Source organism: Apostichopus japonicus, chromosome 5 (assembly GCF_037975245.1).
Source record: "Apostichopus japonicus isolate 1M-3 chromosome 5, ASM3797524v1, whole genome shotgun sequence".
NCBI classification, from domain to species: domain Eukaryota; kingdom Metazoa; phylum Echinodermata; class Holothuroidea; order Aspidochirotida; family Stichopodidae; genus Apostichopus; species Apostichopus japonicus.
In genome coordinates, this window is record NC_092565.1 from 11,251,827 (window position 1) to 11,312,774 (window position 60,948).

The 60,948-nt window shown below is 38.9% G+C and overlaps 3 protein-coding genes across 5 annotated transcripts; all 3 read right to left on the reverse strand.

Annotated features, from left to right (window-relative positions):
- Positions 1–469: 469 nt before the first annotated feature.
- On the reverse strand, positions 470–4,559 carry LOC139967655 (uncharacterized). Its single transcript, XM_071971635.1, has 6 exons — positions 4,333–4,559; positions 3,708–3,740; positions 2,798–2,851; positions 2,355–2,434; positions 1,593–1,764; positions 470–828 (listed from the first exon to the last, which is right to left on the reverse strand). Exons 1-6 carry the CDS (start codon positions 4,442–4,444, stop codon positions 782–784), a joined length of 498 nt encoding a protein of 165 aa, XP_071827736.1. The 5' UTR covers positions 4,445–4,559; the 3' UTR covers positions 470–781.
- Positions 4,560–5,404: 845 nt separating this feature from the next.
- On the reverse strand, positions 5,405–60,742 carry LOC139967651 (uncharacterized). Of its 3 annotated transcripts, none has more exons than XM_071971629.1 (6): positions 60,426–60,742; positions 30,916–31,158; positions 24,000–24,364; positions 17,778–18,006; positions 15,742–15,918; positions 5,405–13,257 (listed from the first exon to the last, which is right to left on the reverse strand). In XM_071971629.1, the coding sequence occupies exons 2-6, from the start codon at positions 31,126–31,128 to the stop codon at positions 11,845–11,847; spliced, it is 2,397 nt and encodes a 798-aa protein (XP_071827730.1). In that variant the 5' UTR covers positions 31,129–31,158; positions 60,426–60,742; the 3' UTR covers positions 5,405–11,844. The 3 variants fall into 3 exon arrangements, with proteins under 3 accessions (XP_071827730.1, XP_071827731.1, XP_071827732.1); XM_071971630.1 differs by lacking the exon at positions 60,426–60,742 and adding an exon at positions 31,398–31,525; XM_071971631.1 differs by lacking the exons at positions 30,916–31,158; positions 60,426–60,742 and adding an exon at positions 29,606–29,761.
- On the reverse strand, positions 42,508–45,308 carry LOC139967652 (uncharacterized). The gene is made up of 2 exons (XM_071971632.1): positions 45,026–45,308; positions 42,508–44,575 (listed from the first exon to the last, which is right to left on the reverse strand). Exon 2 carries the CDS (start codon positions 44,572–44,574, stop codon positions 42,508–42,510), a length of 2,067 nt encoding a protein of 688 aa, XP_071827733.1. The 5' UTR covers position 44,575; positions 45,026–45,308.
- Positions 60,743–60,948: the final 206 nt, after the last annotated feature.

A 60,948-nucleotide genomic window follows, 5' to 3' on the forward strand; every position in this document is an offset into this window, starting at 1 on the left:
AGTACTGAAATAACTGCATAATTAATTTATTTTCTTTTATGAAAGAAGAATTACAAATTTGTAAGAAAGTAATTAAAGAACAAGAGTGAAGCATATCAATATTAATAGAGAAGTTCTCACTAGTTAACGCTACCCATCACTGGATAGCTGACAAGTTGGCCATTCATGGCATCATCAATTTTACGTATCATGACCATGTAGATTTTTTGCTATCAGAGCCTGAACTTTTTGTCACTTGTAAAAAACCTCTACACTCAGTAGTAAAAAAAATTTTGTACGCTGCTCCTGGGAGGCCTAAATTTTTGCAGCACATGTACTTCCGTTCATGCTCTTCAACATGAAAGCCACAGAAACCAGATCTTGATTGATAATAATATCCCAAAGATGTTCTCCAACTGTTTTTTTGGCACTTTTCCTGAGATAGGAGAACATTCAGGCAGACTGATATAGACTCTTATAGGAGTATGCCACCTTTAGTTATGATCTTCTCCATTTTATTTTCTCCTGTTTTAAAATGTTCAAAGTAAAAAGGACTTTTTCTATGCTAAAAAAAGGCTTCGATCATAGACATCATGATAGCAAGGCATCTGGCTGGTACAAACACAAATATTTCTAATCCTTAAGTCATGGCATGTTAAATTGTCAACAATTTATTTTCAATTTATTAGCCAGTGAATCTCTTACGATCTTTTATCATTATTTTCTTTCCTTCAATATTGCTCTTGATTGCGGGTAGTTATTCCTGAGATGAATTCTTGTTCCTCCTATTAACCAACATCTCTTACGGCACTGGACATCCCAGCACCGCCTCTTCTTTGAAATCTTCCTCTGTATAGGATGGAGAAACAAGAGAATAACATATTATTATTATTATGCTGTTTATTTATTTTTGTTCTAAGTAGAGGGGTATCAACTGGGTCATCCCTCCTGCTTTCTTCCCCATTTTTCAACATGCACTGATGTCAAACTCTCTGGTATCCCACAATGCAATGCTGCATATCCATGAATCCAAAGAACCTTAATTTGGGGTCATTTCCTGTATTGGAAGGATATTTACAAGTAGTATATCACCACGAGCACATTTAAAATCACAGTAATGTTTTGGTTCCTGCAAAGAAAGCCACTCCTGTACGTTTCTCAGAGAAACAAACTAGAATGTGTAAAATACTTATACTTTTCATGTTGATTGGGTACGCAGTAACTAATTGACATACTGTGACGACATATCCGATAAGCTTGATTACCTGAAGCAATGATAGTGCTGGATATTGCTAACTTTTAGATGCTCCATGAGTCCAACTCTACAAGTCAAAGCAACAGTATCACACTTTAAACATAACTTCAGCTACCCCTGAACAGGTAGCAGCTTTGATCATCTGATACTCCAAATGTCAAAAAATGGTATATATGACATAAGAACGTGATAGCTCACAATAACGCCCACAGCTGCTTTTGGACGGATTGAAACACGACAGGAAGTTATAAAGCAATGTATATAACACCTTCCATATACAGAAACCTTAGTGTATGGTTACCAACTCAATATTTCTCAAACAAACTTTCCATGTACAATCCTACTGTAATATACTCACTCAATCCCTTTATAAGACCAACAAGGTTCTTGTAGTTCTGCCCAGCATCGCAATACGCTCCTGCAATCTGTGAAATGGAGAATGCCCTCACTACCGTTTCCTTAGAAGAAGCGACTGAAAATGTGAAGTCCAGGGTGTCGTTGTAGTGATGCTCCAAGGTTGTGTGCCAGCCCTAAGTATTATTATAGAAGAGAGAACTTTAATTACATTAAGTATCACAGAAATGCAAGAGAGAGAATATATGGATTCACCAAGTATAGTAGTTTTACGTAACAAGTAGTAGATTTTAATACACGTATTGTTTTCGAAATATATCATATTTTAATACCTGCATTGGGAAAGACCTAAATTACAACCGCATAAGTTTTGTTGTACATGACATTTTAAAACTATGAAACTGACTTGCCATATGAATTTATGAAATTACTCCCAGAGAGTTGAGTTTGCATATCTGTGTTCTTACAAAATATTTTATAATATGATTGTGTCCCTCCCTTAAGAGCATTGTGCTCTTTCAGATAAGTTTGAACCAGAAATCCGATAACCTGGCTTATAGCATTTTAATGATTCGTGCAATGTTTTACACAAGGATATCCAAATGTAAAACATTGCAATTTTTTTTTCTTTTCAACTTTGACCATTGCTGACTCCAAGCTATCAGCAAGGCTTTGAAATTCATCCAAGATTAACTTCTGGAGATAGCTTACACAATTTCTTTTCACAAGTTTTTATTTCCTTTTCAGACTTTGATATGATACTTACTTGCAAGATGAAGTCTGCAGATACATTATACTTCCTTAGGTCACTTCCGCCTATGAATGTATATCGTCCATCTGCCCCTCCTGTTAAAAAGACAAAAATGTATTAACTATTTATACATTCATTCCAATTAACCCCACCCTAAATGGTTTCTTCGAGTAGCGGTAACGTATTACATCTGTTTCTTCTTCCAACTTTCTCTCTTCTCACTTTGCAGTGCAATGCCTAACTGTTTAGTTCATGTCTATCCATTTGTTTAATTTGCAATCAACAAATCTGTCCTCTCTATCTACATATTTAAGTTTTCCCTTTTGTTTTGCTTCAATCTGCACTCTGGAAAATCTGCTAGGATTGAAGATGTCAGCATCAAACACACACCCCCCCTCCCTACTGTAACAGTTTTAAACACTGAAAGAATTTGCCCCTGAAATGCTGTTAACTCTTACCTGCCTTCAGGCTGGTCACGAATGTATTGTAAATGGTCTCACTGGAGCTAGAGGCTGTGAAATATGAATTTAAACATTAAAATATGAGCTTACATGAATTTGAAGCAAATTCTTGGAGGAATTCAGAAATGATGTGAAAATGGAGAATTAGTATGAGATACTATGGAAGAATGGGATATATTCTATTGTCAGACAGAGTAACACTTACATAAATTATAAAAGGATAAAATGTTACACATTCTTGGTCGAAAACCCCATCTCAATATCTTGGCCTTGACTCAAGGTATGGTTGATTGACTGTAACATATTTTGGCTGGTTAAACCTTGGATTTGTCCAGAAAGTGGATCACAGTAGATGGTCTATGATATCATCAGGACCGATGTTCTTCAAAATCTTTACTTTTCTTTTGCAATCTTCTCGTTAATTTACCATTATAAAATGATAGATTTGGAATATTTGCTTAGCTGCCAACATTTCTGTACTTAGAATTTCAACAAAATGCAACTTTTGTATGGAAATACATGTTTTCCTCTAGGAATAATTAATTTTAATATTATAATAATGTAGTGGAATGCACCATGTCAAGGTAGGTTTACTCACACCAGTTTCAATATACGGTCAACTTTCTACAAGCTAACTATTGTACAACAGAACAAAAAGCACTTACATTAACTCTTTGACTAATTAATGTCTAAAGCAAACCAAGTATCACCTCAACTGTCTGTGAATATAATCATATTTGAAAGTATGTTTCCAGCTCTATATGAGATTTCAATCTTGGATACTTATACAAAGATATTACTGTAAATTAATTTCACTATCTTATATCAAAATGATTGAAAGCATCAGGCCATAGTCCCCACCAACAACAGTTAAATTCAACACATGTATAGAATACTTAGTACTTACCAAACTGAAATTCTGTCAAGCAACAAGCATTACCTATAAATAATAGAAAGTAAACAAAGTTTTACCAAATCCTATCTGAACACTGATGAAGAGCAAACAATATTTGTGATCCTAGTCTTAAATAATCAGCATTGATAAAATTTTACTCCTTTAGAAGTTTCCCAAAATTAAAGCTAACAATAACAGGCTCAAAACTACTGTTATTGTTCAGGCTTAAAGTCTCAGTACGTCTTTGCTGATGAAGTTAGGAAAACAAACTTCCGAAGCCCCATCCAATGGTTGGTTGATCTGTGTACCCAACCAGCAACTGAATAGGACTGGCCTTCTTTCTTAAATACTGAAAAAGTTTAGTGAAGGCACAAAAAAAAGTGAAGCCGAAATGATGATGTTAATTTGTGCAATTCGAAATCGTTGCCAAAGCCATAATTGAACCCACTGATAATTGTAACTACTAAGTTAGTTAGTAAAGCTTACACTTCATCTGTTTAAGTTTAAACGTTAGTGACTAACTTAGGGCGAGGGCTAAGCTAACTAAGTTCAAGCTTGGGCCTACCTGTAGGTCTACTAGTAGTCTAGTACTTTACTAACATCAAGTTAGGCTAACCTTAGTCAAAACAAAACATACCGCAACTACCACAATCAACTCTTTCGCAGTCTGGTGGTTGACATGCATGAACATATGTTGACATGACAATCATAAAGGTTACCATTAACTTCAGACAAGTATTAGGAGCCATTGTAAACTAACACTACAACTTTTTCGAACTTAATTAAGCTATCGAGTAACTTCGTTGGAGGTGGACCGGATGTGTGAGATTTTTGCATTGAGTCGAAGACTATCTCATCACATGCACATCAGGTGACTGCTGAAATTATTACCCTGGACGGTGGACCGACGAACCAGAGAATCGTGACTGACCATTTTACTGCATAGACAAACATCCAAAATGATGAAAGAAAAAGGAGTTCAGTTCTAACAACACGATTTCCCCAGTGTTTAGGATATTATTGCACAATATCAAATCTTGAGTCAAACATCAAATTAACAGTCAATTTGCTCCTTGGTGGGGAACTAATTACCATAATAGTCAGGCGCGTAGCCAAGGGGGGGGGGGGGGCGAAAGGGGCAGCCGCTACCCCCCATTGAGCATATTTTTTTAATTGTTTTTTTTTAATGTTTTTATGATATCGCTAGTAATTTCAAAAGAGAAAATGCTAAGATGCAACTTACAAGGCTTGGGAAATGCCATTTCCAGCGATCTGGGAGGCATTTTCAGCCCAAAATTTTCTTGTACGCTTCGCGCCAACCATGGTGGCGCTACCCTTAGATAGTTTGCAATGCCGTACCAACGGCTCTGATAGTTTGCCTACATTTTCGCCCCTCCCTTGGCAAATTCCTGGCTACGCGCCTGATAATAGTAGCACTGCATCTTCAAAGAAAGCCTTTCTGATCACATCTAGGACACGCAAAAGACAGGTCCAGCTGATACCTGTAGAGGAAGTGCGAAGAGTGACCACTTCTCCTTTGAATATAGCACTAGCAAGGAGATACCTTTGCTGGCCTCTCCGTTGGCATCCAACCACATCCTCACCCCCAACATGCCTGCATCTTCTAGTAGTTATGGCCCACTAAATTACACCCCAAAACTTGTCAAAGATACATTTAAACCAAAATAAGAAAAGAAAAAACAAGAAAATGATTTATTTCTAAAAAAACATTTTATTCATCAAAATGTATTTGATGTCATTACAAGTCGTTCCTCTATTACCCATAGTGTTAAAATGCCATGCGTAATAAATTACTGCTAAACATGCAATGACCTCTAAAGTCATCTCTTTACTTGACTGTGATCAAAATCAAGGTGCTGAAAACAATAACCTGAATTTTTTTTCTTAATGCAAGATATATACTTTCAGAATGGGATCAAGGATTGCTGAAAAAGATGCATGAACAGTGAGAGGTGATATTACAGTTCATAACAGCTAGCTAGCCCTAGGACATGAGAAAATTTGGCATTAACTTATAATACTTGTTACAGTGAAGCACATGAAATAATGTCACAGGAAATTTATGAAACACTGACATTAATAGCCCACTAAGTGTAGGGGGGGGGGGTGCTGTGTTTGAAACCACCATCATTTGACTTCTAGATTGCTGTTTCTGAAAGAAAAAAGAGAAAGAAATTTCTCCTATTCTGTTATGCTCCCTCACTTTCATCAGCTAGCACACAATTGCTGACATTTTTATAAAGCTGCTTCTAGCTACAAGCCTGATCAGCATTGACCTCAATATGCTAGAAAGTCAAATAATGGGCACCCATAACCTTTATGTCATTTTCTGTCACTCAGACATTTTCGTTGTCTAATTAAAAACTTAGCGCAAGGTCTGATGCTTCATCATTCAAAACTATTACAGCATTATGTAATTTCTAGCACATTTCTTTTACTGTTAAATTTTGGAAGCAATCATGATTCAAGTCAGTTTGTACCATTATTGCGGAATGCTATTCATTCAAACCCTGCAGTAAGTGGTGGTCTTGTAGATAAGATGGGAAATAATATGGATTGCCAGTCAAACAACATGCAATGTAAAAAGTCATATCATAACTCTATTTCGCGACTGGTAAGAACCAATTGAACTTCACCAGAAATGGCCACCAATATTTTTAACCTGCCTGCAGGATAGTGTAGTTAAAAAGGTGAACAAGAGTCCCTACTCTTACTGATAAGATCAAAGAAAGCTATGACAAACATCTGATAAGATCAGTTGGGGGGGGGGTGGTGTAACTTTGCACGACAACTAACCCCGTAATGCAAACACCTGATTGGCTTCAATCATCAACCAACGGGACCCGATCACACATTTTTGTTTATTGCACACTGTGCATTTCCGTCAATACCCTGTTCCACACAACACTCAACCCATATTGACCCCTCATTTCAACCCACCCTGAACCACCCACATCCAACCACCCTGAACCCCACATCCAACCACCCTGTGCAAGCTTAACCTCTTTGGATCAGCTCATTCTGATCCTTCTTTTAAAAAAAAAGACATGTTTGTGCAATGGAGTATAAAACACTCAGTGAGAAAAGTTACCACAAAAAGTGACTTATGACGTTTTGTTTTGTATCGCCAAAAAATACATCTGTACATGTGAACATATATGAAAGGACACTTGGAAATGAAAAAAAAAAAAAAATTAAAAAGAGTTAAAATACACCTCCGGACTCCTGCTGAGTTGGTAAATATATATGGAGAGATGATAATATTTCATGCAGAGGACTAAATATCTCATTGGAAATAAATATACGAATATAGTACAAGTTCTATATTACAAATTCAAAAACAAAAAATACGAAAGAAAGAAAGAAAGAATGCTACATTAAAGATCTAATGCAAGATCTAATGTAAGACCAAAGATGTGCTGTTTTGTGGTATTGGTTCCTTACTTCTTGTGCTAATGAGCATTGCCAGACTTATTAAAGTCAACAATAAAATTTACAACAAAAGAATGACTTAACAATGTCTGCAAAATTGTAAACAATTAATTCAAAACATACATCTTTTTATCATGTTTTTACAAAAACAATTTGTAACAATTTGGAAAATTTCAAAACCTATTCATGAGAAAAGTACAAAAACTATCTAAATTTTAACCTCTTACGACAACACTTTTATCTAGGATATTAAATGCAGCTTGTAAAGTTTTTCTAAAATCACTAGAAAATTCATTACAAAAGTTGGTTTTCATTCATTTGATCATACTTGGAAGTCTTTAGTAGAATTCTTGGTGGAATGCAAACTTTTTCATGTCCCTCCACACAGCACTTCATCTGAAGAACATTCAAGATCTCATATGAGCCCAAAGCGCTACGGTCAGCTGAGATGTTGTCTTGACCCAGGTCAAGTCCTGGGGACAATTATATTACCGGGACAGCCCCCTCCCCCCCCCGAAAATGAGAATACACCATTCTTTAGGCTACATTTTCCTGGGCCCCTATTTTTGCTAAATACTCATGGAAGCTTGTACCGACCTCGGTATGCTTAATAAAGGAAAATACTATTAATTTTGCAAGTATACTCTAGTTTTGCAGTATTAGTTTACCAAATAAACTGAGAGAAGTTAGGATTGCTGTTCCTCACATTGAGACTATAATTTACCTTTTGTGGGTTTCTTTTTTTATAGGGGGGAGTCAAAAATTAATTAAATGATAAATTAATAAAACTAACCACTCCTAAAAGTTTTGTTTATTCAGACAAACATTGCTTCAAATACTACATATTTCTCTTGATTACAGAAACTGAACGTTGAGTAATAAACTAAAATGCAATGTACAATATCTGTATGACTTCCTATGTGCTGGTTCCATCATAGATTTAAACATCAGTTAAATCTCCATATTTGGTTCTAAATTCTAAAGAGATTGAAAACTGGCTCAGAATCAGTTAAAGGGGTAAAACAGTAACATAAAAACTACTTGAATTAAGGAATGACTAAAGCTACACAGATTTATGAAAGCCTCAAGAGTCAACTACCAAGAAGGAAAATGCCAAGAACCTTTCGAATATTAGAAAGAAGAATGCTCTGGAAAACAAGACCAGCCGGAATATCGCCTGCAGCCTATCACGACAAACGAAAAGATCGCTGAGACACCAGATGACATGTAAGGAATGCAAGAACAGGACATTCTGTTGTTTGGAAATAAAATACAGATAAAAGTAAAGATAAAAGATACTACAAACTACAAAAGATTAGGAAAGCCTCAAGAGTCCACGACGACTTCTGAAATGGAAGCTTGTCTTTTCAAGATTGTTCCGTTGCAGAAGTAAAAATCCTTCAAGGAAATCGAAAGACTTTGGAATTAGATAAAGGAAAGAAATGGAAGAATGGTTCCCCTCTAGTGCTACAGATGTAACAAGGAGAGATGAGACGAAAAAGAATTTCATCAATCTAATGGATGATCCACGAAAGATTGCTTTAGATAGTTGCCATGGCAACAGCTAATCTCACCAACTGCTTGTCACATTTTATATATTCATGGCAAAAAAAGTCATCTTTGGACTAAATTCAACAGGTTATCCTGTCATGAAAAGCTCATTCTATGAGATACAGGAAACCATAACATTCCATATGTGGGGACGATTATTATTTTGTTTTCTCGGGACTTCATCCAAAAACACTCTTAATTAATTATACACTGTTTTCTCTGAAAAGCTACACCAAATATGAATATCTTGATTACATCTCATTTCGACATATTTATGATTATTCATGATGAGAGCAGCATATTCTTCTTCCAAACCAGCATTTTATTTTTTTGTGAAGGACTTCACGACAATTCACGAAGATCTTTATTTTCAAACCTTTTCGACAAGGTTCCTTCTAATGATTTTGGCTCATCTCTATTTTCTTTATAACGATAATTACAAATTTCAAACAATGTTGTTTTTGACTAGGAAAGCAAAATTATGAGGATCAACCAACTTCATACAAAAATCAAACATAACTATAATTCTCTGATGTTGAATATTCATTTTATGATTTGCATACTATATTTTTTTATTTTTTTAAATTCTACAATGTGGTTCAAGGAGCTGTGTTTTGTGATGATAAATTTCTGTCCTGTTTAAAGTTCTGTATGTCCCAGGCAGGTGCAATAAACTACTTCTTTGAGAAAAGATGCAAATAGCACATATTGAGCATCGCCGCTTGATGAAGATCAAAACTGTCCTGATCTAATATTGCAAATTAGATATATCTACTGGTTAATTGTGTTAAGTGCCGTTTTTTGCTTTGAAAAAATGGAACCTATATGATGGTAAAAACTTTACAGACTGTGTGAGGTACAAATCAAGTTTCTGATAATCTATCAACAACTTCTGAGTACATCATGAATGTCAAGGCGCCAAAGAAATAATGTTTAATTTATGCTTGTAACTTCCATAACAAACCAACTTGAGTTTAAATTTTATTCTCAAAAATAAAATCCAGAGAATCGTTGAATTATTTCCCTTTATGATAAAACATCAATTTCCCCAAAAAAAGCTACTCTATAATTACTCACTTGAAAGTCATGAAGATGCTGTCCCCCCCCCACCCCAATAAAATAAAATAAAAGAATCAATTATACACTCATTTATCTATAGTCTGCACCTTGACATTTTTTAGCTCCCTGACAAAGTTGAACAGTTTTGAATCCATTTACCCAATTTTTTCCCCACAAACAGTGATGAATTCAACTCAATAGCATTATTCTAGTGTGTTATTTACAACATGCCAAAGGTGAATAGATAAATGAATTATGATGTCATCATAACTATTGTGAGAATTATTCCATTTGGAACAATTTGGTCAGTGAACAAGTTATCAAAATTTGCTACAAGAGTGATGAAATTTCAAAGCAGTCAATTTTTGCAATTTTACAGATAAAAGATTGGTTAACTTTTACTTAACTTATCATCAATTTGAGGCACAACACATGTTAGATCATTAATTGAATTGTTTCAGTGAAATAAACCCACAAAGATAATTTAGAGAGTAACTCTGAACATTTCGATTGTAGCATTATCTCACTTTTAACATTTTCATGATTATGTCTTGAAACCATTGCAGGAAGTACAAACTAGAAAAATGACAGAGTCAGCACTTGAACCTGGAAAATACAGGTCTAACCACTGTCTACACGTTTAGACTCTCTTACTTAAAGTGGGTAGGAGATTACGCCTAACGATTACTGTTTCCACTAAATATGTATAATTAATATGGATTCTAAGATACTAATAAATAACTAAATTAATATATGTATGTTGACTGAATCCTCTACCAGAAATCAGCAAAATGTGATGAGATTACTATGGCAAGAAATGTGGAAATATAAGTCATAAATTGTTTTTAATTTTTGTTGTTTATGTGCCTGAGTATATATTTGTTCATCCAACACTTCCAAAACTACCAAAGTATTTATGTGTGTAGACAGTAGGAGTATATAGAAATGCCTATACTGAGGTATGAAAAATAAACTAAATTTATCAGCATTTGGAAACATCAATGTTGTTGTCGAGATGCAGTACTTCAATCAATGAGTTTCATATTGCATTGTCTGTGTTATTATACATAATGTTAGTTCTATATCCAAGACTGCAGCATCTTAATTTTGGTGCAAATGGGTCCAAGGTTAATCTCTCGTATGCTGCTAAACACCAACATAACTCTTCTTTTATCCTGCAGTGTATAAACATTTTTAGTAGCCGTGTTAATAATATTTTGTACCTTTCTGCTGTTTTAGTCGTCATGGCGTATATTTTATTTTGTTTTGTCTGTCTTAACTCGGTCGTATACACTCTTGAATTTTTTTTATGCAAGCATGTATTTATCCTTTCAGGAATATCATAAAAGTTGAAATCAACTCAAATCACTTTTGTGTTTTGCTGTGTCATTTCAGAACAAGGGGAGGTGCCTGAGCTGGACAGCTTGATTGTGGGATGGAAAGGAAGACCCCAAACTTGTTTAACATGCTTTAAAACTTCATGTCAGGTATTTGTCGGTACCTATGATATCATAATGCACAGATGTCCTTCTCAGAGAACACAAGAACATTGCGGCCACTTCTACTTCCACATTGCTGATGATAGCTTTTACCAACAATTGGCAAATGTAGGTATCTCCACTCTCACACTATTGTAACATTCAGATGTTCCTGGAAATACCATGGTGTACTTTTACTGCTATTTGTGTGCTGCGCTATGTCAACACCAAGTCAACCATGTAAGCTGCTCTACCAGTAAATGAATGCCCCTGGCCCTCATCACTCGGTCATGCTTTTACACCAGTCGCCAATATATTGTAAATTATGTCACTCTTTGTTTCAGTTCTGGCATACGTTGCCCTGCTTACAACTTCACTGACAATGAACGATGGTACCTATTCTATAATAAAGTAGTTCAATGTAGTTTGCTCTCCCCATGAATGCAAAGTACTGCACTAACTATTAATGATATAACTGTCTTTCCCAAGTAGACTGCTCATCCCCCCCACGGTTATAGACAACTGCCCTGACAGAAAAACGATGTAACTTCTTTCTAGTTCTGATGTAGGTTGCTCTCCCAACAACAACAGACTAACTAACTACCTGCCTAACAGTGAATCACATCACTTTTTTCCAGTTCTGAGGTAAGCTGTTGTACTTCTCTCTCTAGTTTGTGGTTCTTCTGTCCCATTTGCATGTAGTTCAGCTGCAGTTGTTTCTGATATTGCAGTACCTGAGTCTTCTCCCTCTGCCAGATCAACTTTTCTTTCTCAAATTCCTCGCCTTTCTTCTGAAGCTGCCCCTCTACTTCCTGTAGCTTGCTTTTCAGTTGGGCCATCTCCCTGTGGGTCCGTCTCATCTCTGCATTGTCCCCGGCCCCCCTCGAGTTGCCTCCCTGATCGACCTGTAGGAGCTCCAGTTTGTCGTATAAGCCCGCGATCTCCTTCTCTCTGTCTTGAAATCTCTCTCGGAACATCAGCATCTCCTCGTCCTTGGCTTGCAGCTTCTCCCTGCAAGACTTCAACTCGCTCTCGTGCTGTGTCAACTTCTTCTTTAGGCTGTCCCTCTCTTCTTTGATGTTCTCCTGCTTGAGGGTCGATTCTCGTCGCAACTGGAATAGCTCCTGTTCCCTCTTGGTGAGCTTCCATTGGAGGGAGCAGAAATCCTGCTCCAGCTGTTTCTGGGCCGACTTTGAATTCTCCGATCCTTTGAGACTCCTGCGCTTGCCCTTCGCCTTGCACTCGTTGTCCTGCACCTGCGCCTGCAGCTGAAGAACCTCCGTCTCTTTCCTCAGCGCCCGCTTCTCTAGATCCGAGATCTGCTGGTTCTGTTTCAGCCGGAGTTCTCTCATCTCGCCGTGGACGGCCTCCACTTCCATTTCCTTCTCCCTGACCCGAATCTCCATCTCGGACTTGAGCGCACGTTCGTTCTTCTTGAGCTGCTTCACCTCCTTGTCTTTGGTCTTGAGATCGGTGTGCAGTCCGTCCTGTATATCCTTCAGGTAAGCCAGTTCGGATATATCCTGAGCGATCTCCTTGTCCCTCTCCTCCAGCTTCTGCTGTAGCGACTGAAGTTCGTCCTCCTGGATGCTGACCTGTTTCGACAGGTTCAGTTTGACTTCATTGAGCTGATCCAGGGTCGCCCTCAATCTCTTCACCTCCAGGTCGCTGACTCCGCTCTGCTTCTTCACCAGATCCGGCGTCTCCTGCCACTTACTGCTGCGAGCCGCTTCCAATTCTTCTTCCAATTTCTCCACTTTTTCTCTCTCTTGGAAGAGCTGTCTCTGGTATGAGTGAACCTTATCCCTGAGGTTATTGACATCGCCAAAGTTTTCATTGATTACCTTCTTTGGGTTCTTACTACTACTACTACTACCACTACTACTACTGGAACCACTTCGCAAGTTTGAGTTCTCGTCTGGTGACTTATGATGACTGCTCTGGTGATTGCTGTTCCTGAAATTGTGAGATGCTTCTGTCTTTTGCCTCAGTCTTGTATTTTCCTGCTCCAGTTGCAGTACCTTTATGCAAATAAAGCAAAAGAAAACAGACACTTCATTATCTAACAAGATAGGGTTTCCTTTGTCAATTCCCAGGAGATAGGTTATGCTTGTGCAATCTTTTGAGCATTTCCTTTTCAACCTTCCCAAGACCTCCACTTATAAATCGATATGAATCTGACACCAAAGAAGTTTCCAAAATTTGTAATTCTTCAGTAGAAGCAATGCATGAGTGACACAAACTGACTGGATTACTTCTGCTGCGTATAATAGTTTTCCAGAAAACAGCGTGGTCAGTGGCAGGTAAAAAGGCCATATTTTGTTTAATATGGACTCTGACATTATGAGGAACTTGCTATAACAGGATTTCTTCAACATTCAGTTTGATGTGAAGTTGTTGTTTTTAAAAGTGTCTATCACATGCTGTGTGTAAAACTGCTATCTTTGTCTCTACCATTAAACTACTCAGGGATGAGACTGAGCCGGGGAAAAAAAATCTGAAATTTATCGATCGCCGTCCTGGGGGAGGGGTTTAAGGGAGGGGGTGTCCCCCTCCCCTTTAGAATTTTTTTGTCAGGTAAGGAGGGCTTAGATGCAAAATGGTGGACTCTAGATGGAATCTATCACATCACGCAACTCGCCAAAAAAGTGTGGAATTTCTGCTTGTATAATTTATCCATTACCTTTTTTGAACCAAAAAAAGGCTTTTTTGCTTGCTTTGTGCTACTTGATTCCACCACTGGTCAAATTTGGTGTTCCTTCCCTTTACAGTCCAGCATGTTCGGCAAAAAAAAAAAAAAAATTAAATAAATAAATAAATAAATAAATAAAAAAAATAATTAAAAAAAAAAAAACGCGAATTACGAGAAAAAACGCGAAAATGAAAAAAAAAAAATCGGAAATCCGCGTTTCCACGGAAGAGTCTCATGCCTGACTACTACAATTCATGTGAGTTCACAGGCCATTGCTTTTATAGGCACATACCTTTATTTATACCATAACATGTCTACTACAATCACATACAACCTTTTGATTTATGGCCCGCTTTTGGCCGGGCAACAGTTAACGTCTCCCACATGACCAAACTGGTTTTAGTGAATGAGAGATGGAACCATCATCACATGGAGAGCACCCCATCGCATCACACAAACTACAACAATATATATGAACAGCTCTTGTGATATCATTACTTACCTATTCCCGCTCGTCCCTATACCACAATACATATTCAATATTTATTATATAAAAGTTTATATCACACTATTTTGATCGTGTTTCTTTCATGAATTGAAAATGCCGCATATGAACACTGTCAGCCTCGGATTACAGGCCTTGTTGATTTTTGTTTCATAATATAAATTACTCGTGAGAACCCCGTGAGAACAAAGCAGAACAATGCCCCGAGAAACAAATATTTTAACTGTACTTCCTTGTTTCGTGAGCTACAACAGATTTACCCTTCAGGTAAAAGCTTGAAAGATAAAGCCATCTAGATCATTGAGAGGCTCCAGAATACTTCTTCAAAGATTGAAAGTGAAAGATTGAACAAACAAGTCACAACTTGACTGGTACAGTACTGTATGTGATAATCTGTTCAAAAACAAGGAAGACAAAGCCAACATATATCTATCACAGATGAATAACTTAAAGCAACATTCTTAAATCTAGTCAGAATATACCTGATGCCTGATGAGCATTGTCACTTGCAGAATGGGCATTACTTGCTAACGATTAAGCAACAGCTTACTAACTAGCTTAATAAGTCAAATCTATTTATCCTAGAAATGTCGGAAATGAGAACAATTTTTTTTATTTCCCCCTTTTATATTCTCTTTGATGCATGACTAACACTATATACATATATATATATATATATATATATATATATATATATAAATATATATATAAAAGGGTTTGGGCAACAGAATTCAGTTTCATCTTGGGAGGATGTCTTAGTTGTGATATCTCACTTTGAGAAAGAGGGTTTGTGGCAAACTTGTCAAAAATTGTTTAATCACTGCAAACACCTGTTTTATGGAAATCTGGTCACCATAATAATGTTCTTCTAGGTTCCACATCAACCACAGAACACCATAGGAAGAAATTTTGAAACCATTTGTTACTATAATAAAGATTAAAGGAATGGTCAGCTTATTTTATATTGATAGCACTTTAAGTTTTTTTCTTTTAATTCTATGTGTTTCTTCTGAGGACTTTGGTCTCTGTGTGTTAAACTTGGTAGTCCAGTCATTTTGACAATTAAGACCATAAACTTGTAAATGGTCATTTCACAAACACAGTAGTGGTACTAAAATATGACCTGCACCTAAGTTTCCCTGCCGGTTAGCCTTATAACTGGATAGCCCATTGCCTTGTTATTGGATAGCCTCACTATAGGATAGCCTCACTGCCGGTTAGCCTTATATAACTGGATAGCCTCACTGCCGGTTAGTCCCAGCTGATGGCTGACTTCATTACCACTGGTTCTTACAGCTCCTGTCTTACCTGTCTTTGTAAGCTCTGTTCCATGTCTGCCGCTGATTCTCTCTGCTTCTCGGACTCTGTCTTTATCCTGGCGAATTCTTTTTGCCATTCCTGTCTCTTGTCCTCTTGAACTTGCAAGATGCTTTCTTCGTTCTGTTCCATGACTTGACGAAGACCTGCTAGTTGCGCTTCCAGTTCCTGCGAGTTGTAAGACAGGAAAGCTTAAAATTATACCAGTTCATTGAATGGAAATTCCGCCTATTTTGATCCCTCCCCACTACTGTTCCATTGCCATGCCCAATACACCCACCAGTCTTGTCATTCATTCATTGTGAATGTGCTCAACCATTGCTAAACCCTAATGGCCATGATATGAATACATATTTAATTTGCTAGAATGTGATTAACAACCACATTGACACACACATCCTGGCCAAAACGGCATCCAGCGTGTATTATTGCATTCAACGTAAATTAAATCCGGCAATAAAAAATTGCCTCCACCGTAATAACTATTTTCGCAAGAACGTTATCAGAAATAATATTATCAAACTGGCTGGTTATGTAATACTTGAAACATACTGGACGTTTCAATGAATATTTCACACTTCAATAAGTGCACTTCGAAAGAGGCATTTAATAAATATTTTTGAATCTCGGCAGGCCACCCCCCAGCTGGAACAACGCAAAAGTTTTTTTGACAAAGGTACTGAAAACTGAGAGTGCTTAAATGGGATGGAGACAGGTCATTGAGCGACATTGAAAACTTCAAAGTTTAATTTTACTATTCATTAACCATGCATTTTGTGATATGTCAGTCTAAAATATCCAACATTAATCTACTTCCATTTTGTAATCCAACACAGACGGACCTGTCTGTCCCTAGTCCATATGGAACAGAACTGTCTGAGCACCGTAAGTCCATATAGGACAGGCCTGTCAGTCTCTAAGCGCGCAATGAATATAACAGTCTGTGCACAGCTAATCCATCACAAACAGTAAACAGGTCTGAATCCAACAGACCTGCTTCCAGCCCATGTTGAACAGACCTGCTTGTCTTTGGCTCCACAACAAACAGAGCAGTCTGATTTTAATCTGACAGGACAAACCCTTTCCCTCATTCTGAGACTCAAGCATGCATAAAAAATCTATTAAATCAACCTGTTTCAGTAACTGTCCCTTCTGGCTATAGCCTATAAGTATTTCCTTTGTCCCAAATATAGCATCCTCTTTCTACAGAAATCAAATTTAAAATCTATTCACACTGATCTTCCACTAATAAAATGGCCTGGGAATTCATGAATGAAAATTCATGATTGATATCCCAGATTCCCAACCCCTCAAAGGCTTGTTGGATCGATTCCCCTAAGTAACAGTTCAAATTTAATTCTGACGGCTCACTTGGGGAATATCACGAACGAGAATACTGATCACAAATGAAGTCTTTTGTTATATAGTCTAAGGGAAATACTGACTACCCTTGGGGAGGGATGCCCTCTGATATTAACCAAGGTTGGCTGTTAACAGAGACACACATCTGCAGTGAGAACACATTTCATGAAGAAAAACTGAAAGGATGAATGGAAGTTAAGTCACGCAACAGACATGACTGCTGCAAATATGGCGAGATGGAAAACTGAAAGCAAAACTTCCCAAATGCTACAAGCCCGCAGACAGACAGACACACGCACATACAATTCAATGTACTGTGAAATAATAACAGTAGCAGGCAAGTGATGCACAGAAACTTATTAACATTACAAATATCAAGCACTACTTCCACTCACTCCCCCACCCCACCCCTCACTCCCCCACTAAACCTTCAATTCTGTGGAAGTATCTATCCATTTATTTCTTGTAAAGAATCTATTTTCTGGAAACGCTTGTTAAATTCAAGTACTATTGTAATAAATGTTTAAAACAGTCCAATTTAAAACCAATATCACAGTTTGATTGATTTGCAAGCATTTACTGAGTTAGATATACTAACAGCCTATATAGGCAAATCTTTATGCTTTTTATTGGTGTGTTTTTCATTCTTCTGAAGGGTACCATACCTGAATTCTGTTTCTCAGAGCAGGAGATTCCTCGTCCGTGGAGATTTCTTCAATTATGGAAGATACGTGAGAGGAGATGGACTGGTTGTCGTAAGATGCAGCGCGGTGTTCGGGAGGAGGGGAAAGACCGCTGTGAATCAGCTGGCTGTTGAAGGGTGTATCATGACGGTCCTGGATGGAGGAATGACTGTAACTTCGGCCTCTTTTCTCCAACTGGGGAGGTTGACTCCTGCAGAAAGAAAACATAATGGACGGACGTCACCTTTAAAGTCTAGGTTCGGTGGCTGCAAAAATTACGTCACACCCATGACGAATGACACTTTACGAGAAAATAAACATTTAGGAAGTGGAGAAGGGATGTATTACATGATCTAGGAGATACTATAATTTGATTTTTATACAGCGCTTTACACCAGTGATAGGTCCCAAAGTGCTTTACAGACGTTATATTACCGCTGGTCAATGATAACTTGTCCCAGAGACAATCCCTCCAGTCGGCAGCAGTTATATACTGCGCCCAATGACAAGTTACCTCACAGGTACCCATATAACCCCTGGGTGAAGGGAGGCAAGTGAGATAAAGATACAGCAAAAATGTTATATATTATCATCATTCATCTCTACAAACCTATGGAACCTTCCAGCACATTTTAGTTTCATTTTCAGAGCACTGAGAGTCAACTGGCACTTCCTTAGTCAGCAGAATATTAATATTAGATCAAATTTAACTTTCATCCTCAAACCATTTTCAATGAATAATAGCAAACTATGCAGGAATCTCGACTGTAGTTTACACTACATCAACAAACACGGCACCATTACCACCATTCTGAAAATGTAATTTGTTTTTGTTTTTGCATGTAGCATTTTTAATTATTCTTAACATATGTCATGATTTATTATCATGTAATATTTTTTTAATCACAAACTTTCTTAATTACTGTAGAATGACATGCTATGAAAACAAACACATCTTTTCTTTTAAGCTTTCATTCCCAATCACCCAACCACCAGTCCTTCAGTGAGAAATACATCAACTTTCAAAGAACATTTAAAATCATTTTGTTTCCACGACTACAAGGTTTTTTGGAAGGGTGAATAGGCTAGCACAAAGTCACATTCGGTTCACTGCAGAATATACTGTATATATGTGTCAGTCTTTCATTATGCTTGTACTGCTTTTCATCTGGATTACAACATGGACATATTCTCAATGTGTCTCAAAAAGTCCACTCAGAATTATAAATGAATGAATAAATGAATAAATAAAAAATGAAATATATAAGTAATAGATAAATAACATAAATTAAAAAAAAAACAATTCAACCAAGTAAAAGCAGAGTTGTGTTTTCCATACCAATATTTTTCCTCTCCAATTGGAAAAACAAGACAACTGTCACAGGAAAGGAAACAGAAACGATTTTGCCGTGACCCTTTGTTCACATGTGAACCATAATCGTTTCCATCACTAATTCTAAACGGAAATGTTTTTCTTTTATTTGCATTTAAGAGTAGGATATGGATATCCTTATGGATAAAATCAACATTCAGTTGAAAACCCAGGGTTGCAATTAATAACCTCTATACACACAAGTAACTATTAATTATCAATTTGATCTGTGGAAAATATTATGCTGGCTGTAATATGCCATTCTGCTATCTGCGAGAATGAAAGAGTTCAAAATGAGATAATGTTTGTACCAAATGTAACAGGAAACAATTTCCTTTGAATAGTTTCAAATTATCAACTCACCATCATAACATCGTGAAGTTACTATTTTTACACTTAGGTAGAGAATGTTTAAGATCCATGGGCACCTACACTTTCTGTCAACCATGCATCACAGTATGAGTTGGCTTGAACTCTGATTTCCACCATTTTTAATAGGGTTGTTGTACTCACCACATGTCTTTCATTAATAATTTAATAATACAATCAATACTTGTATCAGATTCATTACTGCTTCCCTTCTTGAGATATAGTGTTCACAAGGGTTTCCGTTTGACCTCTGGTGACCCTAAATGACTTTTTGACCTCCACCAAAACAATAGGGTTCTAATCAATATGGGGCATCCACATGTATGCCAATTATGAGATCCATCAAGGTTACACTTCTTGAGAGATATCGTGTTCACAAGCGGCCATCACACACGACCACCATCGCATTGATTCCTTCTGCCTTCGGCAAAGAATCCAAAAATAAATACTTCTTATACCGTAGGATATGTATACCTAAGTAGACACACAATCAGGTCTGATTCTTAAATTAATAATTTGAATATTCAGATATCAGGACAAACTATTACACTACATCCCATGGTTTAGTTGTTCTTCAACATTAACTTAGGATTAGAGTGCAGAAGGGTAGGGCTGCAAATATTAATTCAAGAGTTTGAAAACTGGACACTGTTTGGGGCATCCAGAGCAGGCATAAAAACTGAATATATTTCCCAACATCAAGAGCAAACAAACCTCACATCCAACATCTTATTAAAATGAAACTTTTTCGTCTGCAACTTTTTCATGAATTGACATAATCTTGGACATTGAGAAATAGATCTCCTTTCCAGCTGTTCAATGTAACAATGGTTACAATGTACTGTAGGGAGACAAGGGCCTACACCCTGTACTTAAATGGTTAGGACTTCATAGTACAACTCATGCAGGTACTGTAAACTTTCAACTTTGGAAGTCTCAAGTAGTGTCCTAGAGTTCACAGAGAGCTGACATTAAATTGAAGAGATCGAACCTGCTTTTACCCGTTTCTCATTATCTTAACTTTGACAAGGAGATCTAGTAATTACTGCAATTATATTAAACAAACATTTCTGTTCACATGGCAAGTATCTTCTCTCCTTTGCTATCTAAATAACTTACTTTCTTACTTGTAACACACACACATACAAGCATATATATACCTATACATACATACGAACACACAGGACAGAAAAGTGCACAAATTAGACAGCGCCCCTGATAACAGATCAGGAGATGCAGTTCCCAGACTAGTCCAGGTACCAACAAATTTAGGCTAGTTCAATACCAAAAGTTACATCACTGAAACAAGAAAGAATACGATACTATATTTCAATTTTTATTAAGTCCTACCTGTACTAGACATTGTCCTTAAATTTCCAAAAAGAACTTACCACGGTGCATTAGAAATAATTCCCTGTGTGCTGATGAAACAGATCAGTTGCAAGTGTGGAAATTAGTTTTTACTTCCTCGAAGCAATTCAGAGAACTAATCCTGTTTCAACGTATGCATGATAGCAACTCAAGTCACTGTATACTAGGTACCCGTGGATACAGAATGAAAGTAAAGCAGGGTATACTGCTTTCGAAACCCAATCAATAATGAAGGTACATTAAGTGGATGGTTTCACATTACTGTTGTAAAGTAGAATTATATGAGAGTGTACTTTATTGACCGACCTTCAATTCAGTTTGAATATTAATTATAAAAAAATAAAAGAAATAAACCAGTGTGAAGATCCTCCCAATGATTACAGTATATGCAGAACAAACTTTGAAATAGTTTACTTATTCTGGTTGGGGGGTAGAGGGTTGGGGCAGAGCAGTGTTTAAGTGTTATTGAAATTTTAGTACTCTTCACTTATTTCCAAAATTTGTAGGTCAGATGGGAGAGTACATTCCTTGGAATACTCATAGGAGTCCCATCAAAGTAACTGCATAATTGTCAGTCAACATTCAATCACAAACCTAATAAGCGTTAACTTACACACATTAAGAACAAACTTGTGTTGATGATGGGATGGGCTTTATTCAAGGTTTTACTAAGAAGGAAGTAGATAGAATGGAGACTATCCCCTTGTAATAAACTTCCTGTCAAATCCATCACTTCACCTTTAACAAAGAAACTAAAGACCTTGACGACAAAGACCTCTTGTAAATACACAGGAATCAAAAGTAAAATTCATAGTCGGGAGCAGTTGATAGAAAGAGCTCACATTCATTTGTTCCGAGCACATAACGGTCTCAGTGAAATCAACAACTATATCAAACCGTATGTCATGTAGCCTGTAGTATTGTATTGACTGAGTAATCTCAAAAATCTTGAAGCTAAACAATTACCTAAATAACTACTTTATTACTATCACAGTATATAGGATATATAAATTTATAGACCAAAAAAAAAAAAGGCCTGTATGAATACAAGCTATTAACACCCTTGAAAAGGCAGTATAAAGTGGTTAAATATTAACAGTGTGTAAACTTTCAGATCCAGTTGTCGAGTGTTTGTTAATTACGATGCATGCATCAATTCACTTCACTTTTTACAATAACAATGCAAATTACAAAACAGAACAGATCTGCAATCTGGCAAAATGGAGGTCCTTCCAGTTTCAATCTGAGGACAAAGCAGGAGCGCAACCACATTTATCCTGTCACCTATGAATTATTAGACAGACAGATAGACAGACAGACAAGTTAATTGTAATGTCATACTCATCCCATCACTAGTGACTTAGACACATGTACAATAGCTCACATATGGACACATACGGTCAATGCACACACTGACAAGGGAATACAATGGAAAGAAACAATGTATGCCATCAATTGGCATATATAGTAAGAAAGGTTGACAGACAGACAGACAGACAGCATATTTAATATCATTCTTGTCAATCACCAGTGAATAAATACACATAGTTCCTCACATTGACAAGGGAATACAATGGAACATAACAATGTAGGTCATGGATATCTATGGTGAGAAAGACAGACAGATAATTAAACAATAGCCTATGTAGTAAGTATCCATGCAAAATGCTACTAAAGTGCTATCTAGGCCTACATTCACGGTAGACATCCTACAAACTTAAGTTATTCACAGGACTTTCTTTTCGAGGTATCAGTTCACCTTTTTTCAGATGCTTTCTCTGATCAAGTCACTTTACGTAACAGCAACTCTTTTCCCGAAACCTTTCGAACTTCTACCACTCTGATGCAGCTTGCCAATGATCTTGTCATTCTTGGAAACCAGTAACCATGGAAATAGTCACAACCAAAAATAGTGAGGAATCTTTGGCCAATATATTGCACCAACCGAGACGGAGGGAGACTGAAAGAATCTGTTAACATGCGATGATGTATTTGACTGAACCCATGAAAAAGTTTCATACCGCACAGAAATACTTACAAACATCTGAACAACAAACGTGTGACAGAACATATTTCACTTACGGACGGAAACAGTACAAACAATGCAAAGAGACCTTACCTACAACTGAATCAACACTACAGACGTCTTACCCTCGGTCACCACATTCAAAGTCAACATACTTGAGTACTGTTCATAATATCACATGATCCACTGTACCGCAGGGGAATAACCATAATAATAATTTATTTTAAGTGCACAATATCAACATAAACGTTATCACAGGCACTATAATACAAACAATAGGTAACAGAAAAGCAAAATAAATTAGTACACTTTGTAGGTTATATGCACATCTAGTGGTATCATTAAACATTTTGCACAAATAATTAACACACATGGTTGCCCTTGGTTATTAAAATTAGAACACCATGATTCACAACGAGGCAATTAGCATATTAACATATCGATATACATACATGCTACTAACCTAACTGTACTTATAACAATTTAACAGAAATTCCTACCAAGAACACACTATATTGAAAACGCGAGCTAACTATAAAAGTGCCTCCTGCAATCCTATGTGAAGTCATAGTGCCACTGGGATCTGAAAACCTTTACTTTACCTCTGTTTTTGTTTACATATTTATAAGATGGACTATTTAATAGTGTTAACCCTGAAACCAATGTCACCATTATATCCATGTTATCAGCTGCAATATTTTGGATTCAGCAAATCCATCTCCATTATAGAAAATGACAATTTTAATAAATACAGAAAAGCAATACAAAAAACAAAAAAATAGATTTAGGTACATGTTGCTCAATGATATCATGTTAAGACTTGATCAAGTCTTCAACCTTGCATGTTTAGAAATTATATTAAATCCACCATATCATCCTAAAGGGAATAAGATTTTTCTTTACTGTTTTGGGGAAGCTGTTCATGACAGAAGCCTCTATAAAATCAATGATGGTTGAGTTGGTGTCTCCTTGAATGGGAGAGTGACGGAGTGGATTTTAACATACACGGCACACCGATGACCACCTGTGGGAGAAATATGCAGGAAAACATCCTAGCTGAACTCACCTTCTTTGATTTTGGTCGAGGTAATTCATCGATTGTGAAGGTTGGAGTTTTCTGTGCGGTGGCCGCGCTCTGTTCTCATGTTGGGCCATACCATTGGTATAATGGTGGCCAGATGGTGGGATTTCTTGGAGGGATACTGCTTTGGTGGGTGGTCTTCCAAAATGGTGACTCCCTGGCATGAAACCATTTGGCGATGCAATTCCTCTTCTCTGATTGGTCAACACGACGTCGGGCGGCTGGCCGTGGATGGCTCCCGTGTCAGACAGGGCTGGCGAATCCACTCCTCTTTTGGTGAAACCCGGAGATGAAGATGCGCTCCCGGGAGAGGGAGGCCGCACCGCTATTGGTCTGATCAGTCCCTTTGGCTGGAAGAGAGAAAGAAGGATGAAACGTTTGAATCAGACAAGATGAGAATAATAATAATAATAATGTTCAAAGAAAGAAGGGTGGGAGATTAACCCTGAAAGTAGGTGTGTCTGATGGCTGCGCTGCTGCTATTCAAGAAGGTAACAAATTCAACTAGACCATGTTCGAATGAAGCCAGACCAGTCCATTTTAGTTTGGGTGTCACAACTGCAACGGCAAGACCATGGTTACTAAATCCAATGAACTCCTGGACTGGATATGAGCAGGAATCTCATGAAATCTAACCCCTCAGAAAGACATGTGTGAGCCAAGACCATATCACAGTACTAGCTTGTTTCAACCTATTCAAAATCCTTTAAAACTATTATGACATTCAAAGCTAGAAGTCTCCAAATTAGGATGTATGGTTGGTAAGCCTGTCATTGTGCCACTTACCTTTTGAAAGGTAATGTTCTTCCCATTGGTTGTCTACATAATCCTAAGCTTACTATCAGATGAGATTTGTGGAGACCAAAGGAAACTGGCTTCAACTTACAAATCTGGGTAAAAGGGTCTTCTTAACAATGGCAAAAAGTGAAAAGTATAATACATCTCTGCATGTTCTTTTTAATGGCGCATGTATATACAAACAATGTGTGTAGTGTTAACAAAGCTAGGATCACATGATATAAACAAGGATCCTCAACTGACCTAATTTAATTTAACTTCATCAAAAATGGCAATGATGGAATTTTTCCAATATGTCATCGACAAGGGAAGAAATATGACTCATATAACAAAACAATATAAGGGTTATGCACGTGCGGCTACATACGTTCTTTCTATATAAACAGTTCTACAATGGATGTGACCCCTTACAAGGAGTACTCAGAAATGAAAGTTCAGTAATGTATTTAAGGGATTTGGTACATCCCCATCAGCTATTGATCCACTTGACTTCTCATCGAGGAACTTGGCATTCCACGTTGCTATGAGTATCATGCAGACATCGTCCACAGACCATATATACAGTAGAGCTCTATCACTGTACCGGTGGTACTACCAGCATGATGCGGTAAAACGAATATTACAATGAGTGAACAACATTTTGAGTCCAAGCCTGGGGTACAGGGTTGATCAATATTAAATAAAGAAGTATAGTATATTAACTGAAGAGAAGCCACATATGTTTTGCATTAGTTGCATTGCGTGTCTTCTGTCAAGGCATTAGATTATGTTTGCTGATTCTGGATGATCAGCGAGGTTGGGTTGGCAAGGGTCGTAGATCAAAAAATGTCTTCAAATGTTTTTTTTTGTGTCAGATTCTTAGTAAAAGTAATATGAAATTTAAAGCATCTCACATGAGTAATTTCATGTGGATTCAGCATAATTGACATTATTTGGTTTGTTTTGATGGGATGGGAAAACATCCAATTTTCAGAGTGGGGGTGTCAGGGAGGAACAATTAAGGATATAACACCAATCCATTCATTAATCTACCATCAGTCCTCTGTTTGTATCTTGGAGTCTATGAGTATGTTCAAGAACTGCCACTACAGGGAATCCTTTGTTTAAATTTTGCAAGCAAAGTTTGAGGTTTGTCTCATTCATTGAAGTCTACAAAAAAAAACATAACCAAAATGGAAAATACAAGGATTCTGTGTACAAAAAAATAATATTGCAAACATTTGCTGAACAATTAATTGTGTTTTTTTTAAAAAAATTTATGGTTCCCATTATCAGATATATCGTTTTCTGGTCTAAGAAAATCTTTCTGCTTGGCAGATATCTTGATATTGTTGTTGAATTTTAATATTCATATTTTCTGAATTTTTATGTTTTTTTGAAAATTGTTACCAAACTTTTTAAAATATTTGCCTCACTGGCATGTATGCTCATATACTTGATCAAACACTTGATCAAGTCTCTTTCCTGAAGGACCCCAGGGCATCCTAGGATTCCTAGGGGTCGAACAGGGTCACTCCCATTATACTCATATTCAAATCTCTTTAGGTAAGTTTTTAACACTTTATAGCGAGCGATAAAATGGTAAATGACAACAATTTGGTGCATGAAACATTGCCAATTATTTATCAAAAATCTGAAACATTTGAGATCAAACAATATGTTTATTTTCTTTAAGTTTTTCACTTTTACAGATTATTTTCATATGTATATATAAGCAGTGTCAAGCCTGACAAAACCAAGAGGCTGTGATAGTAGATGTAACTACTTTACTTTCAGGATATTCCATTTTCTTTGCTTCCAACCTGCAAAATTAAAGTTACTAGAAGGAACACATTGGTGGATAACATTAGCTGGTTGGAGCTAGAAATGAGGATAAGAACCTTTGACCCAATCTGAGGGGAATACAGAAGAACAGTTTTGTTCAATAATAACCTTAAAAAAATTAAAAATGAAAAAGATACATAGAAGAAGGATTAAAGCAAACAGAAAAAGCAAAAAAATACTGAAATAAGGAGAGCAACAAACTCTTGAAGGATTTAACACTCTAGTCTTGACTGCCTGCTGAGTCGTGTACTTGGGTCTGTTATTTCTGTCCCCACTCTGGAGAGATTATACTCAGAAAAGGCACAAAGTATCCAGCGCCCATAAAAGGATTGCCTTTTATTTTACCGCCAGCAGGCTACTTTTGTAAGCTGCCAGGTTCCAGAGCGCACCGGTGGAAATTCAACACCTGACTAACTTTACCAGATCTTCTGTTTGACTTCTAGATTTCAAGGTGAATAACACTATCTCAAAGGAGACTATTGTGCCTTTATGCTAACATCAGAAGGCGGTAACAGCATCGTTCCCACGGTTGTACGTACACCAATAAGATTGCCAATTATTAGCTATCATTATTATTATTTTTATTCAGTTAGGAATTCATTTGATTTCACCCTCATTTCATTTAACAAGATAGAGAGCGCCGGTAAATTTTTACCTTGGCAGCTCTAGATTGGCAATAAGACTAATGATTAACTGTACAAATGGACTTCAATTTCAAATTTTTACACCCAAAAAAAGGAATGGTCATTGAATCCTGTTGGGAAATATAGCAGGCTTGTAACTTGGAAGGTTTCAACAAATACTTCCCTTTGGCAAGCAACTATATTAAAAAATAATACTTACGATCAAAAAAGAAGAAAAAAGTGTATATTTTAACCTGCACGTTTCATACTGGGTCAAGTTTGAGCTGGCAATATGGAGATGACCGAATAGCATTACGTGTGTTATCAGAGAGCATGGATGAATACTGTGCTGTAAACACTGATATGTTATCTAAATGCATTATAATACAAATCATCTTTCCAGGTAAAGGACCCCACCCCACTGCACCCCTACTCTCCCTCCGAATCCACTCTCAAAGGGCCAATGTGGTAATACAACCTTCAACAATGCTATGAAGAGTTGTTTTGTTTTCTATATGCCATCATTGTAGTCTAGTTTAATGAATATTCAAATTATGCAAATTATACATCAGACCAGATCGTCACACGCACTAACTATGAGACGGTAGTGCGAAACAAATATAAATGTACCAGCAAATTAATTTAGTAGTATTTTATCTCCACCAGACAGTTGGATGTACAGTTTTAATTACATATATTCATTCTAGCATAACCAACAAAATATCTACAGGTTTTTTTATAGTACACTTAAATAAATCAAAAATATTTTATGTGAATCCGGTGTTTCTTGAGAAAGTTGTTTTGACTTCAGTACGTCGAGAGACATTTCGACCAGAACACATTTTACCAGCATCCGCACTAACTGAAGGGAAAAATTCCATTCTCTCAGTATCTAGAGACATATCATCTACTGGACCCAAGTCATTGCATTTAATTTCTAAGCCCACCATTCACCATATTCACTCTGAATACTTACTGACCAATGCCCTGTAAGAACTCTGAGAAAGCTTTTCTTTTCTAAGAAAATGCACTTAGCAAGTTTTCTTTACTTGAAAAAACAATGATTTAATTCCTGATCCTCTCTCTATATATATACTTGGAGTAGCCTAAGCTATTTACAACTGCTATGAATGTGTGGTAAGCTGCTCAAGGAGTATTCTGTATATGTTGAAGTTTTGATTTCAAAATCCAACACTTTTCTCAAGATTTAAACAACTCTTGGGCTTTATACAAAGCAATCAAACAGGCAGTTCTTAGTCTTAAAATTCTTTTCCAACCGGCGGAAAATGTTGTACGCGCAACCTTTAAACGATGAATTATTTAAAAAATTCATTCTGATCAGTTTACTCATCATTCTTTGTATTAACATTGTTCTTCACATTGAAACAATTTTTTTACTCCCTATGATTGGTACCGTAAAATTATGGCAAACTTGGTGATTCCCAGCAAAATGTTGCATATAAACTGAAGAGAAACAATAAGATTTTTTTCTTTTAGTGGTTTTATACATATATACTAGACCATAGCAGAATCAACTACCTAAATTAGTGTCAAAGTAATTTACTAAATATTGGTCTCCCCCATACAAGATTACTAATTTATGCAGGGACCAAGAAAGGATTATCATCGTGAAACAATGCATACCAAGCCTGCCTCACACTAACTGTAAATCTAAGGTTTTAACTTTACTAACTACATGCATAGACTAGTCTCCCATATATATATACACTGTATACATTCATTGTACACCACACAAGTTTGTTTCCTTTCCTTGTAATTACCAAATTGTTGGTGTCCTTATGAGGTGGCAAACAATGATAATAATTTGCATTATTAAGCTTATTAAGCTTAAGAATATATATGCCTGCCAGCACTAACTCCACTACTAGCAGTACTCAATTGAATCCACACGCAGACAGAATTGGTTACATACAATTATTACATGCACATGTACATTACACACATCACAGGACATTTCTTGTGTCTGATACCAGTTACAGTTATACTAAAATTTTTGTCTTACTTGGAGACCAGACAAAAGAAAATTATGAAAAATCAAGAGGTACCGAGGTTTAGTATGCACTAGATTCTAATGTATGTAGGGTTCGACACATTCGAGAATGTAACCTTAAAATATGAACACAGATGCTCAGCTGTACAAACTTACAATCGCCATTTAGTTAGAACATGAATAATATTCATCAATTGTCGTTTAAATTCTAATCCAACACTTGGTTCAAAAATCTATAACAGAAATGATTCCTTAACTTATGAAATCTAAATCTATTTTTGTTGTCTACAGAACAGAATCGAGAAAGCACACGGTTTAGATCCGGTCGTACTTACGTTCAAGAATCGCTGCAGAATGTAGTCATCTGCCATTGTTTACCTGAAGACCAGTCACGACAACTGCATGACACTGAGCCGTGCAAAACATTTAACTACCAAAGATGTGCCACCGTACGTAGTACATACGTAAACACACACACAGACACCAGTAAACCTCAGAAAAGTGAGTATGAATGCATAAAGCTAGCAAGCTAGTCTCTGTGGTCTGTGACTGCATACGACTATCTCACTCTACCATACAAAACATATATTGATTATATTAAAAGAATAGGCTGTCAGCTGCTGTCTATTTGTCATAGAATCAGTCTAGGAAACACCCAACAAAGAATGGGGGGAAAAAATGCACTTTCACAACAAACAAAGTGTTTGATAAACATTGATAGTCCAATCAATTATGATCTCAGCTACATATTGAGATGACGGATCACAGGAGGGCGTGATTGGCCATGGCTTGAGGCAGAGACTTTACAAAATTGGTATTTAATGGAAAGAGAGAAAACCACCAAAACATTTCCATGAGATGAGAATCAAGAGCAATTTGTGGTGTGTAGTTCAAAGCTTATATCAAAATATGCATGAAATGGAAGTACTTGAGTATCTGTGGAACTGAAGGAGAGGATAGAGGAAGGGAATGGGGGGGTGGGGGATATATCAGTACACTGAAGAAAGGAATGCTCTCTGACTTAGGAATTAAAATTCATGATTGGGAAAAATCTGGAAAAAATCTAGAAACACTAATTTTCAAATCTTTAAACTTGAAAATATAGAGAAGGATTGAGGAAGTGTGACTTTGTATTACAGGGAAAATATGCCAATAAAATGACATTTGATTGATAACGTGCATACACGTGAGGAAAAAGAAAACACCAACACCAGGAGGTTTGTTGTGCTAACGTTTTTTGTGGAATTCTAACTTTTCTGATATGTTGCATAGACCTACTGTAGACCCTTGAGCATGGATGAAAGCAACCTTAAGTTAAGTTACAGTGTCTCGTAATACGAATACCCCCTTCCCCCCCCCCACCTTCCTGGCCCCATGCTCTCCACACCAAAAGGACATATACTTAATGGTGCTAAGAAGCTTCCAACATATTGTCACTAGCCAATCTATAAATTTAGACTCACTATGATCAACTTATATGAATCCAAGTGAGAGTGAAAATTCCTGGCAACATTCACAATAAAAGAACAGGAATAATGACAAAAACACCCACAATGACAACATTAACACAAGAATGACACAATCGTGGCACCAGCTTGCATGGTTGCGTCCCCCACACCCTCCCCCGAGCCCGACGAGTACCTACCTTATCTAATCTGCCACTGTAAGGCATTATTTTGGATGGAAGCATTGGTTCGTCAATACGATACTTGAACTTCCTGATACTGGGTTCGTGGTCCATTGTCGTGTCCCTCTCGTACATGGCTTCATTCAGCAAGCTACCCGTGCTCCCCATCACACGCCTCCTATAGAAGGCGTGTGGAGGCTGTGGTATCTCCCGTCCTCTGTGAGGCATCATGAGAGTCACCACGTCGTCATCTGGAAAATACTGCAAGAGAACGATGAAACGACACAAGTAATAATTAATGATCAGCATTTCTAGTTTAAATTCTTTACATAAAATATTTACTGTCACAGTCAACTACCTAGTACTGTATGCTACTATGCAGTACATGTCAAGGTCTTAGGTCTCTGCCTCCAGACTTATATTGATTGTGAGGAGCAACATGTACACAGTTACCATCTAATACCAGGGTTAGCTGTTCAGCAGGATGCTGAAGTACTTACCAAATACAAAAGATTCAAAACCCGTGACGAATATGGACAATGTTAAAATGTTGAACCATTGATAGAAATTAAATATCAGATGCTGCAACAACTCGTCAGGCCTACAGCTTAGAGGAATGAATCGATACACAGTAACGCAGCATAAAAGCTACAGGACCGACATCTGCAGAACGCTATATACCAGTAAATTATTCGGGCGGATAATTATTCTTCAGTTTCTGTAAAAAACATATGACCTTCATAAAGAGAAGAAGTACCACTTAGCAAAACAGATCTTTAGTGATAAAAAAAAAAAAAAATATTGAAAACCAAAAGAAAAAAAATCCAGTCACAAGTCAGGACACGGGCGCGACATGGTGAAGATTTCAGTTATAACAATACCAGTTATAACAATACCAAATCATATTGTGTATGGTATTGGTGACTACTGAAGTACCAAACTGATGGTCTGTCTGTGGTTTGTGACCTAAAACAGATAGGTCATCCCTAATCCATTTAATCCCTTTTACTCCTTTATGAAGGCGGTACTCCCTTAGATGCTTTGCAATATGTAGTGAAATGGGAAGACCGTAATGGATTACACTGGTGATTACTTAACTTAACAAACGAATATAAAGGAGGTACTTTTCCCTCATCAACTGAATAAATCTCCTTTTTTTTTTTTTCTTTTTTCTAATTCCTAGTCGTTTAATTTGTATAGCATGTTTAATCCATTAACAATTGGAAAAAGTGGGTATTGGGGTTAATATCAAGGTCTCCCAGATATCAATCTGGTGGAAAAGGTGAAAAAAGGTGAGTCTATGAAAGTGAAGCTTGAAAAAGTAACTTGGCAGGAAGAACAAACAGAGGACACAAAATGACAGCAAATTTGATTTGAAAGGTTAATAATGTTGGCTCCGAGACATCTTTCTTTTTACAAAAGGAATAAAATGAGAGAGTTATACATTTCCCCCCCCCCCCCCCCAGTATTTAAAGTGGAGGAGGAACTGGATAGCAGTGATGGACACATATGGGTAAACAGAGGACGCAAATGGATTGCCAATTTATTTAAGCTCTACAAGCAGTGAACCTTATATATTGTAAAAAAAATTATTTTAAAAATATCAAAATAAGTCCTGTATATTTATAATGCAACTACTGTACAGACTACAGTCATAGCTATATTTTAAAGTAGGTCCATTTATTCCATTCACCCATTGTGATATTAAATATGGAAATTGTGCCAAGGGATCTATTAAACATGAACTTAATAAGAAACATCTAATTCCTAAATATTAACCACATCACACATCTCACAGTCATCAATCTCCTTCTGTCAGTGTACAAGATCAGCGGCACAAAGATAACTGCCACAAGTATACTATATGTTGTTACATCAGTATCCACGAAAAACCGCTGTTGCAGTAGTTAGTACACTAAGTGTACAAAATAGAGGGAACAAAATAGCTTCTTAAAGTGATAAACACAATCGCCTTCACAGATTGGTACCTGTGTACTCTGTCAGTCAACATACTGGTATACATATTACAATGACAGAGGTGCATACTTACAGTACAGTGATGAATGTAAAAGTAAAATTTTCACAAGATCTGGACCGACAGGTCTTCTTAATGATCTCTCCTTCATAGCCACAATGGAGGCATAATTCCAAGACAATGTCAAGCCAGAAGACAGGACCCTCCTCTACCAAAACCACCAATGTTGACAATAACAAGCTTACACTTTACCTTGTGAAGAAACCTTAGATGCAAGTGTAGTCCTTAATGTGATAAAAGCTTCCTTACATGTGCATATATATACTGGAGGAAAGGAATGAAATCCTAGTAAACCCAAAATGGGAATCGGGAGTTAACCCCTGCTGCTGTGGAGTGTGGCTTCCATTAATACCAGTGGTATGCCCAACCTGTAGGTTAGCAACTCCAAATCCTTGAGGTTATGCTTGGGTCATTAACAAAGCTCTCGCTGTAAAGCTTATAACACTTTAGGGTTGCAAACCTCTGTGGCCTTCAAAATCATATGTAGAGATCTCTCTAGCATACCAATGAAAGGTACACAGAGGGGTAGAAAACCTTTTCACAAGAGCAGCGAAAAAAGGCGGGAAATCCTCCTCTGTCCCTATAGGCTGTCTGCATTTGTTTGGGTGTGAGGTTGCATAATATACAAGGTAAACTCAGACTGTAACAACCACTTGTCATCTTATGTGTTGAGAATATTTTGGATAAACTGCCCAAGATTACTCAAGGAATGATTTATCCAGTACTAGAAGCCCATCAAAAATTTGCTATGCAAATTGTTTCACAAGTGGGAAGATGTAATGCAGCAGTTTTCGTACATCTAGGAAACATCTAGTCCTTAATATCCTTATCAGACAAACTTCAGAGCTTTCAATAACTGCTAAACAAAATTTCAATACTTAATTTTTCCCTGTTATTGCATAACAAGTATTCTGGTGTCAATTTGCTGCATCATTCCAGATAACTGATTAAATGCACACATTGCCTTTTTACTTCAATAACCACCCACAAGATAATATTAAGTTTGTCCAAATGGAATACCAAAGGTTTAGGTTAGAAGCGTCTACACTACAACACCACATGGTGCAGATCTGGGACGCACACCATTTCGTGTATGAGCAATCCGACGTTTAGGACATATCATAACTGCATATTTATAGCCCAAGCAAATAATTTATACAGACTTCAAAACATAATTAGTATTGGTGTTAATATTACAATCAAGACAAGTGCTGACTGTTCTTCTTACATGCTGCCGATGCTGGGAAAAAGTTTGTTGAAAATACTGTACGGTAGAAATCTTTCTTGGTTTGAAAAGTACGATTGCATTACGAGAATCTATATAAGCTCAAGGTACAAATTTATTCCACTCCTTTGAATCCATCAGTCAAACACATAACACAATATTATCACTTTTACTAATTCAATTTGGAATCATTTTCCACATCTTGTTATCTGTACTGACCTTTGACCTTATGAATTCCCTTCCCTATATCTACAGTTGATACTGTCACATAAATGTTTTTCTCTCGGGGTGTCTAAAATCCACCATGAATACAACTTACTGTAAAAGCCGTTGCGATTGTTCGTCATGAAATATTATTAAGTATCATTGTTATTGTTATTATTACTGGAGGGAGCAGCTCTTTGGCTGGGTTTACATAATGGATCAGACCCCGCTGCCCTGCACACAGTGTTCAACATTAAATCAAGTTCACTTGATTTCGAACCTCTGCGCATTAGACCCTGTGCTCTGGTATCAGATACCAAGCTCGCGATTATCACCAAACAGGAAGTTGAGGTTTTATCCACTAGCAGAAAAATGGACTAAACCAGAAGCTGTGTGATGTGCAGTGACTACTACTATCTGACGATTGTGTAAAATTACAAGCATACCCCCCAAAAATAACGGGTCAACTGAGGGAGGGGAGTGGGGGGTGCAGCACAAGAATGTCACCAGTTGATATAGGCAAGGTAGACTGAGCTATGCATATGTATGAGAAACATGTAAGTGAGTGCAGTAAATCAAAGCACCAAGGAAAAGATGAACGCAGATCCAACATCAACCCTTAGCTGCATCTATTTTACAAATTTTTATAGACTACCACAGGGTTCAACAACGTGCTCAGGGTCTTAACTAGTAAACAAGAGTTTTGATGTCATCTTGTAAGGTTATGTATGCAATCAATGAAAAAGGAAATAGGAAATAAGTCCCTGGTTACAGTCAACTTTCAAATTTCTTGATAAGGATGAGTGGGCTTTTAGATCAATAATTGAAAGCTTATTTCTCTCAAAATCCTTTCAATATGGTAGTGGTTATGATGAGCTTGGTGAGAATTCCTGACAGTGAGTTTTGTTACATAGGTTCAGTTTTGTGTTTGTACTTACCAGAAGACAGTAACTGACTTTCTTTTTATGTTACTGGGCATACACGAATGTGTGGCTGATGTTTTATACAGTTATATAAATCATGTTTTGTTTTGTTTGCACAACCTATTTAATGCTGGCAGCTTTAAAAATGTAAAATAATTTAGCGGGATAGCCTAGCAGATAACTGCCATAAATTTATGAATTCAACCTTTACCCATCATGTGAGGATGGGTACCTCTACAGACTTCTTGCAGTTCATCCAAGCTTTTCCTTTTCCAGTTAAAACATGTGTGCAGGGTTTTCATACTTTTGAGGAGATAAAATACAAGTTATGAAGTTTATCCTATACTACTTTTTAAGTTATCATGTTTACAAACAGGTGTCACATCTATTCACATAACACACCCACACCATCACATAAATTTCTTTCCTTTTAATTATCTGATCTCTGAATATAAAGCTCAAAGGTAGGCCTCCTATAATATTTGTCCTTCATTCTGCATGACAAAAGGTTTTGGGCAACTAAAGGTCACACAGAAGGTCAAATACAGAAGATATTTATCAATAATTCAATCATAGAGAGATTTGAACTGTAAGGTAATACTCCTCAAATTTTCCATCTGTAACCTACTGTAAGGTATTTTGATTTTCCTCTGGGGATCTCGTTGGGACCTTGTATTCTGCTTGGGACAGTATTGACAATGTTGGTCCTTTTCACCGGCTACTATTCTGTCTGGTCTTCAACAACACCTGTAGATATTTCTCTGTTTCATTATTAAGATATGTCCACTGGAGTTCATTGAAGGAACGAAGCAAATCAACACCCAACCATCACCTAACAGTTTATTGCGTAAGGGGGTTCTCAATTTTCTATCAGGGTCAGGGAAAAGTACCGACAGCATTGAAGAAACTACAATGAGTGGAAGATGGTGGGCTATATTGGTTTATTTTTTTTTGCGGACTGGATAGAAGTCTCTCACAGGCCGCCTATTTAAAACCTCTGTAGAATATCACATCTTATGTAACAAAAGATTCTTTGCCCTTTCCCTCCAAAAATAAACCAGAAAGCCAGTTGGCTTTGTGATTCCTTGCCATACAATTTCCTCAAATTCCACATAAACTATGATCTGACTAATGTAGAGCAAGTGAGTTAAATTTGTCCAAGATTAAGTGAGAACCAGAAAAGATCAGAGATTTCCAGCTCTCATGTGTAACACTCACTTGTTGGCATCAACCATTTAATTCACTGGTAAGGATTTTACAGTATAGTATGTTTTTATTCTAAACTGTTTCAATATCCAGAAAGAACAGTCTTCCTTTGTGAAATACAGACACATAGTTAGATGTATAAATAAAAGGACATTTTCTTTTACCAATTTTGAGCTAGCAAATCAGCTCAACCACCAACCATCCATTGACTTATTGTTACTAATTATGAGAGAATTTGACATTATACACTGTGAAATATTTTCACAACCTACTGCCAAAGTCATCTAGTATAATCACAGAGAAAATGGCCATTTTTTAGATCATTTGAGATAACCTGTTGATCTCTTCAGCCAATTTTTGCACCACCTGAGCTAACCTGTTGATCCCTTGAAGCTCAGAGGGTGAAGAACGATAAGGGCCTGCTTGAATATGTTTCAAGCAAGACTATCCACTCTTTGAAGCCGATTTTATTTCCTGGATGATTTTCGAGTGTCATGGTCGAGTGTAGGACAGATAAGAGATGGAGGAAGTAAGCAAATTGTAAATTTGTTACTTTTAGAATCGAACGTAATCATCCATAACTCACTCATTAATTTACATTCAGTGAAAAACTTAAAGAGGATCAGCTCTCAGTTTCATCTCTTGAAATATTGATGTCAGCAACTATTGGTAGGTTTGGTTAATTTTTTAAGTTATCTTGATTTGGTACAAACAGCTGCCCTAACGTATCGAAAGCTGTTCGAAATGTGTCCATGAGCATCAACACACACCAACCTGACACTATGAAGTGAGTATGAACGTAAAGTTCAAGTGCGGTGAATTTAAGTGGCAAACTAATAAGCCTTGCCTAATCTGACCAATCCCGTCTCCCATTCTGAAACAGTTGTACACAGCAGTCAGTATCATAAAATGTATTTTAGTCACTTCAAAGTGACACTATGAAGTGAGTATGAACTTAAAGTTCAAGTGCGGTGAATTTAAGTGGCAAACTAAGAAGCCTTCCCTAATCTGACCAATCCAGCCTCCCATTCTGAAACAGTTGTACACAGCAATCAGTATCCTAAAATGTATTTAAGTCAATCACAATTGGCTGATATTCCTACCGCAAGAATCACCAGATTGACCAAAATCCTGAGGTTAGCATCTGGGATGGAATGTAAACAGACTTTTTCTCCGAATTGTAATCAAAGACTACCAGTGACTAATATATTACCTCTTCTTGAAGCCCAAAATGTGTTTATCATTAACTGTGGAACGAAAAAACTAAGTTAATGATGAGGTTTCGAGCCTCTCCTTGCCAACAGATTAATATTTTATCACCATGCCATTACATTCTGCATAATATGCTTTCTATCTATGTTAATTGATAATTTAGGGATCTTTATTATTCAGAATTCCAAATAAAGTGCTGCTTAGTTGCTGATATTGGTGAATGGGATAATAGCTTTACACAGTGTGTGCAGACTTCTGTAGCAACGATACTTCAACTGTTCCAAACTTTTAAGGACTTTTTCTGGTTGTCCCTCGACACCACACCCATCTTTTTCATTGTCTGAACAGTACGTCTGGTTGCCGGAAAAAATATATCAAAAATAACAATGACCAATACGTACACTGTAGGACAGACCCATATGTGGGTTTGGTGAATAGAGTATCAGCTTTGGGAGTGATACCAATTTATCATTTAAACCCACAGTACTTGAGAATACTACAGTTATAATGCAATCTGAATATATAGCAACAACAACAACCACATCCACAGCTGATTTTGACCATTCTTACAGAAACTTTGGTCGTCTTGGACAACTGGATAACCATTACATGTTTGGCATGATTTGTATGGAAATTGTGCAGAGAATCTGACATTCAAGGACATCTGCTCATTTTTCAACCATGTGTTTACTGAGATGGTGGTGGGCTTCAAACACTTGCCAAGGAAAAATACATGTAATACTCTGTAATTCAGGAGAAAAGCCTAGTGTACTACAGCAGTACAGCACTTAGCAACCAGCCAAATCCTAGAGTTTTACTCCACTGTATTTCCAACATGTATATATATATCCACCTTATCTTCAACCTCCATTCCAATTTTCTGGTCACACAAAAAAAGGAACAAGTGTGAACACGCTTGACCAGATGTGCAACATGTCAATTAAAAATAACACAATGTGATGGGGGCCCCCATATCTTAATTCACACCTTTACAATAAAGAACTGTGTACTACAGTAGCTGTTTACGAATAGATCTGTGCCGTAGGCTACGACTGCTATGCTCGTTTGTTCTAGATTTCAATATAATGTTGTTGTTCAAAGATTCATCCCACTGGTATTCCAAAACTTACTGGTTTGGATATTTACGAGTGACGAGCTTACCTGTCTCCTCACAACCTTAGCACCTCATTCTACCGTGCCTATAAAGTCCTGGTAAATAAATAACACTGTGCGCCCTCTATGACCGGACCCCCCTTCCGGTCCCTCCTCCTTTCTCATGAGACCATTCCTAAAGAGTGGCCTCACGGACACGGGAGTGGGGGTGGCAAGGTCTGGCCACCCCCAACGACCCCCGTCGAGTTAACTTCCCAAAGTGAACCCCTAACAAAAAATTCACTGACGCCTTCTTAGCAGGGGGGAGTGTAACCCTCCCCGGCGCAGCGGGAAGGGGGGACACTCTCCTGAACCCTGCAGGCGGAACTACCCCTTACACTAACAAGGAGCCTAAAGATTTACGGTCCGCCACTTGTTACCCTTAGATCAACTTAGGTGAGAACGTAAGTGGAAGACTATGTACGCAAAGGCATACGGAAACACATAAGTACACTCACCGATAGACATAGTCGATGGCTCTCTGGTGGATGGTGGTTCTGTCTATCTGGTGTGAGGCTCGGAGTCATGAGTCAAGTCGAGCGACCGCTCCTCCGTCCGGCTGTGTCCCACCACCCTCTCGGGGGAGGGAGGCGGGAATGGAGACAGGTAAGCTCGTCACTCGTAAATATCCAAACCAGTAAGTTTTGGAATATTTACTTCGCTCCTCGCTTACCTGTCTCCTCACAACCTTAGCACCGAGTGGCACTGCCCGATGGTGGGAGGCCCGAGGGGTGGGACCTGTTACCCACCGGACCTCGCATCACCGCGCTACCAAATGCCGCTTCGGCGTGTAAAGTGTCGGTCAAGTAGCAGGCGACGAACGTAGTTGGAGTTTTCCACGCTGCTGCTTTGAGTATGTCCTCTACCGGGATGCCGGCGAATAGGGCTGTAGAGGCCGCGACCCCTCTGACGTCGTGAGCCCTTGGTCGGGAGGTCCCCGATGTGAACGGGCGTATGATCTCTACTAGCCACCTGGATAGAGTGTCTTTGGAGGCCGCTGCGTAGGGTGGTCGTGGTATGATGAAGAGAGAAGTTGATTGTCTTAACTTCTCTGTCTTGTTCAGGTACCACTTCAGTGCCCTGACTGGACACCATCGTTTGTCCTCGGCTACTGATGACATGGTCTTAATTTCCGGGATGAAAATGTCTCCTGGCAAGAAGGTCAAGGTCTGGTTCTTTGCAATAAATGACGGGTCTGGAACCATCCTCACCCCGTGGCCCTCAAATCTGATGTGATTCTGCTTGGTGGATAGGGCGTGGAGGCAACTCCTCCTTCTTGCTGACGCAACTGCGACGAGGAAGAGTGTCTTTTTTGTGAGGGCAGCCAGGGAGGCGTTAGCCATTGGTTCGTATGGTGGTCCTGCCAGGGCATGTAACACTGCTGAGAGTCCCCAGGAGGGGGCCAGCCGTCTGATCTGTGGGCGAAGATTCGCCATGCCTTTGATGAGTTGTGCAATGTACGGGTTATTGCTCAGTGTGGAGCCATCTGGGAAGCCCTGGTGGATGGCAGCGATGGCCGACCTGTAATTCCTGATAGTGGAGACTTGTTTCCCTTCTCCGAAGAGTGAGAGGAGGAACTCGGCTATCTGTGTCACAGAGGCAGCAGGCAGCAGTATCTGTCTCGGTCGGCACCATTGGTCGAACTTCCGCAGACGGGAATCGTAAGTCGCTGCGGTCGTTCCCCTTCTAGCGTCGGCTGCCATCGCGGCAGCTGCTTCTGAAAAGCCTCTCTGTCGTAGGGAAGACCGGACAGCCTCCAGGCAACTAATTGTAACCCCTTGATGTCTGGGTGGGAGAGAGTTCCCTGTCTCTGGGACAGTAGGTGGGGCTTGTCCGGTAGACTCACTGGGACGTCCATGAGGAGTTGGGGGATCTCGGCGAACCAGGGTCTGCGAGGCCAGAACGGTGCTATTAGTGTGAACCTGCCCTTGGAGTTCCGAATTTTCCTGAGGACTTGTCCGATCATACATAGCGGCGGGAAGATGTACGCATCCATGTGGTCCCAGGAGAGGGACATTGCGTCCGTGTGGTAGGCCAGGGGGTGGAATCGTCTGGAACAGAAGGTCTGGAGTTTGTTGTTCTTGTGTGTTGCGAACAGGTCTATCGTGGGCCTGCCGAAGATCGAAAAGATTCTGTCGCAAGTCTCCTGTTCCAGAGACCATTCGTTGGGGTCTATATGCCCCCTGGATAGGGCGTCCGCCATCACGTTGAGCTTGCCTGCGATGTGCGAAGCCCTTAGGATCGTGCCGGAGTCCTCGGCCGCTGTTATCACCTCCCACGCGAGTCGGCACAGTCTCTCTGAGCGGGTGCCCCCCTGCCGATTGATGTAGGCCACCACTGTCGTGTTGTCGGTGAAGATTGTGGTTATCGTTCCCTGTACGTGGTCGTTGAAAGCTTCCAGGGCTCTTTTGACCGCCATCATCTCCAGGATGTTGAAGTGGAGAGATGTTTCTGTTTGGGACCACGTCCCCCATGCTGTGCGATTGCTCCAGTGAGCTCCCCATCCGGACAGTGACGCGTCCGTCGTTATCGATGTCATTGGTAGCTGTATCGCAAAGGGTACCCCTGAACTCCAGTTGTTTGGGTCGAGCCACCATCGAAAGTGTTGTGTGACCTCCTCTGACCTGTAGATGAGCGTTGTTTTGTCTGGGTCTGTAGGGTCTGCGGACCTCAGCAGGTGCAGTTGCAGAGGTCGCATGTGTAGCCTGCACAGTCTCACTATATCGACGAGGCTGGCCATGAGTCCCAGGGCCCGGAGCCATGTCCCCGTTGGTGACCCCCGGTGTGCCAAGATCTGTTGTGTGGTCGCCTTGACTGCCGCGACTCTTTCTTCTGAGGGTCGGGCTACCCCGGTGGTGAAGTCCAGTATGGCCCCGAGGAACTGGATCGTCTGGGAGGGTGATAGCCGTGATTTCTTCTGGTTCACGATCCAGCCCAGTTCTTGAAGGGTCTGGAGCGTTTTGTGGACGTTGTTGGTTGCTTCCGACAGACTGTTCCCTACTACCAACCAGTCGTCTAGATATACGTAGAGGGTGACCCCTCTTTTTCTGAGGTAGGCGACTACTGCTCCCGCGACTCTCGTGAAGGTTCTGGGAGCCGTGGCTAGGCCGAATGGGAGCGCCCGGAACTGGTAGTCTTGTTCTGCGTACCGGAACGCTAGGAATCGTCGGTGTTCTTTGTGTATCAAGATGTGCAGGTAGGCGTCCCGTAAGTCTACGGTCGCCGCCCACATGCCCTTTCTGAGTAGGGGTAATATTAAGTTTAAGGTCTCCATACGGAAGTGTTTTGGTCTGATGTGTTTTGTGTTCAGGGGTTTTAGGTTTAGAATGGGACGCCAGGTGCCGTCCCGTTTTTTGGTCAGAAAAAAGGAGGACCGGAAGAGTGGTCCCGTCTCTTCCGGAACTCTTGTAATTGCCTGCTTGGCCAGCAGGGCCAGAATTTCCCCTTCTAGGGCTAAGCGTTTGACGGGGTCCGTGGGTGTGAGTGTCTGCCTTCCTCCGCCCCCGAAAGGTGGGCTGGAGGAGAATTCTATTTTGTACCCGTGTTTGACTGTGTCCAACACCCACTTGTCCCCGCCAATAAATTCCCATTGCTGGGAGAAGTTTGTTAGTCTCCCCCCCACCGGCGGAATGGCCGCGGTGAGGTGGGCACCCCTAGGGCTGGGCGGCGAACGCTGGTCGATTGGAGGAGCGGTCACTGTCCCGTCTGGTCGACGTGGAGCCTCTGCCTCCTCTGGGGGCCCAGGGGCGGGTTGGACGGAAGGCTGCCCCCCGGCTTCGGCCTCTGAGAGCTCCTCTGCTCATAGATTTGGCGGGTGCTGCTCTCGTTCCCCTAGGTGCTCTGCTCTCCCTCGGGCGGAAGGGTCTGGTTCTCTGGGTAGGTGGGGGTCGGAATTCTGATTTGGCCAGAGTCTCCCTTCGGGCTACCTCTTCCTGGAGTTTCTTTTGGAAGCAGCCCGCAAAAAGGTCTTCCCCGAGGATTGGTAGTTCCAGCATTCTGTCCTTCGCCTCCGTCGAAGGCCAATGGATGGCGGAGACGATGTTTTGTCTACGGGCCTTAACGGACCTGGTAGCGACCCTTGCAAATTGATCGTACGCGAGTCTGACGAGGGGGCCCAGCAGCAGGAGGAGCTGGCCCGCTTCGTCCCTGGATACTTGGCCGCTGTCCTCAGGGAGCTGTTGGTGGTGTCGCATAAGGACTTCGGCTGATAGCATTAGTACCGATGCGAACTTCATGCCCGAACGGGCTGCCATGTCCACCTCTACCAAAAGCTCTTCTAGCTTCCTCTGGTCCGGGGTCTTGAACACGTGTGTGGATGAGGCCCCTTGTTCGGCTTTTAATCTCTCCTTGGCCTCCTGGGGAATGGTTGGGCATCTGAATAGATCCTTCCATGCCTCGTCAGGTACCCTGACCGCTCTATCTGCCCTGGCCGGGAAGGCCGTCCACTTGGTCTTGTTGGCAATGGCCTCAAATCTGTCATAACAGGTTGCGTCTACTGGTATGGTAGTTTTGGGCTTATATGACGCTTCGCCGGTCGCCGTCAATTTTGATACCCGGCCCGCCTTCTGCGGTTGCGTCTCGGGTTCCTCGAACCCCAGGTGTCGCCTGAATATGTCTGCCGCCCGTGTTATTAGCTCCTGTGGGAGGGCTCCTCCTGTCACGGGTGCTTCCTCCGGTTCGTAATTGTGACCAAAGCTGTCCTCCATAGGATCGTAGTCGAGAGGATCTGGATCTATGGGCTCCCCTTCGTCCTCCAAGCCGGAAAGATTCACCGACGCTCTGCAATCTAGAGCGTCCGGGTCCGGGGCCGGTTGCGGGGCCATGGTCGATACGGGGCTGGTAGGGCCCGGTGCCACGTCGGCTACCGTGGACGTCCTTTGCTCCAGCAGGGGCCGTAGCAGGCCGGTGAGTTTGGAAAGCCAAGCTGGTTCCTCTTCCTGACGCCGTCTCGGGGACCGGCGCCTCCTCTTGGATCTTCTGTATCCATCGTCGGAAGAGTCCGAGGACTCGTCGGAGATTGGAGAGTATCTCTTCCTCTCTCTACGTCTTGGGGATCTTGTATGCGACCCCGATCTCTCCCTTCTGGGTCGGCGGGAGGACTCTCTCTCCCTACTTTCTCGGGCCGGGATCTCCGTCGGAACCCGCCTCTCCGGCTCCCTGTCCGGCTCCCTGGAACGGGACCGGCTCCGTCTCCGCGTCCCCTCGGTTGCTCTCTCTTTAGGACCCGAGCCTCCCACGGCCGGGGGGCCGCGCTCTGTGGGTCTGTTTAGCTGCGGCCCGGACTGAGACGGAGTCTCCAGCCCGGCCGAGCTGTGCCTCTGCTTTGGAGGTCTTTTCCTGGCAGGAGCCTTGCCTTTGCTCCTGCCCTTCCCTCTGGCCGTAACTGATCCGGACGTAGCCGGGGCCGTTAGGGGAATTCTTTCTCTTTCTCTTTCCTCTCTCTCTACCTCTCCCTCCTCCTCTCTATCTCCCGTTATTCCTGGAACCTCCGGCGCCCCGATTGCGCTCGGGATCGAGTCCAGCCTTCCCTGGAGCTTGCTACGTAAGCCCTCAAGCCACAGGTCGATGTCCTGCCACTGAGCTGGTGTAAACTTAATACACACCAGGCAGGGGTCTCGTCGAGTGCAGGATCTGCATTTTGGACAAAGGTCGTGTTCGTCCCAGGCTCTGCCTGGGCGAAACATAGAGCAGTTGATGCACTTCAATGGATTGCGTGACATGCTGAATAACCGGATTAAGGAAGATTACTTCTTAGTGATAAATGAACAACAATAGAAGCTTAACGTAAGAGGGGAGAACTAGGGAGGGAATTAGGCTTAGGTGGAGCGTAGCGTAACCTAGCAACGGTAAACAAGGTAACGCTACGGGGTGGCCTAACATGAAAATGCAAGCTGAAACAAAAATGAGAGAGCGAGAAATACATACGAAAAGAGTGAATATAAGTGAGCAATATGAATCCCCAAAAGGGGGACGAGAGAAACTAATTGGGGGAAGAAGCTAGTAAACAAGCTAAGAAAACACAATAACAACAACACGCTTTAGCGTGGGGAGGAAAAGGGCGGGAACCTAGGCAGTTTCGCGGAACTGCTAACCCCGCCGCAAACCAACCCGAGGAGGAAACGCACTACGAAAACAGTCCCCAAAACCCTCCCTTTTTGATAAAAAGGATACTTATCGGTCAGGAAAGGACTGTCAAACTTCTAAAGATCCGAAGCTAAAAAACTTCCGGCGATCGTCGAAGAAAACCAAGACAATTTTCCAAGGAAACTATCCACAAGAAAAATATGCGTGTAGGCACTTGGAATGGTAGAATGAAAAAGGAGGAGGGACCGGAAGGGGGGTCCGGTCATAGAGGGCGCACAGTGTTATTTATTTACCAGGACTTTATAGGCACGGTAGAATGAGGTGCTAAGGTTGTGAGGAGACAGGTAAGCGAGGAGCGAAGTAAATATAGAGGAACCGGAACACCAAGGCTGTTTTCCCAATGTCCACTGTTGCTAATATACAATTGACAAGCTGTTACACAAGCTAAACTAGGGATTAGACTGCAGGACCTACATTATTAAATTGTAGATTATACAACCTAGTGACATACACTATTGCTACAAACAGAATGAATGATACTCAGAATAACATTTATTTTGCTGTTTTTCTAAAGTTCTTGCACTCATATGGTAACGCTGTGTTAGGACGTGTACAGAGTACAGATTTTATATAAGGACACAGGTGTACATTTCATGTGCGTAGTGATGTAAACTTACATTTGAAGGTCTTTCATAAACCTACCTGTACCCAAACATGCTGGAAATATTTGAAGTACTGTAATTATTTCTCATACTGTACATTCAAACTTCAACCACCATTTTATTGCTTAACTCGCAGCATTTTCTTTGACACAATGCATTGTCTATAAATATTTGACGGTTGTCAATATCCAAGAATAGTTTTGGGAGACAGCAGCTCCAGGAAAATACCTTTGATTTTTTCTCTTTTTTAGCAGATCGAAATTTGGGGCTAGTCCAAATGACCTCCCATTGCATGAGAAGGAGCATGCCATTAAAACAAAAGGGGGTCTTGACAATACACAAGAAAACATCATGTGAGAACACATTACTCATAACTCATAGATCTGTACTCATACTGGTACTCATTCTCAAGGATCTGTACTCAAACTGGTACTCATTCTCAAGGATCTATACTCATACTGGTACTCATTCTCATGGATCTGTACTCATACTGGTACTCATTCTCAAGGATCTATACTCATACTGGTACTCACTCTCATGCATCTGTACTCATACTGGTACTCATTCTCATGCATCTGAACTCATACTGGTACTCATTCTCATGCATCTGTACTCATACTGGTATGCACACTCATGATCTGTACTCATACTGGTACCATTACTCACTCTCAAGGATCAATACTCATACTGGTACTCATTCTCATGAATCTATACTCATACTGTTATTCATTCTCATGCATCTGTACTCATACTGGTACTCATTCTCAAGGATCTGTACTCATACTGGTACTCATTCTCAAGGATCTGTACTCATACTGGTACTCATTCTCATGGATCTGTACTCATACTGGTACTCATTCTCAAGGATCTATACTCATACTGGTACTCACTCTCATGCATCTGTACTCATACTGGTACTCATTCTCATGCATCTGAACTCATACTGGTACTCATTCTCATGCATCTGTACTCATACTGGTATGCACACTCATGATCTGTACTCATACTGGTACCACTACTCACTCTCAAGGATCAATACTCATACTGGTACTCATTCTCATGAATCTATACTCATACTGTTATTCATTCTCATGCATCTGTACTCATACTGGTACTCATTCTCAAGGATCTGTACTCATACTGGTACTCATTCTCAAGGATCTGTACATATACTGGTACTCCCTCTCATGGATCTGTACTCATACTGGTACTCACTCTCATGAATCTATACTCAAACTGGTACTCATTCTCATGCATCTGTTCTCATACTGGTAGTCATTCTCATGCATCTGTTCTCATACTGGTACCCTTTGTCAAGGATCTGTACTCATACTGGTACTCACTCTCATGAATCTGTACTCATTCTCATGGACCTGTGTGCATGTTATTCCTCACTACCCAACTCTACTCCACCCCGCCTAATCATAGAGGGGTTTAGGAATGACCATATAAAAATACTAAACTACTTTACATTGCAGGAAGGATAGGCTTGACCCTGGCTTAATTATCCTACCAAGTAGGCTCTTCTAAATCTGTTTGTGTGTACTGTTGTAATTCCCAACTATAAACACTTCCCACTCACTTTCATCCTCCTCCAGACACTTTGATAAGGTCCAGCTGTTGTAATCAGAGAGGAGGATAAACCAGCAAGCATTTGATTGAATGACCTTTTGATTGACAGGATCTGAATTGTATCTTTGATATGAACAATATCGCCTGTCAAAAATAGTCAAGGTACCATTAATCTTGTTTCTCTCAGCAACTCACAATGTCCTCCTGATCAAATTTCCAAACAGAGTTCTACTTGGCTTTTGTTGTCCAAACTGTCTCCCTTGCTACTTGCTGCTGCTATGTCACAGTTGAGACTAGACATGTGATGCCCTGTGTATTAAGATTTGTCTGTAGTTTAAACAGTAAGACAACATTCTAGGGCCCTTTATTTATTATGAACATGAGCAAAGGCATAGAGAGTATTTACTGTCAGCTATAAGGAACATCACCATGTAAGAACTGGGGATAATAATTTATTCTGGTTTGCATATCAAAAGTGTGAAGCAAAATGCTCTAAAATTGCCATACAAGTGAAAAATTATATAGCAGTTACACATAAATCGGAGCATTTTATTAGAGACAGAGTCCAGTCTTCAAGACTAAGGACAGAAACCATTTCAATACTAATTTTTTCCCCCCTGCTAAGGAGACAAATGACATTTAACTTTTAAAAGGAACTTGACTTCATTTTGATCAATCCTGCCATATAATGTTCATGCATACAGATGGATACACATTCATTCCGTGAAACATGCTCTCGGATAAACAGTCTATCCAATGATCTTGAAAATAGCAATCCTAGACAAGAGGTAACGCATTACACCCAGCTGAAATGTTTGTTTACTTCGGACAGATACTGTTATTAGATGCACCCCTCGATCTAAAAGTCTAACAGATCTGGTCTCTCACAACTCTCTCTTGGTTGCAACCATTTAAATTCTCCCAACAAGCAAGTTAAGTTATCACTGTACTTATTAATTTACACAAACAGGGAAACTTTGTGTCCAGACAACCTGTCGTAACAGACCTCGTTATCATTAGCAATACTTTTGAACAGTCTGGCTGACCATCATCATCATCCAACAGTGTGACTCTGCTAGACGAAAGTTAAAATTTAGCTACCCCTTCGTTTTCTTTAATCTTTTCATTAAATGGCTCTGTTGCATCAAAAGGTACAACATAAACACATTAAATATTCTTAGTTTTGGTTAAATTAGTAAAGGGAACTACTGATCAACCAACCAAAGCATCTATAGACTTAAACAAACCTATACTCACAGTAGTTACTCTACATCTTCAATGCTGCTCGGTGTACGAAGAAGATTCTCATAAAACAACACATATACACATTATATATTCTTAGTTTTGGTTAAATTAGTAAAGGGAACTACTGATCAACCAACCAAAGCATCTATAGACTTAAATCTATACTTACAGTAGTTACTCTACATCTCCAATGTTGCTCTATGTACGTAGATGATTCTCATAAAAAACACATATACACATTATATATTCTTAGTTTTGGTTAAATTAGTAAAGGGAACTACTGATCAACCAACCAAAGCATCTATAGACTTAAACAAACCTATACTTACAGTAACTTTACTCTACATCTCCAATGCTGCTCTATGTACGTAGATGATTCTCATAAAACAACACATATATGCACATTATATAATCTTAGTTTGGTTAAATTAGTAAAGGGAACTACTGATCAACCAACCAAAGCATCTATAGACTTAAACAAACCTATACTTACAGTTACTGAACGTCTCCAATACTGCTCCTATGTACGTGGAAAGTTCTCAGAAAAGTGCTACATCCCTTAACAGTTCCTCACACAAAATGAATAAAAAAGAGTGAGTAGTAAACAAAGAATTACCGTAGGTGTTCTTACTTGTTTATTCTGTAAACCTGCATTGCCAAAAGTGACTAATTGATCCTAATCCTCTACTATAGGCCCACGGAAACCACACAGGGTAAATGAGAGGACAGCGGCTGCTAAGTACACACCATAGCAGGGAGAATTGATAGGGTCACTAGAGATCCAACAGGTTTTTAAATGGTTTGAGAAACCCTCAGGCATGTGTGAGCAAACAAAGGTTCCCTGTTATCTGGTCTTCAAGTTTCTCACTAAATAGCAAAGCAACTAATTTGATCAAACAGCTCTTTGTTTTCGGGTACGATGTTTACTTGTTTGCAGTGCAATAATGTGAGACCTCAAGATTGCTTTTAAGCAGCCCAGAGTCCACCACAGTGAGTAATTTTTTAGGATGGCAGCACAGGAGGTCCTCAAAAGATTTCTTAAGGTTTTTTACAAAGCTTTCGCTAATGCCTTTGTCATTCTTATACCTATCAAGGACACAACTAACACAAGATTACATTACTGGGCAGCAGACATCACAGAGAATAAACTGATTTTTGTCAGCCATTGTGTACGATAAAATCAGTGTAAATCCTACAAATCCCATACAAATTAGAAAATACCAAATCTTATAATGACAAAATTGTAAAACTAATTAAGAGTGTTAAGTGACATTTCTTTGGTTTTACATAGTTCTAGTTGACCACAATTAAAGGCTCTGTGACAGAAACAAAATTATATCTTGAATGCAAGGATATAATTACTCGATTAGTCTTCATCCAGAGTTGTCTTTAAAAGGTAATCCAGGGAAGAATGAGTCATATATAGGACCTTAGAATCGTTAGTGAAGCAACTTAGCAGTTACACTTGTTCGTACCTCAACTTTAGATTCTTTTTTCCCCTGCTTTTTCTGCTCTTAAAAACGTGGATGTGCATTCTAACTCTTCGTCAAATCTTTTGCACTTTTGCTGAAATTATGTGATATCATTCAAAATGGGATTCAAGCTGACCGCTGCGTCTGATTAAAGTCACAACAAACTCCTCTATTTTGTCAACAACCGAACATTTATGAATCACCCCATGTTAAAGACTTAAGATTATTGTTGATGCCTTCCTTCTTAATTTGTTTAGTTTTAAGTGGAAAAATCTTTAAAAAATGATTTTCATACAATTAAAAAATAAATAAATAAATAAAACAGCATGTAATTTTTTTTCTGTATTTATATACCCAGTACAGAGGACACTTAGTTTATGATCACATAACTATGTAGACGTTTGTTATTGACTGAAAGAAAAATAAATGAATGAATATAATGAAACCTACATTTCAGCATTAATCCCACGTCAAACACACACATATATCAGGAATTTTCACCAAACTTTCACCAGGCATTTCATAACGACATTGGGGACCAAAATTCAAACCATTGCAAATGGTAAAAAAAAAGAAAGAGAAGACAACTTTAAGTTTGTGGGACACAAAAATTTCCTGTATTGGACTAAGCTGTTAGTTACCATTTACTAACGGGCTCAGCCAAATGAATGTAACCGAAGAAATCCCTTCAGTTGAGGGGTTTGTAATTATGTGTGATTAATACACAGCTTGTATCAATATTTTCAAACTTGCTTATTTTAAAATGGAGCTTCAAGACTGATCAGGGGTTATAACCGTATATTGTAGCAGAGTTATCACATAGCTCCGAACGAATTGAGGATTGGAAACATTCCACACACAAACAGACGTCTAGGTACTTTGGGTGGTAGAATGAGATGGAAGGGTATTGACGGGAGTGGTCCTGACATAATGTTACAAGGTTAACAGTTCGTTCTAGGCAATAAAACATCATAACAACATTAATTCCAGAGATATAAGATTGTGGGGAGACAGGTAAGCGAGGAACGAAGTAAACATGCTCAACAAAAAGCCAATGAAAACCAGACAAAAGACAGGCTTTGTACGCTTGTTCTGCCAAAAACCCAAAAAATATATATACACACTGACTACATGTTGTTTACAAGCTGTTGTTGTTTCATGCCAAAACCCTTAGAATACCGGACAAAAGGGCCCTTTGTATACTGAAGTCATGAAAAACTACCCAGACAAACCAACTAGTAAATTGTTTCACATAGGTAATAGAGTTATAATGGTTTCGAACAAGGAGATAATACTGAATCCACATGGCCTTGCCCTGAAAATGATGAAATTCCAGGCCTGCTTTACATGGTTACATTTCATTTTTGTTAGGCCATGGAAGTATCAATACTTCTATGGTTACACTCAGTCAAGTATTTAAGCAGATGTTATTCAAGCAGTAGAGGGTCTCTCCCAATGCAACAAAACAACATACATTAATTCCAGTCAAAGCATATATACACTTTCAACAGACTTGTTGACAGCTGTAATGTAGCCCAGGTAGCAAGAAAACCACAGCCGGTGTTTTTTATTGCAAGTAAATTGAGGTGTTGTATGGTGTGTGTGGTATTAAAATTGTTTGCTCCAAATGAACCATCCTCACATTTCCCCCAACAGTTTGAAGGATCTGTGCTAAATGTGACATAATTTATTCTGCTAAATAATCTAGCTTTGCCGGGGGCTTTTTTCAGAGCAAATAATCAATGCCAACTTCTTGCTAAATTCAGCACGCAAGGACAGTTTGAAAGTTGGAACAGCCCAGAGCATTTTTCTCTCATTCCAGCTGGAGATCTGTGGGCATAAATTGCCAATTCACACATAATTCTTTACTTATACAGTCCTCCGTGCAATAGGTAGGGGTCTATTTAACGATTTTGTGGTTGATTGCTGGTTCATGCTGCTACCAACAGCGGTGTTAACATTCCTAGTGAACGCATGCTGGGGTTTTTTCATTCTTACATCTAACACTGCTGATACAGTCTAGGTTCTTCACAAACATGTACACTTTTTACAAATAGTTCTATTCCTAGACCACACAAAGGCAAACATTAATACATCCCATTCGATATAAGTGGGGCTACGAAAGGGAAGAAATAAGTAAGAGACTGTTTCAAACAAATTCCTGAGTACTCTTCTTTTTTTCTTGTTGTATTCTCACCATTTTAAATCTATTTGTTCAAGTGGAAAAGTGTTCACATACACAAATACATACAATGGAACTAAGCAGCTTATCTACACACACTGTACCACAAATAACCACTGGAATGGAAAGTGTTGAAGGGTTATTTACCATCCCTTGTAAGTTGAAAAATTTTAAGAAAGAAAGGCTCCACTTTCAACTTTAAGATCAATTTGATTGCCTTAGACAAATGCCAGTTGCATTTCCCCAAAGGGTTGTACATCAAGTTTAGAACAATTCCTATGCCGATCCCCTCTAAAAATACACGATCACACTAATTAATCAAATTATATCCAAGTTATGACCATCATAGCCTTTGCTACACTTGATTCATATAGATTGATCAGTGCTTCTCAACTGGTGTCCACGTGGACCCCAGGAGGGAATTGAACAGTCTTGGGGTGAATTGAGAAGAAAGGGAGAAAGTGAGTGAATAAAATATGTGGCACAATTTTGTACACATATTTTGGGGAAGGGGGAATGAGGAAAATTTTTCACCCAGGTGGGGAGTCTGAGAGAAAAATTGTTGAGAAGCACACTCATACAGTAGGTCTTATGGACTGCACTACAGATGTGTATATCAGCTTGCTGGTCTCGGTAGAAGGCTAGGGTTGGCTTCTAGAGCATATATCCTTAAATGCTATGATGGCAATGGTAATAACAACCTACTAACAGGATATAGGGTATCACTGACGAATAAAACAAGTTGTTTCATTACAACTGACTTTCGCTATGGGGGGGGGGTGGGGGGGGGAGAGAGGAGGAGGAGACAATGTACCACACTGTTACTAAAATGAGAGAAACAGCGTAGACTGTTTAGTATTCAATAATCTGTAAATTTAAATTTAGTCCACAAAATAATGACACAGCGGTATGAACTTTTCAAGGCAATACAAACCAACTACCATTCATGAACTTCAATACCGACTGTAACTGTGGATGGCAGGACAAAACCATTTTTGGATTTATAATTTCTCTTAAAATATGGAGTGGTCAAATGGTAGATAGATGCCTTATTTACACAGATGAAATATCCAACAATGTGTGAATAATGCACATAACTTGGTCAGAATCATTTGGTAAACCTTTTCTATCCAACATCAAATACATCAATGAATATCAGATAGTTTAGTGACAATCTTCGTGCCAAATTTATTGCCCAAAGGTACCTTACCCATTGAACCACTGTCAAAATTAAAAAAAATCAAAACTTTTCCAGATAAACCGTGACTCCCCCTTCTCACAAAGTGTACAAATATTCTCAAAAATATTTCTTGAGTTTCTGACCAATATTTTTGCAGATAAAACAGTTTTGCAGATAAAATGTGACATCACCTTCCCTCAACGTGTACAAATATTCTCAGAAATATTTCCTGAGTTTTCTGACCAATATTTTAGTAAGACCAGAAATGATTGATTATGAGGGCAACCAGGGGATAAGAGACAAGGTACCTCTACACAAGACAGAGGTTGAATTATTATGACTTGTTGCCCCCCATGTAAATGTAGTGACCAGTTTTATGGCTAAAACTTGAACTTTTAATTGTTTCTGATATGGATCATAAATGTCAGATGGCAATATAAAGTGACACTAAAACTGTTGTAAAAGGTGAGACTGTGCTAAACTGGGTTGTATCTAACTGTCAGAGGTTGAAGATAAGACCTTTCTCCTTCAAATCTCTCAGCCTCAGAGCTACATATCATACTGATATAATACTGTATGAAGGAAGAGACATTTTTAAGTGGTGCTGTAGACAACAAACCAAGCTGAAATCTCAAGAGTACATGTCACTTGGTATTCATTCCAAACCTACGTCTACCCATAAAATATTTTCTATCATGTTGAGAGTGAAAGGTTAACATGAAATGCTTAAAATAATCACTTAGTATTGTTGCTAAGTAATGCCATAAACCAGAAATAGGGATATTTAAAGCACAGGTCATCCCTTCTGTACAGTTGAAAAGCTTCCTTAAGTCAAATTTGACAAAGATGGAGCATTAAACACAGTCTTTTGTGGCAGGTTGACCACTAAAGGAACATTTGTGATCTGAAACTTAAGGTTGTAATGGTGGCTGTGTACAATAATCCCTTACCAAAAAGGCTTGAAGATCATCAGTACTGGCCTCAGATATGCCCAAAAAAGTCAAATAAACCAGTCATTCATGGCTCCAAATTCAACAGGCATTTTAATACCACCCAGCAAAGTATTTGTCCAAACTGAAACATTTAACTGTCTTATTTTAACACCATCTTTATTTCTGAAAGTATTAACATGAATTTGTGCAGAAATTCCAACTGAAGTACTTTTGAAAGCTGAACTATCTAATCTTGCATGCTAAACTTTGGAGACGATACTGATTTCAGACTTTAAACACAAAGTAAGACGATGCACATATTACATCAGTTCTCATTTTAGTCACAATTATTCGCAGTTATCCACCGGAAAGTTCATAAATATTTGACCAAAATAAAAATTAAGATACTGATCCTTTTTTTCCCTATCCTATTCTAGCTTGCCTGTGTTATCAGCCCTGTATTTTAATACAACAAGAGCCCGGGCTTCATAATTGTACAGTACACATTGCCATCAAGACCTTTCAAATACGAGACACAACTGAAGTGTAAATTCCAGTAACTATAAAACACAGTCATTAACATGCAGTTAATATGTTATATTCAGTTTATTTTCACAGCTCTACCAGTCTCTCCTACTGGAGTCTTTACGACCTTGGGTAATGTGGCAAATTTTGATTTTCCGCTTCACGACGACCGACGAAAGAAAATCTATGTACTGTATCTATAGTTAGTAGTATGCTATGCAGGTTTACCAGCCAGCTTGTTTCTTCATTCACAGACTTCCGCGGTTAGTCTGATTAAAAAAGTTCCAGACCAAATGACTTTACAAGACTGCAACTAATCACTCATAATGTTCAACAAAATGTTCAGACATCCATATTTCCAGCACAATCTGCCCCTATTTTTTTTTCCACTTGTATAATTTGACATACTTCAATACATACAGTACAGTACTAGAGTACATCCACTTCAACTGATGTTAAATAACATACTAATTATAATTAGCCGAGCATTAGTGATCATTAAATACTCTGTGTAAATATGGATGCTCGATTTTCTACTTACTGATAGCTTTCTTCTCTTTGAAAGAGAAATGGAAAAGGAGGCAAAGGGGGGGGGGGGGCGGCAGGGGGAAGTGGGGGTGGGAAGTGGTTCAAGTAACACTTGAACTAGTTTGCCACTGATCAATCAAAGTCTAATGAATTCGGAAGTAACAATTCCTATTCGCTGAGACTCTGCCACCTCAAAACTATTTGATGACCAAATTCGGGAAGAGATCAGCTTTCTGCAATTTGTGTATGAATAGGCCTGAAAAAATATAGATGAAATAAAGACTTCTTTCTTTCTCAATGAGACACATTACTGTGGCAACAGCATGGTTCCATCACTGAACAATCCACTGCCTTTATATGGGGAATATGATATTGATATATATATATTGTACCATACACGCAGATTATGCTTTACAAGTTTAATGTCTCCAAGTGAATAACATTTCCAAAACACAGGCCACCGTCAACCTCACAAACTACTGTACTATGCTGTAAGGTCTTGTTGTCATCAGGGCAAGACATTCCTGGGAGCAATGACACCACTGTACCCAAACGAAAACTCCCTTTGGCAAAAACAATATCGTGAACGTTTTTACAAATGATGAGAAAAAAATTTGAAACTGAACAAAACTAAACACTTCATGAATTCCAAGGTAGAAATGTCTGGGTTGTGAATTAGAGAGATGTAAAATTTAGCTCAAGGCTATGCATGTTTGAGTTTATATCAATACCCAGCCAGCTCTCCTACACAGCTGTATGTATGGATGTGTGTGTGTGCCTGTTATTAAACCTGTTTGGTATCATACATACAGGATGGTGGCTGATAATAGATAACATAACAGATAACACTTAAAATATCTTTTAAGGCTTGAGGGATAACTTGGTTTCACCAGCTGTGAATCACAGTTGTAAATTTGAAGTCGAAGATTTAAATCTGCTTGTTATTTTCAGAATTAGTCTCTCAAGGAAATAGAAAACTAAAACATGTCCACATGATTGTAAATGACCAAAATTAGATATTTTCAGGGTTTATACAGATCTAATGTTATTTTTGTAACAATTTTGCTTCAAGGAAATAGACAATTTCAAAGTGTACGATTAACATGATTGTCAGAGAGTTTTTCTTTGCAGGTGTTTATTTATATATTTTTTCCTTGATCTTAATGATTTTTTTTCCCATAATTTGTTTACTTTTTTTTAACCTCATGACTACTGTAGTTAATGATTACATGTGCCTTTGATACACACCTGCCTGTTTTATATCATTGCACACATTCCTTGCCCAATAAATAGTGTTAAAGCTAAAAAAAAATGCTTTGATAGTTGCCTTGGTTACTATGTCAAATCATGAGTTGCAATATGCTGTACTGCACTAAGTACTACGGTGTAAGTCTAATCAGTATATGAAATGCATACAATAACAAAAAAAGTTCATTAACACCAAATTAAGACAAAGACCATCATTACGACCCTTATCGTTAAGTACATGAAAAACCACTTGGCTTGATAAACGTACATGTACTTGTTTGCGCACATGCCCTAACTGATGGTAAAAGATTAACCTGCTTCCATTCACACATGTATCTGGTCAAATTCTCTATGTTCTGTACAGTTACTACTTTCTGAACAGACAAGAGTTTATTGGTGAATACCATGTGTGGGCTATATATACAGTAAATAAATACCTAAAGGGATATTATTTAGATCAAGTGGGTGATCTGATTACCTACATTATGGTTAAAGTGAAAACTTTATAGACACTGTGTTAATGGGGTAAATGAGATGATTTACTGTATATATGCAATGTGAGGATGCTTCCTAAAGACTCAAAGGAAACTGGCAACTAGCAATTGTGTGAGGATGCTGAGCTATTTTTAGACATTAAGTGAAAATATGTGTTAATGGCCCTGTGAGGGTACCTCTCTCTCTTTAATAGAAATTCAAACTAGGTAAATAGCACTGTAAGGGAGCATGATTGCATTAGGAATGGAGATGCACAGCCATTATCATTGGTCTAGATGTGATACAGATATTTGTGACAAACAACTTTTCTAATCATTCAAAAATATCTGTTACAGAGTAGCTGTTACTTCTCATAGCTTATGCGATAAGACTGATGACTTAAACTGTTAAAGTATCAAAATATGACATCTGAGCCACAAATGCTACCATTATAATGGCTTTCTGTATTCATTCAACTTTTTTTTAATTATTTATTTATTTTCTGTAACAGACCTACAGGCTACAGTATGGGTTTTGTAACTAAAACTGAAATGCAATGATTATACATTTTTTAATTTTGTTTTTCGCGTATATTTATTTCATCGACCTAATTTTCTTGACGAAGTTACCAGCAGATGTGTTCTTTTGAATAGCGAAAGCTTATCTTTAATGATAAGGTATGGTACCACCACATTCTGACAAATTCAGACATAAATCAGTTTTAATCAATATATTTTCTACCAAATATGTGAAGTTTGGACAACTTTGACGAATCATATAAAACAAGTGCCATCCCAATCTTAGCAATCTTCTAAGCTCTACTCACTAACAATGGCCAAGTACTATAACTCACTAACAATGGCCAAGTACTATATTGGCATTCACATTATAACTCTAGTAACAAGGATAACTGTTACTAGGTTAATTCTAAATCAACAAACGAGGAAGAGTAATAACCACTCGCCAGTCTTAAGATAGGTCTCTTGGCTCCACTGTACAATTGTTATTCTCTTCTAAAAGTAATGAATTCTAAACATCTGGTGTTAGTTTGGTAAGGTCAGAACCACCAGGAGGGTTTGAGAGCTGTAAACTTACAGCACAGTAAAATCTGAAGGGTAATACTGAAGAGTCTTAATTAATTGCATATAGTTTAATACTGTATGACATTATGCTATGAACTATACTGTATCATATCCAACATGTCTCTAACCACTAAATAAAAACATGAAGTTCACAACAAAAACAAACAGACAAGAAAATGCAACAGAGGAATCCAGTGGTAGCCACTTATAAGTTAAGGGGAATAATTAGCAAATGTTGCAAAACTTTAAACACTGAACACTTTTATTGTGTGATACCCACTACTATGGCCTAACTTAGACATACAGGTATTATATACATATGTACCTAGGTGGAGTAACCTTCGTAGCAGGTGTGTATATGTACCATAGTTGGTATTAAGGATGCAGCTAACCAGTGCAGGAATAATACAAGTCCACTGTACGGACAATAGGTGGAGCTGACATGAGGCCTGACTTAGCTGATCACATTAACAAACTTCAAACATTGACCATTTGGATTCCACCAAGCAACAGTTATACAGACTTTTGATCACATTTCCTGTCAAAACCAGCTAGCTATGCTAATCATGGGAAAGTTTACACATACTTGTGAAGAAGGTTTACTGATAAAGTTTCCTGAAATTTCATGTAAAAATCCAGCAAGAGGTAGACACAAGTACAGCCCTTTTCTAAAGTAGGTTTATTGCAAATACACAATGTAAAAGCTAAATATTTGTGATCACAGGCATAGCAACCCTTCACAGAGTTTCCAATGTCTTAGCATGCCTCAATAAAAGCTTGCTTGAGGTTTAGTACACACAGTTTGTGACTTGCACATCAAGTCCTTCCCACCATATATGTAACAAAAGATTAGAAATTATACACTTGAAAGAATGAAAGTAAACATATGACAACATACAAAGTCCTACAATAGAATCTCTCCGTCATCTGTCCTCCTCCATGGATTCTTTGTGTTTCATGAATATAAAATTGAGTTTATTGGCATCTTTCAACACATTGTTTCTTTCCAGCATTTAAACTGTAATATCATGTATCTACATTTCGTGCCGGAACCCTTTTTATCCTTCTCCGATCACTTATGTCAACTTACGCACAAAAACTTCACAGGGTGCGAATTGTATTTGTAATATAATGAGAAAGGTTGGTAACATGAGCTTAAAAAAAGGCCGGGTACAATTATAGAATACAGGGCCATTCATTAACTCTTCCCAGCATCCGGATGCGCGGATGCGCGGTGTGTCTGTACATGTCCGTACATGTATGACGCCCTCTAAAATTCCATCACGTATTTCATTTTGACTCCGCATCCGCGCATCCACCCCGGGAGTACTAGGAATGGACTTAAATAATTTTCGAAAGTTTCCCCATATACCATCATGTATTTCATTTTGACTCCCTCTAATTTCCATCACGTATTTCATTTTGACTCCGCATCCGCGCATCGGCGCATCCACCCCGGGAGTACTAGGAATGGACTTATATAATTTTCGAAAAAGTTTCGACATATACCATCACGTATTTCCAATCCTGAAAGTCCCGTATGTACGAAGATATTCCACATCAATAGTGTGTCGTTCTTAAAAGGCATCCGTACATGTGTGACGCTCTCTAAAATTCCACCACAGAAGTACTAGCAAAGGACTTAGGAAATTTTTGACTCCGCATCCACGCATCCGCGCATCCACTCAAAAAGAAAGAACTGGGACTTTGACATTTTTTTACTCACATACGTACTGGGGTGAGACTGAGCATCCGCGCATCCGGATGCTCAGATAGTATCATCGAGTGGCCCTGTATTCTATAATTACTCCAAAGGCCGTGGCTATTCTTACGACGAGTCGTAACAATTATTTATAAACTATTCTTACGACAAAGGCAAATTCAAGCGCAGTAAAGTAAATAAAGCAACGTCGCATGCAGTAGGGGTAACCCTAACCCTAAACATAACCCTAAACCTCAATCCTAACCCTTACCCTAACCGGAAATTATTGTTTCTCCTCGTCGTAAAAATAGTACTCCTGGTCATGAAAATAGCAACTGCGCATGCGTAGTCGGGAATTATTCTTACGACTAGTCGTAACAATAGCCACTTTGTTAAAAAAATGTAGTTACTTATCCTGATGCAACCAAGCTGCTGTACAAACTTTATATTATTAGAATACGCCTGGCCTATCCTGTGTGGCCAAGGTAAACAAACTTCGAACCCTGCGACAACTTCAGGTCCTATAAAGTTAGGTCTCAGTTAGGCTAACCTAGCCTACTGTAACATGTACAGTATGTCTACCGTGGCGGAAAGTTGGTGCCTTGGAAAGTTGCGGTGCAAACAGTTTATCTGTCCCATTCAGTGTGCAAAGTTTAAACAAAGGTAAAATTTTAGATTCTTACCACAAATTTCTTGTTACTGAAAGTTAACGAAAGTTTGCGAGTTGTAACCCGAAAATAAAACTCAAGCTCAAGAGTCTGATGAGATGCCGCAAAATAAGAGCAACTGGTATGTACACATGTGGATCGATTTCCCACCGTCAGTGATTTTACAGGTGAATAACACTGGTTTTGTTGGCCCGTAACCAACTAAACACACACAAGGCAGGCGAAAATCTGGTGACTCACTGTCCAATCCTATTAGTAATACACCCTCACTATTCAACAATAGGGTTACCCCTTTATCCTTGATTATTCACAGGTCTTTGCTATAAAGTACTTAGTAATGGAATGGAACAACTGTGACCCACTATTGTGCTCTCAGCAGTGACTCCTTGAAGAATGCAAAAGACAAAACCGAGCAATACACAATAGATTAACCATGCAGCAGGAGGTATCATCTTTTGATGTGGGTTAGCTATAGTGAAGTGGGGTTGGTGTTTGGCTCGGAAACATATATGGGGGGGGGCGAGAGGGAAATTGGGAT

Excerpts from the sequence above, each read along its gene's own strand:
- LOC139967655 (XM_071971635.1), bottom strand. The coding sequence starts at position 4,444 with ATGGCTCCTAATACTTGTCTGAAGTTAATGGTAACCTTTATGATTGTC. Across the intron at positions 2,435-2,797 it reads CGTGACCAGCCTGAAGGCAG|GAGGGGCAGATGGACGATAT; the intron begins GTAAGAGTTAAC and ends TCTTTTTAACAG. Across the intron at positions 829-1,592 it reads TGGTCTTATAAAGGGATTGA|AGGAAGATTTCAAAGAAGAG; the intron begins GTGAGTATATTA and ends CATCCTATACAG.
- LOC139967651 (XM_071971629.1), bottom strand. The coding sequence starts at position 31,128 with ATGATGCCTCACAGAGGACGGGAGATACCACAGCCTCCACACGCCTTC. Across the intron at positions 18,007-23,999 it reads CTCGACCAAAATCAAAGAAG|GAGTCAACCTCCCCAGTTGG; the intron begins GTGAGTTCAGCT and ends TTCTTTCTGCAG. Across the intron at positions 15,919-17,777 it reads CTCTGAGAAACAGAATTCAG|GAACTGGAAGCGCAACTAGC; the intron begins GTATGGTACCCT and ends TACAACTCGCAG.
- LOC139967652 (XM_071971632.1), bottom strand. The coding sequence starts at position 44,574 with ATGTCACGCAATCCATTGAAGTGCATCAACTGCTCTATGTTTCGCCCA.